This window comes from Botryllus schlosseri, chromosome 7 (assembly GCF_051294905.1).
Source record: "Botryllus schlosseri isolate E-star chromosome 7, Bs_hap1, whole genome shotgun sequence".
In the NCBI taxonomy this organism is placed as follows: Eukaryota; Metazoa; Chordata; class Ascidiacea; order Stolidobranchia; family Styelidae; genus Botryllus; species Botryllus schlosseri.
The window spans coordinates 11,700,383-11,772,471 of record NC_137242.1 but is presented as its reverse complement, the minus strand read 5'-3'; the positions used below and the strand labels follow the sequence as shown (position 1 = coordinate 11,772,471).

Sequence of the window (72,089 nt, the reverse complement as noted above, 5' to 3'; positions counted from 1 at the left end):
GCTAATCCAAAGACTCCTGACAAACTGAAGGAAGCGATGGCTGCTAAATTGCTGAAAATGCCAATCCCTGAAAAATTTCGCAGAGGTATGCCTCTCAGTCTGATCTCTGACTCTGTCTCTGAGCCAATGAGTATGGTCGATTTGATTAAGCCAGAATCGTGGTTTCTATTTGATGCTATACATGTGGAACATGATTGGTTGAGTCTTCCAGTTTCGGAATGGCATACTGATCCGGATTTCGTGACTGCTCAAGAATTTGTGAATACTGTTGAAGTAGTTAATGATGCAGCAGAGCGTATGGTAAAATTGAATACCGAAAATGCTGCGTTCATAACGGATGACAAAAAACAGCGAGCGAGCCTCCTACAAGCTGTGGAAGATCACCGGAACAGATATGCAGATTTCTCGAAATCAACCATTTCATCCACCTGATTTATGTAATATTTTGCCAAGTTGATCTCTTTCTCATTGCCCTATTTTTTCGTTTCCTGTGATGTTTATTATGTGGCTGTGAGTGGATGTTACATTTACAGTTGTATTCTTGCACATGGGGATCCAGGAAATTGATGAACAGTGCCGGGTAGGTTTAAGGGGTGTAGGATATGTGATCCAACAAAATGACTATCAGTTTTAGGTAGTTTTGAGCAGTTCTAAGGCAGTGTGGGACATGGAAATGATATCCTGAACTAGGAATGCCTTATATAGTGGGGTTTTGTAGCACTCCAAACCGCAACAGCTGCATAAATCCATGTTATATGTCACTTTAGCTAGGCTAGGTAAAATCGTGACACTCAGATTTTAGGGGAATCCCCTATTTTCAGCTGCTATTCTTCCAGCTCAATGTGCACACCGATGCAGGGGGCGAGTTACAAAAAAAAAGTAGCCAGAATATGTTTTTAAGGTATAAGGCATGGGAATCGGACTGAAAACCTGGACTTTTTGAAAGTCGGTCAATTCTGAACAACCCTAACCTATATGCATTGTTGGGATGACTCGAGTCAGACTCGAGTCACCTTTTTCGTATGACTTGACTTGACTCGAGTCACTTTGCTAAAATGACTTGACTTGACTTGACTCGGCGTATCAGAAATGCGGATTGACTCGTGACTCGGAGCAAAATTCACGAGTCAATTTCAAGTCATCAAACAATCGATGTCGATAAAATCAATTTATTTTGCATATGGTCGGATTGTTCGCAAAATGCTGGTGTTACCCGTGAAAACGACCAATCATTCAATGATCGTGCGTTTTACTGAACCTCCATTGTTCTCTCACAAATAAATTGACCACAAATGAAGTGATTGAAGCATACAGCTTATACGCTGTCGTAAACTAGTATAGTAAAGTAATGTATATTTTTGTTCTCTGTGTTCTTATAGGCCTACCTTAAACAAACCTCTTGTTTTAGTGAAATTGAATTCGAAAATAGTTTATATAGTCCTCAACCATTGGCGCAGGCTCACATGGATCTAGCATTGCATCTTATTAATTCGTTTCTCTAGTCTCTATCTTGGCTGGTAACTAAACTGAGGCGATGTAATTACTTGCGTAGTTTAGCATATCTATATATATGTGATCGATACAGCGCCTTCTTACTTGTATATTTAACTCTCTATTCGTTCATCGGTTCAGAAGCAATGACCACGCAATCTGTATTTCAGACATCTAGCAAAATGCAATGACGTAAGCATGCCTCATACTTCGAAAAGACAACTTGACTTGAATTTTGACTTGACTCGACTTGACTCGAGTCACCCCCAAAAATCGATTGACTTGACTTGAATCGAGTCAAAATCTGCAATGACTAGAAATGACTCGTGACTCGAAGGTAGTGACGTGATCCCAACACTGCCACTGCACATGCAGTGTATTTCGTTCCTGATGTTGCGTGATTGCGGGTCAAGCTAATTTCATTTCATTGGGTTATTTCATTGCTGCATAAGTTGCTGTGGATTTTAGCAGTATAAACTCTCATTCATGCGGTGATCATGGGCTCCACCAGGGATGTGCGGAATCACCATGTTGGAATGGTCAGCAGTGACCGAGTTTACCGTATATTTATCATTCTCATATCCTTCGTAACACCAGTATGTTTTGTGTTTATCACAAAATGATCAGTGATTGTACCTCTCAAACTGCCGCCATACTTAGAATCATCATTGTATTGATATTCCATAACCTCGCGTTCTGCATATGCTATGTCTACATACCTTGAACCTCACGCGGTACAGATATCTAGTAAATTTACCAAGTTAAGATCAATATGCAGCCCGCGCTCATTGTACAATTGGTTTGCGATTGTTTGCCGGATCTATTATTTTATTACTATTTTATTCATTTGCTTACGGTCGTTTGTAAACGGTAAACCCTAACCTCGCATCGCTGTTTCGTCGCTACTCAATGTTCACCACACTGGTGTCAACGGATGGGGCTAGCATTCAGCAAGTTCAGCTAGAGGTATTGTACACTACTTCGGTATCACGAAGGATTTCATTACTTGAAATATATATACGGTTTCCTACACGTCACTTGATCGTTACACAGATTATTCTGCCGATACGGCCATATCCTACTCTGAAGCTAGCCTCATAATTAATGCAAGAATTGTAATCTAAACTGCTACAATCGACAGGTAGTTAGGCTGCAATGAAATGAGCTGGTGCCTGTGTACAGTGTACACTAGACGAATTTTGCACCTTGATTTCAATGTTACATTCAGCTGTGCGCTTGTACAACACCACGGACTTTGTGTATTTTCCCGACGAGAGCGTCGACCACTTGAAGCACATAATCTAACACGGAAGAGTTCGGAAGAGAACTATGCAATGATCACAGACGCAGCAGAGAGAAGTTTGCTAACCGAAGTGCAGCGAATATATTATTATTAATTATTTTTATTATTGTTGGTAAAATTACCCTCCACGTCTATAACTTGGCTCTACTGGTATGTCGCCGGTAAGCAAAATAAGACTAATCAATATTAGTATTAAATAAATATGTGTCACCATAGCATGACAAACCTCGCATTCGAAATGACTGCAATACCGTTTCTTTGTGATAGAGCAAGGAATCAAATATGTTTGCGTCAACCCAAACTTACTTTGAACCCCAAAATACAAAAAATCAATGTCGCAGACCCCATAACTCGCTAGTGTTGGGATTAATCGAGCGCTAGGAAAGATTCTGGCAGCGTGTGTTTACTATCAAATTTACAGAGTGAAACGATTGAATTATCACCTAAAACTACCCAAGTGTCTTTCGGCCACGGTGCCAGCGGAACCACTTCTCTCTGCGCATGGTACTACATCAGGTCGACTATATTTCACGAGTCCCAAACGAACTGATAAGCACTTTATTTCATTCTCGCCGATCAAAGAGTTTCTAACCTTGCTCCTAATATCATCCAAAGGTGTTTAGTACGCAAGAGCTGTACTCGTTACCGTATCTTATGCACGCATTAAGATTGGACTGACTTTCTGTCTGCATTACCACTGGGACATTTGACGAGAATTGTCAAATGCTATCTATGCGTAAATAACATCGCCATACAGCGTCTTAACCGAGCATGTACGCCTAGAAGTAAATTTACGCCTTCGTGTCTTGATTGCAAAAAGCCGAATGTTGTTTGCTTAAGGTTATGTTCGTGATCCATCAAGCGCACATCATACCGGAGGTACCTTGTAAATGTTTTCATAATTCTACATGAAATCATCTGATAACGATTAGGTCCTACAACATCCAGACGTTTTTCCTCGACACATGATTGCCAACATTTTTCTAGTATACTTGTCCAACACGAAGTGAACTCGTATGGCGGCCTACGGCGAAAACATCGACTCGCGCCGCGATTAAACTATCGGATACGCCATCACGTAAACTCGTAAAGTAAGCTCCCATACTACAGAGAAACCAAGAATGTAAAATATGATATGGTAGGGCTGACCAACAGTAATCGGTCGGAAATCGACTTTCAATTTCGACACGTCGTGCGACCGACTATTGTTCGATGCTTGGCCAAAATTGGTATTCTGACGCGATTTCGCGTCGCTGAGCAGGGTAGCCTACTCTTATGAGCATCATGATAGTTGAAAAGGCTGGTCATCTGTATCTCACCTACAAGATAATTTACAATTTCAGTGGTAATGGTATTTCATCGTTTTTACGCCGTGTCAAAAAGATGACAGAAAAGGCAGAAACATAATGTAAGCTCTGGCAGCAGTAAAGCGAAATAGAAATGAGTCTGATATGACAATAACAATCATCTTCGTCTAATATATAAGTTGTTGCCATGGAAGTATATATATAATGGGGACGTACTATTGTTCCCGAAAGTATTTGTAAATGGCCGGTATAAGCGGTATATCCACGGCGCGACAATTTCATGCATTGGATTAAGTAATGATGAACAGGGTTGGAATATCGATTCGCACGAAGACTTCGGCCACATCGAGTCCAGTTGCAGATATTTATTCCCTTAACATAAATCTCCAATAATCGCTCTTAACGTAACGACCGTGCCGTTAAACTCATCTGATTTCACGACTAAAGCGTCCATTTGAATGGACGTATATTTTCAATTCCAGAAATTGTATAGAATTTAGATTCAAATCTAGATTTCGAATCAATCTTGAACGGAACAGAAATATATTCTACGACAACGTCCAGAGTTTCCACTCATGGAGTCAAATCACCCAGCTCAGTAACGGATTGATATATCGACGCCTAAGAAATCGCTGCGACACCTGAAGTGATCTACTACAGAAAGGACGACGTTTTGGTCGAGTTGGTCACCTCAGTGATATTGATTAGTGCAGTGGTTTTCAACCTGGGGGAACGGTAACTGCGGGGGGGGGGGATTTACCTCCAATTCACGCATGTTTCTCTATATATAGACCCACTTTCATATTTTTTAAATTCTCTCATCAACAGTCATAACCTTCCATGCCATCAAACAATCTCTCGGGGTTGCGGTTGGATTTTGTGATGTGACGATAAGGAAGAGGGGGGGGGCAGCGAAATTTTTCACTACCATAAAGGGAGCGTGTCTAACAAAAGGTTGAGGACCACTGGATTAATGGCATACTCGAAACCGCCCAGAAACAGAATGCATTCGTACGATAGATATGTACGCACAGACACATGCGCTGCATATAGCCAAGTAACAGTAAGTTATCGACAAGCCACGAGTTCGACTAGCAATCAGTGAAATCGTTCGATATATAGGTCGAAACAAATTTTCACACTCATGTTCTGCAGCGTATTATGAACATATTTTAACCTTCCCATGGAACAACTAGGGAGGTGTCTTCAGGATCAATTATTTTTCTATGTTTGAACTACCCACACCGGATCTGTCTATCACACAATACACCACGCGATTTCATTTTCATCTTATCCAACTCCTAGATGACGCGTTTGATAATATGTTGTAATTGCGCGAGCCAGGAAACACTGTCTTAAATAATTCAACATCAAACCGCCTCGTTCAAATTCAATTTTCAAGGATCGATAAATCGCCTCATAGCCACCAATGAAATTATGGCTCATGGAAACATCTCCTAGTGGCTTCTGAGAGAATAGTATTTTCAAGTCTCCTCGCCACCTATATGGGACAATATTCCATGTATGTATATGCAACTTGCGACATGATCGCTTTATATTAGTGCCTATTGCTGCAAAACCTTTTTTCCGGGGCGGTTCTAATTTGACGATTACATCGAATCACCAGTACCCGATACCGACTACACACGTGGCTATACAAACTGTCGTCCATACAAACTGTTGTCCAAACGAACTTGCCAATATGGGCCAAACTAAACTATCCAATAGAGCTGTGCAAAATCGAGTACCTGAATAATTCGATTCTGAATCATGTACTATGTCAAAGTTCAAATATGTATCTTTTATGCCACCACCTTTTACACCTGTTATCCGTCCCATTAGAGATACTTTTGTATTTTTGGGCCATACCGATTTCATTGCACTTATTCACAATGGTGTGGGATTATCATGACTTCGGAAATGTGTTATTTCCAATAACGTTCTTAGCTTTGTACTATATGTCTCTTATGCTGCGACACGGTCAATCAAGGTTTCAAGACTTCCCCAATGGAAAATAGTATCAAAACTATAATTCTTGTTAGTAAATTAAATTTTGGTACTCGAAAAAATCGTATTTTAACACTCGACTCGGATTATTAAAATTAATACTCGATTCAGATTCGAGTACTCGAATCATTGTGACCAGCCCTACTATCAATATGAATATGACAATGCTGTCCCAGCGTATGGACCATTGTCCATGTTCTGCCTGTTATCGCACCAGAATAGAAAACGCTCATTGTTTTATCTTCACCTCAAGTCAGCCATGCCAATCACTGCAACCTTAAATTAATACGTATTCTCAAACACTAGTCTTTATATTGTTACTCGTACTCTTATTATCGCATTCCGCTTTTCTCCTTTAACTGACTTCACTGCGCTGCACGTAAAATATATCAAGTCGGTAGCGCTATCTCAGTCGCCAGTGACTTTTCACAGTGCGACGACAATTCCTATTACCAACTCCCTAATTGTACACCATCGTTAAGCAGCGATAATTACATACGGCTAGCGACGCGCCGCAGCGTAATGACAACCTTCAAACCAAACGGTCTATATACAATTTATATCCAAGTGTAAAAACCTCTGCCGACACCTGAGAACCACGATGATCTGTTACTTCATTGACATCTGCTTTATACCCTAGCGCACGGATAGCAACGCAGATTAAGTAGAAATATTGATTTTCCATAGCGAAATATACAGACCGACAGTCAAAGTCGCCGGTGCAGTACCACTCAACCTAAACCACCGATGATCCTTACGAATTAGAAACCAGTTGCTTCTACGATATCCACTGTCTGATCCATAATCCGCATCGTATGAGGAAGCAGCGTACGATTAATGTTGCTACGGAGCCTGATACGGTGTGTGTTCTGTGTGTGCTCTGATTGTCGAAGAAACGAATGCTACAATTGCGATTGAACTGATGACGTGAGACTCGTGGCGGGAGTTTTAGCAGAAGCAAGAGCGTATAGGTGCGTTTAGAAGGAGGCATATTATATTATCACTCACAGCGTATTGACATTGTCCATTTGAAGAGTAGCACTAGACACGTTATCTGTTATTGGCTCCTATGCATCTTTAACGGACTGTAAGCTATGGAGAGCGTCGCTCTTCATACGGCGTCTTTTCATAAAAACCCAGAGGATCAATCTCAATCATCGTCAGATTATATTTTCATCCAAAAATACACACACAATGTACAGTGCGATGTAATGAACAGATAGGAGGATGTCGAACGACCAGCAGTTACCGTCTCTTAAACCGTCGTCCACCTCGACCTAGTGCCCGATGCCACTGTTCATTTTCGATGTTGATCTCGATTGCGCGGCTCTTTCTTGCTCTGGAAAAGCGACGCGGGGGAAGAGGATCCCAGAATAACTTACGACGCGGAATCGAACCCGAGCCGCCCGGGTAGCAGCTAGCAGGCGCTTATCGTCACCACTACGCGGGCGGAAAGAAGGAAGATAATGCCAAGAGTGAGGAATCGTCAAAAGAAGGACAACTGACACTTCAATATGTAACAGACGGAAGGCATGCCACATTAATACTAGTTTATAATCAGGACGAGATGGATGTTAGATTTATATAGACCGTAGTTGTATTTTTAAACATCTTCCTATCCGATCATTACCACGTAGTGTGTCTTGTGTGCGCACTGTACATTGTGTTCCTTTCAAGCGGATGAATATAGTACACCCTCTGATTAAGATTATTAATTATTAATATGTATTATGACGATTCCACCATTTGCGAGTAGTCATATTCTTACCATTATGTAGCACAAAAATTTACCTTGAGTTAGAACTGTTATTTCTGATTTATTATGGCCTAAAATCCCTGAATCAATAAAAAATACCATTCAAAAGGTTCAAACAACTTTGTTTCTGGCTTTGTGAAATTAGTATTTTCAATAATTAATAAAATCATGTCATAGGAATAGGACGTTATCTGTCTACAGCCAGGGCTTAGGAGCAATGGTACATTTGCAACTGCTCCAGCTCCGGAGCTCTCTATTTTAGCTCCGGCTCCAGCGCAGGAGCTCATTGATACAACTTTTCTGGCTCCAGCTCCGGCTCCGAAAACCATCGAATGGTTCAGTCAGTAGTCCGTAACAACAGTTGCAGCCGTCGCATGGAACCGTCGTTTTGTCTGTTGATGCGAAGTCCTGTGACGTGATAATTATACTCCGAGTCGTCGGCCCATGAAACGCAATTTACTCCATACCATCGCTGTGTACACTGGACAACAGGGGCAGGCAAACTACGGTCGTATATTTTTATTTCATTACTGGTGCGATAGCCCGACCTCAAGGCCCACGCATTTTAAAAGGTTTCACTTGCTGAACATTACAGAAAGTCAAAATGGGAATGACTTCCGGATCACGAGTCTAAAGTTACATCAGCCACTCCAGCAAGTTTATTACTTTTAGTGCTGTTCTTGGAAAAACCGATTCGCGTGTGTGATAGGTAGATTCGTTCTCTGTATGTGCAGCAGAAGTATTTATATTTATAAAATCTATATATAGCATACTTGAAGCTAATGTGGTTACGACGCTGTCAGCATGGTGTGTCCTGGAGTAGAATCATAAGTAGAATCAGCAAATATATAAACAGATCACTGCTCACAGATTCAAATCGCCACCCCGTTATAAGAATCAAGACAACTGACTTTCATTCTTAGTTATAAAAATTGGTTATATTGAGGTTGGCCAGCAGCTTATGAAATCTCGCCAATGTTTCTGACGCTTGTACCATATCCTCAAATTAATGGTTTTTTGAATGAATATATATAATTTACACATCCTCACTATATAATCAAATACCAACATTGCGTTTTGGTATAATCCCAAGTTTATATAGTGCGGTAGGCGAATGGATTTAGATGTTGAATGCTCCGTCCACGAGTAATTTCCTTTACAAACTGGTCACTGATGAGGATGATCCACTTACATATTTCTTCGGTCACTATATGACAATTACAATAATTCAGTTCAATCACAATTACAATTACTCAATGAAAAAAATATCAAATTACAATTACAATTACAATACTGTTAAACATGTAATTAATTACAATTACAATCACTGTTAAAGATGTAATTGATGCGGTAGAGAGGTGTTCTTTGACAACAGTAGCGACGTAATTAGCTACAATCTCAAGCTATTCATGTTTCATTCATGATACCTAGCATACCCCTTTCTTGAAAAAAAACTCGAACGTATTCGAACTATCCCTAATCATGAGTACTGAAAACTACAAACACAGAAAAATGTTTCAAGCGACTGTTAACAACCAAACGTTTGAGCGACTAACAGCGAATAGGCTGCAGGACAGTCAATGAAATGTAATCAAACGATTAGGCTATACTCAGAGCTGAGTGAGGATAATGAAATGTAATTGGTAAGGTGTCAGCGATAAGGATGATACCGATAAGGTGTGTAAAATTATAATATATCCAAAAGGAAAGAACCTCCTGATAACTACGAATTACAACATGTTGATTCGCATTTACATTTTCACTTGCTCGGAAACTGTTAGATTGCATTGATGAACAATAGGGTCCGAAAATTTCTGGCCCAAGTAAATTTGGCCAAGATTGGAAGTAAGATTGGGATAACATCAGGGTTGTAACCAAGTCACAAGTCAATCTCATTTTTATATTTTTGACTCGAGTCAAGTCGAGTCATTTTCAATTCACCACCGAGTCAAGTCCGAGTCCAAGTCAGCGAGCAGAGGGTCGAGTCCGAATCATTGTATTATGACCCGAGTCCAAGTCATTGTGTTGACTGCTCAGTTTCCAGTTGAAGTCTTGTTACACCCACTTTTTATAACTCTACTTGGTGATATCGAATGGTTCGCATTGATAGTATAATAATTTTGCTCACTATTAGCCATTTCTGTCCGCATTTTCAAGTACCCGTACCAATAGACGAAATCCCAATAGTGTTATTACTTTACTATTCTTTGAAATTACAATGAAATGTCGGTCTTGGCTGTCTGAGTCTCGAGTCATATGAATTGGTTCGAGTCATGCGTAATGACTCGATTCCAAGTCGAGTCAATACACAAATTGACTCGAGTCGGGTCATTTCCGTATTTTGATAAAATGACTCGAGTCAAGTTGAGTCATCAGAAAATCGGGACTCGAGACAGTCTCGAGTCGAGCCATGACTCGAGTCATCCCAACCCTGGATAACATCTCTACGAATGCGTGATCAAGTTTGATGAAGCCTTGGTTGGAAACTTGAATTTCTTTTTGCAATTGTTGCAGCAAGCCTCGGCTTCAGCACAGGTTTCATAAGAGTTTATTTGCTGTTCATCCATTTTGGAAATATTAAGATTTAGTTTAGCCCACAGTTTCTCTAACTTTTTTGGACACGCCCCCCTTTATGACAGTGGAATATTTCGTGCCCCCTCTTGCCATCATATCACACAATGAAACCAGAACGTTAGCAATCCTTACAGATAGTTTGATGGTACGGAAGGTTATGACTGTTGATGAGAGAATTCTCCAATATGAAATTCGGACTATATACACAGAGCAATAACTATGAAATGGAGGTGGATCGCGCCAAGCGCGATAAAAATTTCAGTTTACCGGGGCTTCGCGCCCCCTTCATATGCTTTCACGCCACCCAAGGGGGGCAAGTCCCCCAGTTTGAGAACCACTGGTTTAGCCTATATTGTAAGTCACGAAGTTTTGTGTTTCTACTGAAGTATGGGAAACAAATCAGCATGGCTGAATTATCTAGTTTTAACGCGGTACACATAGAACACAGATGTAAATAGGCTAATTAGTACAGGTGGCGACTGTGTACTAAGGCCTTAAGGCCTTGCGGCCCCTCGTCGTCATCCTTGTCCGTACCGGATTTTCACTGGTGTGACGAATAAATGATTGATTATTTTATGTTGTGATTGTCAGGTTTCCATAACAATGTAATTGAAATTGTAATTGAATATATTTTTTATCAAATTACAATTAGGTTTAAAATTACACAAAAAATAAATGCTTCAATTACAATTACATTAAAAAATGTAATTATTCACATTCAGCCCAATTACAAATTACAATTGATCCAACTCTGGCGTGGAAGCATCTGTAAGGAGGCGCGAAGCTGCAGTAAACTGAAAAATGTTTTGCGCTCAGCGAGAGTAGTCTCCTGCTCATTGCTCTGTCTATTGTCCACATTTCATATTTGATAATACTCTCGTCTACAGCTATAACCTTCAATGCCATCAAGCTATCCGTTGGGATTTCTAGCAATCTGATTTCTCTCATGGACATTTTGTGATATCATGATGAAGGTGGGGGAGGGGGGTGGTGGTGGTGAAATATTTCACTATCATAAGGGGGTGGGGCGTGTCTAATAACGTTTAAGCACCACTGCTATATGATGAAATAACAATATTGCCTTTTGGCTAATAATCTCAATTTAACAAAGGGCGGCCCGTGAATTGATTTAGATTTTTAATGATGCCCGCGAGCCGAAAGTTTGCCCGCCTCTGCTGTACAGCATTAAAACACCGATGCGATGTTTCAATACCCGCTCTGCACTCGTTAATATCAAGCCATAGAGTTGAAAGCGGAACTGCAGCGAGAGCAATATGAGCGCATGTCGGACCTTATCAGTGTAAATTCTCTTTCTACCCAATATCCAATGGTTTGAAATTCGGCATTAGAGCGCTCGTTACCAGTCCGTCCAGCGTCGATCGAGTTTTCTGGAATATAAAAGTTTCCCCGTCACAAGAATTAGCGCCACCGCGAATCTGCTGTTGCATCAAAATGTGACAACTTAATTCAGCGCCGTGCACTGTACAATGCAACGTGTCAGTAACGTATTAAACTGAATGCTCACAAGTGACATTTCGCGACAATTCATTACGAGTGTATCAAGCAGATAAGAATGAGTTCCCAAAACTGATGATTACAAACTGGAAATCGCGCACCGAATCACTTATATCCAATACCAGCAACACCAAGGGGTTCGGGCATCGCATTGCCTAGCTCAGTAGTTCTCAACCTTTTTGACCTCGCGGCACCCTTTGAAAATGAAAAATAGTTCGTGGCACACTTGCACAGGGGTTCTCAACATATTTTGGCTTACGGCACCTGATAACTCTGACGAAGTACTTCTACTTTCTTGGATCACTCAAGTAGGTTTTGCTCGAGTTCGAAGAAGAGATTACAGTATCTTCTATATATCGACGGACATATGTCAAAAATACGTCTACGAATGGTATCATTTGACACCGGAATCATTTTCAATTCTTCCCCATCTTTGGTCCAAAAGATTATTTTAAAATTCTAGTGCAAGTAGAAGAATAACTTTCTCCGCTTCCGTGTGAGGATTTGAATTCTTAGCTATTACCTCTCTGCACCCACATAAGTATAGCCTGCTGCGATATCGTTGAAATCTGGTCTGCGCTTACATACCATATTTCATAAGATTTGTTTGAAAATAAAATCTGCCCACTACCGCATTATATTGTCGATGTAATTAACAATCGCATCGAACAGGTCAAGCGCGATCGCCACAAATGAATACGGATGCTTACACGCATTTCCACGCAGATCGTATAGCACGCGTGACGATAGTAATATACCTCAATAGTTCTACTGGCAGGGGCAGCCACCCGCAGTCCAATTCCAACAAATCGGGATAATAACCGTAGCGGCGGGAAATTTGATAACTAATGTTATTAGATCAACTTTACGTCTCAATTCTCAAATTCGTCCCCGGTAACATAACGTCGCGCTCCGAGCCTATATTTTAACGGTAGTGCTAGTGCCTACCTATAAGCTGCCAAACAATCGCAATGTGGATGTCCATTGTTTGTAATTCAAATTTGTAAACGTGAACATCACTTCGCTGGTGATTGGGAAGACGATGAGGATTTGAAAACGGTATTGTCATACAGGCGCCGCCTTGTCTGCTCTTCTCTTCGTTCAATCAACGCAAAATGTGCAGGCTATATGTCGGGTAAAGCGAATTCGCGGGGGATATTGATTGCAGACATGACAACAATTTTGATTTGTGAAATGTACAGAACTAACTTCACATCGAGTCCGTTTTTGATTATTGATCGTATGCTATGGACTAGAATTATTTAGCGCATAATTTCAAAAATTTCGAATAAATCTCTCGCGGCACACTTGCGAGACGGTAATGGCACGCTAGTGTGCCGCGGCACACCGGTCGAGAACCACTGGCCTAGCTTATTGCATCGCTACAATTGTATGCGGACTATGATGGCGTTAGAGGCTGCTTTAATGCATTTCCCTATTTACGTTCGCAAATGTTTACTGGAGTAAACGATAATGTACTGGAATGAACTTCAATTCGTAGGCATACACTGTCCATGTCCATTGTCTAATTTCGGGATATCACGAAACTATCACGAAAATACGTGCATTTGCTCGTCTAATTCAGAGAGTCGGTGTTTCTCGGTGTGCGGCGTGCGGGCCTCCAAGTCGATATGTGCACTGTGCAGTAAGGTCATGTTTTTATTCTCTGGCGTCGTATACATATATTCGCCTGATTACTAATTAGTTAAATTGCGCACTTAGCAATGCTCAGCTCACATAAGAATCAGTCCCGTTTTGTGAAATGCATAGACTGATCACTATTTTTCTAACCGCACTATTTGCCATCGGTGTTGTGTTGATGACGGAACTGCAGGTATGACGTAATTACGGAGTAAGCGAAACATTTCTAAACTAACTTGGTTTGGCGCCTATGTATGAACAATGAACATTGAACACTGTCAATGAACATGGATAGTTAGAAAAGTAGGTGCCAACGACGAGGCAACAATTCTTAATTTTGTGAGCCGTAAAATTATATGAATTCAGCCAATAGTAGTATAGCATAGCATTTATGAAATACATCGGAGCCGGAACTACTAATTTTGTAACAACCAGCTCCAGCTCTGGTTCCACTTGAATTGTATGTAGAGCTACGACTCCCGCTCCGCTGCAAATGCACGGCTCCGGGGCTCCGGCTTCTTGCTCCGGATCCGGCTCAGAAGCCCTGTCTAGTGTCTATAGCAGTGTATCTATGTACTATAGACTGCTCAGTGCTCATGCTCAATGCTAGCCTTAATGAATATTTTGTATGATTTAAATCTGACTGATATAGTTTATACATTTATATTACCCGTCAACAATTGGCGCAGGCATAAATGTATCGTGTGGATATGTAGGCGTATTATGTATTGTACCATATCAATTTGTTTGAACTTTATGAGGTTTTATACTCTGTAATCTGTTTGGCTGACAGTTACCGATGTAGTTTAGTAGTTATTAGTATATGTGTAGAACTAGTATATATGTAGAACTATATGTTAACTCGACATTCGTTACTCGATTAAGAATTAATAGCTGCTCAATCTGTTTTCCAACGATCTTGCAAATGCAATGACTTGAATTATGTCTTGTATTTCCAGAATTCGACGTGGCTTTGTAAGAATTGACTGGTGACTTCACTCGTCTTGACTTACTCCTAAAATCAAGTGGACTGACTTGACTCGAGTCGCCTTCAAAGATCGAATGACTTGACTTGACTCGAGTCAAATTGTGCAATAACTCGACATGACTTGTTGTTTTTCGAAGGCAATGACTTGATCCCAACACTGGTTTCTTGAAGATAGATGTATGAAATTTATTGGTATCATGCTTTTTGACCAAAACTGCCAAGAATGACGATAAGTTACATTTAGTTATTTTTCGAATGTGAATCGCAGGGCAGGGTGAAGCGAGTTTAAACGAACGAGGAAGTAATCACATTGCTACTCATTCTTGAATATGACAGAATTATCATCTACATATATTGGCGATACAACAATGACCTGGCAAACTCACGCTGGGTGAGAAGCTCGTCCACATAATATCCCACGGAATGTTAGCCAAATAGGTCATGGAGGAGAGCACAATACAATGGCGTCGATTTGCCGATACACGACAATGTTAAAGCTGAACTCAGCAGAACATAGTGCCACCTGTGAAAGCTCAACGAAATTGTTTCACAGGAATGATGGTGTTGGTAGCTTACCCCCGTAAAGCGCGTTGGTACAAATATAAATAGTCTCTTGCAGTGGAGCGTTCGTAAAGAGACTATAGAGATATCAAATGAGGTCAGGAACAGATTTGAATTCGACAAATCCAGGTATCGTTCTGCACTAGCAAAAGTGAACGAATCACGAACACAATCCGTGTCGTACAATTCACGAGCATCGAGCATGTTCCAAGATGTCAACAAGTCATTTTTCCACCTGATGTTGGGAAGACCCAATCATGGAAAGTATAGACCTCCCCGTGACGTTGTTTTTTTTGGCAGTCTTGGTCTTTGCGATCTCGTGGGACTGATGCAGTAGTCTACCTCCGCCGTCAAAACATCGTTTTCTTCGGCATTAGCTAGCTGCGTAGCAATCATTTTTCAACTTCGACTGAAAGTTACTATAATATAAATGAGAACCATTCGATATCACCAAACAGAGGTATAAAAAGTGGTTTAACAAGGCTTTAGCTGTAAACTGAGCAGTCAACACAATTACTTGGACTAGGACTCGAGTCATGATACCATGACCCGGACTCGTCACTCTGCTGGCTGACTTGGACTCGGACTTGACTCGGTGGTGAATTGAGAATGACTCGACTAGACTCGAGTCCAAACCATAAAAGTGAGATTGACTTGTGACTCAGAGCCTTGTTATTTGGTTACAGCCCTGTAATCGTGTTGTTTATGTCTTTCCCATGCACTTTAACGGACTTGTTTCACGGAATGCGAAATGTGTCAAATGTTTTCTTTATCTTGTAAATCCCCGTTTTGTCCAATGGGAACCTCTCAGATGCCAATTACTTTTCATGAAGTGTCGACAGTTCCCCGAGGTCGATTTCCTAACAACGTTAAACATATTGCTCAGATACCGGTTTTACTGATCACATGGTGTGCTGTCAATTTCTCAAGAGTCAAAGGGCTTAATGCGTCATCGATCTGTAGCAATGAATACCAATGGACTTACGACGTGTGACAGTACGATGAAACCAATTGAGGGACACAGATGAAATTCACGTGTACAGATCAAACGCTGCTCTCATAATGATACCAATAAAAGATTGAATAGTGCGTTATCAGTGTGGTAACGATGCTGATCCCGCTATATCACATCGCCACCTGTTACTGAACCAATATCGTAGTAGGCGGTAGTGTTATGTGTTTCGTTACGTAACTGAAGCACTGTATAAATGATTCTAGGATAATAAAGCCGCGGGGCACCAAGTAGACGGCTTTTTCTCTCTCTCGAGTAGTTCCTTATGTGCGCCTCACAGTATACCAGTAGTTCTGTTTGCTGCCGAATTAACATTGATTTTGCGTCATTGAAGGAATGGCGGTAATAGCTGCGACAGGGTAGATAGCGTGTAGCAGGGTGACTTGAGGTGTTGCTTTGCGTATATGATCGCGGCGTATTTACACTATGCCTGTAGTCTGTCTTGGATGTCTGATATATGCGGGGCTGGTCATTCAATCCTTGATATAATTGATATGACGATTCCAGTATTGTATCCTTCATAAGCTGATCCACCGGTTGACGGTTATAACTTTAACGAACGTTAATTTGCCATTCGTTAGCAATCGAAGAAGTAGTATCGAATCACTGCGCTTTGAGATTTATTTATTCCATAAACACCGCGCTATTGGGATAAGATAGGAATGGTTGGAAACGACGATGTGACGAATATTAAATGCAAAAGGTGAGAAAAACATGCTGAATAAGTGCAATGGCATTCTATGGCGATTGACGAATATAGAAATAGTTACGTGAAATGAGTGATCAATTGAGTGGAAATGATACAGACACCAGCTATACACGCAAAATCGATAGATCATAGACGAGACAAGAGTGCTCGTGTTCAATACGCTTTCGTAATTGGCGAGGTTTCTCGTTTTGTGCTTTCCTGTCTCGAACCAACTTTTCAATCATTAAAGTGACGCCACAAATATCCATTACGACGTAGCGAAAAGGAAGTTTATCACAATGCACAAATCGAAACTTTCGAGGCAGCATGGGTGCATCCGTCAGTCCGTCCGTCCGTTCCTCCCTCCCTCCCTCCCTCCCTCCGCGCTGTGGGCGGCAAGGGCTAGAGTTTCGGATGGGGCCTGGAAAAGTACTGTTCTGGTCTTGTATATAATTGTATGAACGGCACGGTCATCCCGCTCATGGAGTTGCATTATGGTTATATATTGCCAGTAAATATTTTCTGAATAAAATTTGTTCCTGAGTAACTAATTTTTGCGATTCAACTGGATAATTGATGGTGACATGGCAATAATAGTGCCATACAATGAATACCGGCTAGAGCGAGATTCATTAGGTAGGCTAATTTCTGCGGACTAACAACACATCGTGATCACGACTTTGTCGTGGTAGAAGCGAACTGTGGGCTATTTTCAATTTATTGGATCAATTCCGACATAAATATTCAATTGAATAGTATATTCATATTGAAATGAACTCGCATATTTTCGGCTGACACTCGTCAGGGGTAAGCCGAAATATTCGGGTTTATTTCAATATGAATATACTATTCTATTGTATATTGAAGTTCTGTACCCCCAATAAGCTCTTCACATAAATATTCATGTACCAACGCAGTACAAGCCTATTTAGTGTTGTTTTTGCACCGGCAAACGAAAGTGGATGTACATAATGTAGAAGCTGTATGCAAAAATCCATATCTTGTGAACGAAAGTCGTATTGCTAGGGGTCGATTTAACGTATTGTGGATGCAGATGGGTACAGTCGGAAGCTATCCGAGGCTTCCCTTCGGGTAGGCTCATAGTTAGGGAATGTTCATGTTCAATTCCTGGAGAGTGGAGAATGATGTCACGGTACACTGAGTACAGACATTTAAAAATTCATAAACTTTCGTAATGTAGCTTGCCACAACCCTAAATGCATTGAAGAAGCTCAAAGTACCGTACTAAACAAGACTCGAAACTCATTTCATGAGATGCACACCATTTGGAATTGGCATTTCCAACGCGGTCGCTGTCAATAGTCTAGTGCTAGTCACCAGTCCCGTTCAACATAATTTGAAAAATACTAAATGTCTTGAAACACTAAATACGCTCTGCATGAATTGTTTTATGTAGTAGCTATAATTACTCTCGGCGAATCTAATCATATTTTGGAACGTAGTACTGCACTATCACGACGACGCATGGGTGTTTGGAAAAGTGAAGTATAATGTTTGCAAGAAATGGGTAACTGGTAACAGGAAAACACTTGGGAGAATGTGGAATTGTGGATCCAGATGCCGGTCGTGTGGCGAGATAACGCAGTGGTATAATCCGCCGCTGCAACATCAATGAGTGCTGGTTCAGTGCTGGTCAGCGGTGTCTTACAAAAGCCTAGGGCTGGGCCGTGCTATAAGTCGGCAGTTACGGAAAATAAGAAGAGTATCGGCCTGGTGTAAATGACCGTAGTAGTCGAAAAACACCATGAATATCCAAGACAAACGGATCCAGATGCCGCAGCTTGTGTCAGTCAATCAGTCAGTCAGTCGGTCATTTATTGATTATTCATTATTTTGTATTGATTGAAGTCCTACAGACAGGATATTACTATATGCATGCATGCATAACTCTAACTATCATGGCGTCTTTACGTAATCAAGTTCAAGTCCGCAGCTCAGATACGCCGCTTGTTACGTAGCGCGCGGTCGGCAATCCAGAACCACAGCTTTATATCAAGTCTCACGCACTCTACAGTTGTACCTTCCTTCACCTTCACGTGCACTACAGGAAACTGTAGCGCGCGCTTTACAAAGGAATTGCTTTCAACAGGCTGGTTATTGGGTAGACTTCAGATATGAGGAGATTTCTATTGACGATGGCTGTTTTCATGCTGCTTGTTACCACGATTGGATACATTAGATTGGCGAATAATGAGCGTAGTCGGATTAGGTCTTCCCGCGCCAATGTAAGTCATTGTTATTAAGCTGCCTTTGATGTCAAATCACTTTCCTAAGGGCCGCTAATATTTAGTTGATAATAGCTGAATAGATTGTACCATAGGAAGAAGTAACCAATGAGACACCTTGCTCTTTGGAGAGATGATAGTGCCGAGTATTTGCGACAAACTTTATGAACTTTACTACTGTTTAAACGAGCCATAACAAGTCTGCTAAGATATTGCGTGCGTGGAGGCCTTGCACAATGCATACAACATGGTATTCGTCTGATAAATGATGCTAGCGAAAAGTGATTGCCGTTGATGATAAAGGAAACGCGTTCATGTACAATACATCTGTTTGATCTAATATCAAATGTAGTACATGCATTTTGCCACAAAAATATTTCCGAGATGAAAAATACCACTTTATAATGCAACAAATATTGAGTATAGAACAAAGCCGGAATCAGGCGTGGCCGACTGCCAAAAGTTTACTTCAAGGGTAACAGCTATTCCGTTCCAATAGCAACAATTATCACGAAGTTCGCCTTTATTAATCAATCTTCCCAATCCAGTGGTTCCAAAAAATTTGCGGTTCGTCTCACACTTGAAGAATTATAAAATGCTGACAGCACAAATCATTTTCACGCGTTAATGCGATTGTGCAATGTTCAATATGTTCAGTTCATGTGCTCGTTCACACGAACATATGTGACTGAAACGAGGCTTCATTGTTGACAAAGATACCCGCGTTTCGTCGTCAATTCCAAGCGTTCTTTATTGTTTACAGCTCTAAATTTTAGTCAAAACTGAAAAGCCAAGCGCACATAGCCACGAATATGCATATAAATATGTAATTTGATTGCTTCGTACCGATCCAGGAATAATATTATATGATTTGGAATCAGATAGCCGATACTCATCCAATTTCTGTAAGCTGTAGTTAGAAAAACGGGTCGCTCTTATTCTACAGAAAGATTCATTGTTTGATTACAATGACATAATTGGTTTCATCGTCACACGTGCTTGTTTATCAGGTGTTGCAGCAGTTAGGTTAGAGTGCTTTTAATTCGCATATACTTGTCTATATGCCATATTTTAAATATTTATATAGTAGCCGGTCTGCTATTAATTCTTTCGTCCAATTTTGGATGTACCCCCTCCTTAGCAGCAACAATAACGATCGCAGAAAGGTCTATGCCAATGGATTATAACATGTGCATAAGTTTTTGTAATGAATACAACGACAGTTTCCGAATATTCTATTTCACTAAAGCAACCAGCATGAATTCCATTCAGATATCGCCATCTGCGGAAGACATCAACGTTGTCAAAAAACAATATACGAAGGAACTGAAACAGAAGGGAAGCGCGGAAGGCACGTTCCATTCCAAACGGGAAAAGTACCCCTTCACGATGAAAGCTCCGGAGCGATTAGAAACCATAGATATTTTGGGTCACAAAAGCTCACTGTCTGAAGCAGATCCAGCGAAAGCAATGGATGACCAGAAACATTCTCCACCAGGAACAGTCCCATTGAGAGAAGTAGTACGGTTGGATCAGAAAACCCCTCCGTATGAACGGATGCTATCGAAAACCGATGATAGTTATCTTCCAATTGATAAACAATCGGTGACATCAATAGAAGACGCTGATCACGGGAAAGCACTAGCCGACATGGGACAGTTAGAAGCGTCAAATATGGCGCTAAAGGATAAAATAAGACGCTACTGCAAACAATTCCGAAAGACGTACACCAAAGCCAGTGTGTTGCAGCGTTGGGCGTATCGCTCAGACGCAAAGAAACCTCGCTTGTTTTTCTCGGATTCCGCGAAGGTTGGTAATTGGTAGTGTTGGTACTAGTGAATCCGCTTGGTATATTAGTATTAGATAACCATATCAAAGCACGACTATAGAAATAGGGACCGTGGTGGCACACTCCGTTTGCATGATGTGAATAATTTGAGTTTAACGGTTTTCGCAAAGACATAATGTTGTAGGTTTCTGAATGACGGGGATGGTCGGTATAGGTGGGTATACGATATTATGCCATTTATGATTCGTGTGTTGGTAAATGCATGACAAGCCACAACAGAGATGGCGATACTGGGAGTATCGGTCATGCGCCAGTGCTCTACTTCCGTTTTACTTTCCATATCCACCCTCCACAACCGTCGACATTATATAGGAGTCGTCATTTTTTCCATTGTTTGACCTTTTGTCATTTAAGAGAATCTAAATTAACTAACTAACTTACAAACGACATAATAGCATGGGAGACTTGAGCATGTTGGTTGAATTTAGGGTTGCATTTATGGTTAGGATAGGTTTTGGGCAGTGTTGGGATGACTCGAGTCATGACTTGACTCGAGTCAGACTCGAGTCACCTTTTTCGTATGACTTGACTTGACTCGAGTCACTTTGCAAAAATGACTTGACTTGACTTGAGTCGACGCCTCAGAAATGCGGATTGACTCGTGACTCGGAGCAAAATTCACGAGTCAATTTCAAGTCATTAAGTAAACGGTGTCGATTAAATCACCCTATATTATGCATGTTTTGGTTGGCAGCGATACGCCGGGTTCACTTGCGAGAGCAACCAGTCTTCAATCATTATGTTTCACTGATCATCCATTGTTACATCACAAATAAATTGACCGCTTACGAAACCATCACACCTACATTGTCGTAGTAGCAGTAGATTTATCTAATCGCATCGTATCTCTGTTTCTTAGGCAGCTTAGTGCTTACATTGCGCAGTGCTCACCTTTACCAACACTCTTGTATGATTTAAATCGAACGAATATAGTTTATGCCTTTATATTCTCACAGAGGTGTAGGTCGGTAATGCCTATTGTACCATACCAATTTCTTCAACTTCTCGAGGCTTCGTATTCGATCCTTTATATTGGCTGATAAAATCAGACTGTAGCATGTAGCTCACGTTCCTCACGTATTTTATTATCAGATCTACGTGTGCGTGAGCGATAAAACACCTTTTTGAATGAATATTTAACTTTATAATCGTCATTTGATTCAAGATAAATGGCCAATTAATCTATCCTTCACACAGTTAGCACACAGTCACACAGTTGGGTCATCACATATACTTCGAAAATTCAATTTGACTCGAATCGTGACTTGACTCGTGACTTGACTTGACTTGACTCGACTTGACTCGAGTCACCTCCATAAAACGAGTGACTTGACTTGACTCGAGTCACCTTTGAAAATCGATTGACTTGACTTGACTCGAGTCAAAATGTGCAATGACTCGAGATGACTCGTGACTCGAAGGTAGTGACTTGATCCCAACACTGGTTTTGGGTCAGAGTAAGGGTTCATTTCGGGGTTAGCGATAATCTTAGTGTTATAAAGTCAAATGCTAAAGTGTCGAATGCCCAAGTGTCGTTTTTCAATGCGTCACTGTGTCGCATTCTCAAAAGTCTTGGAATCATCATATTATTGTTATGCTTTGTACACCAAAATATTCTTTCAACGCTGGATGGTAATTTGAAGAGTTTGGTTACGCTCATAGAAGATATCTTGCAGAACTGCGAACACTTTCACTAATAGTCTTCCATCGCCCGATAGACGTGTTAAAACAAATGCGAATTCGCAGCCTATATGAGGACGCGAAATTGGCGACGGCAGTCTGGTTACCGTCAAAGTACGGCCGACATCGAGATTAAACTGAACGCAGAGGTTCCAATTCCCGTCGAGTAATGCAGGAACATTAGTAGTGATGAATATTGCGGGCGTAACCTGTACCGGAAAAATATCTGTCAAATTGACGCATGCATACCAGCTTGTGAGATGTTACAGAATCCCAAATTCGCAATGCTTCACATTCAACAGTTACTGTTCTGTGACACGCCGAAATGCGGGACTACCCAGTGGAGGAATTTAATGCTAATCCTCGAAGGACATATCGCAGGCTACGAGGCAACGACTGTGGATAACTTCCTGCTTTCTCACAAGTACAAGTAAGAACCGGAAGTTAATGTTCAATGAAAGAATGCTACGTATTTTCGCGCAATGTATGTAGCCTACGTTCCACGTAATGGAAGTGTACCGGAGGCAACGCAAGCACTTCACTGCCACAAGCACAGATCCAAACGGATAATCAGCAATCGAGAATTTATGCGTTTGGATCTGGGTCGGAGCAGCGCCGTAAATATGAAGCGGTTTCAAATTTAACGTTTGAAGAGCATTTCGACAGCAGCCATTATCCTAAAAAAGCCACCGTATTCGAACAGCAGCAAACGTATTTCCACAAAACGTACCATTTCACTGTATCTTTCTCAGTGCTATCGATGGCACGCTCCATCGATTCTTAACCTTGTATCTTACTTCTGCCAAGCATTACTTCACAGTTACACGTTCTCGAGACACAGCTCCTTCATAATATCGTCCGACAACCAATGTTCCCTCTAATATTTCACGATTCTGCGCAAATACACCAACTCACTGCGCAGTCCCTTAGACAATATTGCGACACTATAGAAAATAACATAATGAGTGAAGGAGGGAACCTGCGCTCTAAACATGATGTGGTGGTCTCAACTTGAAGTTAAGTCATTGGAGCCATTTTCTTCATAAAGCCACCGTATTCGAACTGCGGCTAAAATCATTTCAAAATATGCACCATTACACACGTGCGACTCTGTAGTGTCGCAAAGGGTCAAGAAGCAATGACGCGAGATGATGATAAACCGCGACATCACGGATATTGCACGTTTGCTGTGGTACATATTTTGAAAACCCTGTCAGGTGCAGGTCGAATACAGTGGAATTCTGAAGAAAATGACTGTTGACAAAAATGTGTCATTTTGTTGCATACTGATATTTCTTGACCTCCGCTCAGGATTGCTGGTATTGTGGAAAGATATTGGAATCGACCAAACGTACCACAAAAAAATTCTTTCGTGAGAAGCACACGATTACAAGTTTGTATTTCTATATAGGGTGCATCATTTTCTTCTTCTGTTCGCACCCGACTTGTAGCACGGCCTACTTATAGACTTTTTAAGACGCCGCTTACACGGATCACATGGCGAGGAGGAGCCTAGAATAGATAGACCTCCAACAATTTTGTCTCGGCGGCCGAATAAATTTTCTTCCACGGCCACAGGTTGATCCCCTGTAGTGTAGGCCTACTGCGTTAAAACACTGATGTGACGTCCTAATACTTGCAATGCACTCATTACTATCAAGACATACAGTTCGATTTGAGATATGACTATTCAAGTGTGACTGAAGCAAGAACTATATGAGCGTATGACTTTATCAATTGAAATCCGATTTCGGTCAAGTGCGAAATTAGATGAATTTGATAGTGGTGCATATTAGGGTTAGTTCGGATATCAATAATTTTCACTATCCGGATAACGGATATATCCGGATATTTTGGAATTTATCTAACCGGTTAACCGGATAATAACTGCTAAGTGAGACAATCGATTTCATTAGGTCTGCATGTAAAACGGATCGCAAAATCATTACACAGTGTTATTGTAGAGTACCTACCTACGCGCGCAGTATGAGCGAATACGAGAAAAACCACGCAAATTTAATGTTCACTGCTTCTGCAATGCCCTCTTTATAAAGCACAGATGCATCAATTGTGGGATCCTGTAGCCGGGACCGGAATTTTGTAACAAAGATTCCACGTTCATTGAATGCTTTTTCAGCTTCCACAGAAGTGGGCTGAATAGAAAGCAGCGCTTCGTAGAGAGTCAAAAGGTTGGCAGGTCGTACGCCGGAAACTTCAACGGCTTTACATCCTTTTGACCATCCTTATGTTTAGGTTTGGAGTACTAGAAGGACGACTAGCTGATACTGGAATTGATGCCGACATGATACCTCGCTCTAATTCACGTGATCAGGCACGCAGCCAGCCGAAAATGTAGGGGTATTGAAATAAAATCAGGGGGTTTCGATTTTTTTTCGAATTAATCATCAGCGGAAATCAATTACGCTTGCACGCACGCACATTTTTGCGAACATTTGATGTCATTCAGTTTCGCGGTGTCACTCTCAGAATCACTATTTAGAATACACTCAACGGCATATCGTCAACAAGCCATCGAGAGATAGGAGCCAATGCATGCTGGGTCCGAGATGGTTAGGCCAGCGAATATATCGTTCGTAGGCCTATTGCAGATGCGATTGTGTAGGTCAACGATAATATCGTGAGCACCAAGCCAATGAAGATGCGATTGTGCAGGCCAGCGATGGAATAGTGTGTACACTGCACAGTGCACATGGCCTATTGCAGATGCGATTCTTCAATCCAGTGGAACTATCGGCTTGTTGAAGACGCGATAAATCAGGCCAGCGCGCCGAGCGCACGGCAATCGATGACCTAATTTAACGATCTTCTCAGCAGGAGATCGCGTCACATTACATTGTGCAATATGTACAGACGCATCTCGCTAATTGGCAACACGCTTCTCGTTAATCGGCCGCGCCAACACTGAATACGACTTATTGAAGCTTACTAAAACGTGTAAAATGCATTAGCAACGATTCTTTTTTATCCGGTTAACCGGCAAAAAAATATCCGGATATCAGATAGTGAAAATACCTGCGGTTAACCGTTATCCGGATAATCCAACCCTAGACTGCATATTAGTGCGGAGCGGATCGACAAATTCTCTGACCCGGCTACGATCCGGTTGTTCAATTCTCCGGTCCGGCTCCGGCCGTATCAGGAAAAAGTACTGATCCGGCTCCGATCCAGCTCCGGCCGAAAATGAAAAAGTCCGGCCAAAAATTCGGCCCAACGCAGTACGGTGGTTCCGTGAATTTATAAATATGGCTCGTTTGTTTTCGCATTGGCTTGGCGGTTACTTGCGTGTGGTTGGTTGGTTGGTAGTTATTTAGTTAAAAACGTCATGCTTATCCATGAAGATTATGGCCTTATGAAAAAAGTACTGATCCGGTTCCGATCCGGTCAGGCCAAAATTGAAAAAAATCCAGCCGGATATCCAATCCGGCTCCGGTTCATGCTCCGCACTAGTGCATATTAGGGATGGTGTGAACGTGCGGTTCACGTTCGCGTTCGGTGTGTCAACCTCGGACATATTCACGTTCACAAACGAACCGTCTGTACTGTGAACCTTTTTCATATGTTACAATTTCCACTACATTTTAACATCTTTGGTTGAAAGTTTTTGCATTTCAACTGCGGGCCAAATTAATTGGAATATACAAGCTTCCCGAATCGAATAAAATCAGAAGTTTGCTGCTGAGAAGCTGATGCAAGTCAACGCCAAACACTGTACAGTGTACAGTTGCAGCATTTCACGATCAGCGTTTTCAAAGCCCTGCGTTGTAACTATTATGCACATTGCACAGCAATGAATTGCCATTAGCAGGCAAACACAATAACACACTGTCCAATTTTGAAATCCAAATAAAAATACTAAATCGACGTTTCTACCGAGATGGCGTCGCTTCGTTTGATTACGAATTAATGATTACAAATTAGTGATGTACATTCGCACATCTAAAATGATCGTTAGTTGATCGGATCAGCATCAGTGCCCTCTGCGAGAGAAATATTTATAATTCTTCATCGAACCGTGGACTTTTTTGTGCTGTGCCGCGCAGACTGTTTCAGAGGTACGCGCGCGCAGATTTTAGAGCAGTGGTTCTCAACCTGGGGGGCGCGCCCCCCTTGGGGGGCGTGAAAGCATCTGAAGGGGGGCGCGAAGAAGCGGTCAACTGAAAAATGTTTTCGCGCTCTGCGCAATTTACCTCCAGTTCACGAGTGTTTCTCTATATAGAGACCGAATTTCACATTTTTGAATTCTCTCATCAACAGTCATAACCTTCCATGCCATCAAACAGTCTGTTGGGATTGCTAGCATCCCGGTTGAATTTTGTGATATGACGATAAGGGGGGCGCGAAAGTTTTAAATATCATAAAGGGGGGCGTGTCTAAAAAAAGGTTGAGAACCACTGTTTTAGAGGGACAATTGCTGACAAATATTAAATACCTTCGCTGCATAACTACTTGATCGCGTTGAGAACCTACCACAGTGGCGAAATGCGTATCAAAATTTCGCAAAGGGTTGAGAAACGATGGCGTATGAGACTTCGATATCGATACCAAAAAGATAGATAGATTTTAATGGTACATTTCGTAGAAAGCTTTTGGCTGCAGTTCTAATACGGTGGTTTTCTGAGGATGATGGCTGCTGCCAAATGCTTTTCCACACCGTCGACTTCCATTTCATACATCCCCATATTTAGCGCGCAGTGGCCATTATATGCCTCAGAACAGTTGCTGCAGAAGAGTCCCGTGAAATGATAAATACGTGTATAATGAATCCGTTGTCAGAATATCCGAGGCTAAATTTCTCTGACCCCAAACGACACCCCGTAAATCCGTTGTTTTACGGTGCTAGAAATTTGTTATGTAGGCAACCGAATTCTCGTATTACCATTCCTAGTCTTGGGCGACCGTCATTAGTCCTCGAGACTTCTTTTGATGTGAAGAGTTTACGATGTGATAGTGATAACTATTGATTGGGAATTATTCACTCTCACGTACACCACAGCGCTGATGGAATGGTCTTTCCGTTACTTAAATATACACTTTGTATTAAGTTTTTTATGGAACAAGTTCAATTTACGGCAAGCTCAAGACAGGGCTATTGTCAACGAAAAACTTGCGACATATTATAAGATAATGACGGTCAGAGAGCCTTTGGAAAGATTGGTATCAGCCTACAGAGATAAACTGGAACGGAACAGTTCGTACTACGGCAGAATATCGAACTATATACACAAGACCATGAGTAAGTACGCTTATGGCTTGTTTTGTTTGTGATGCTTTATTGTGCTTATTGCCACTGCGTGCCTGACATACAAGCGACAGTGGGTTGCCACGACAGTGTCCGACGAGAACCATCCTAAAATCGGGGCGGTTGATTACGGCAATCTGCCAGTCTCATCGATGGTGATTGGTCATTATTTTCCTGTTTTTCCTTGTGGCCATCGATTAATCGGTCTGCTGCTTCAATAGTTCTGCTACACCATAGTGTCCTATATGGTGTGGACACGAGCAAATCTCACGGCTCAGTGAAATTGGTCTACGTTACACTTTCCATTTGGCTAAAGGCAATTTGACGGTGATTTTTGACCGGCTTGCCGAGCATTAAATTTGATGAAATGTGTATCAATCGAAAGCTGCCGCTGTACTGATTGCGAAAATATAAATATTTTTCCGCTCAGGGCCCTGAGACTCCCATAATCTTCCTCAACTTTTTCATTGTCATGGAGATTGTCATTGTGACGCAGCAATGCTGTCTGGCTAAACTAGTGCGAGAGTATGCGACCAAACACCAAATCTACTTTTTTTAAAGTACTTGACTATTTTTATATCTTCATTTTCTAATTCTACTTGTAGCTTGCCACATATTTGAAATTGCACCTTCTACTTTCAATTGAGTAGAAATCTGCGGTGTTGCTTCTACTTCTGTTTGCGTGGCAACGCTGACTAATTTGACCACCGCTTCCTACGCGGCTAAATCGGGATACGAAGTCAAACCGTCTCTTCGCAGCAAGGACCAGTGGCCACTTTAGAAAACATTCAATTCAGCTGATATTAAACTGTCACCTATAACTGTATCCGCGCGATTTCAATAGCTGGGAGAATTAATGGTATGCGCCAGAACGACTAATTCCTTCACAATAGCTTGAAATTGGGGATCACATTAGTAGGCCGCATTATAGAAACGAGTCCCGGGAAATGTGATATTTGTATCTATTTTGTCGTTTGCTTACAACCACACGTCTTTCTCATCTGTACAGCACACACACCGCGTAAACACCGACAATCAACTTATTATAATTCAGCCATTGAAATTTACGTAGATCGCGGAGCGAAAGACGGCCTTGCGACATTTGAGGAATTTGTCGATTATATTTTGTCATCACACTATCCCGCCGGTTTGGACCCACACTGGCAGCCGTATTCGAAACTGTGCGATCCTTGCAATATCGATTACGATTACATTGCGAGGATGGAGACGGTGCGCGAGGATGCAGCCTTCATAACATATAAGATAGGCGTGAGCAGCGATAGGGTATTCAATCGTAAGTTTATTTTTTGAATATGATTGAATGCGCTATGCGTCGCACTCTGATACAGATGTCTGTACTGTACACTATACATAGTGGAAGAGAGAATTGTGGCCCGCACTCTTCTCACATGTGCTTATCAGCTTGCTTGTGTATCATGTTTCTGACACACGCAATACTGAATCTCACAGTACTTATTACGATCATCATCTCTATATAGAGGTCACGTGAGATGCAATCTCTCCGCTGTCGACAAAATATGCCGGGATATCACGGGGTTTAGAAGCATTACCTATTTATCTGCAATTGATATTTGCAATTATAAATCATGTGTTTGTGCCATCTGCTACTATACAGATGTATAAGTAATTAAAAATTTAATATTCCTGTAGGAGTGTAGGGGATCGTATATTTGATTCGCTGTGAAATCGATGTGTCGGTTTTGACAGGCATTGTAGGAGAAGATATTCAACGAAGAAGAAATACATTGTTTCGTCAATATTTCGAGTCGCTTTCGCCCGAAAAACGTATCGCAATATTCCGATATTACAAAGAGCAATATGACATGTTTGGATACGAATACCCGACGTTTATTGATACGGGTGACAGTTCGTAACATTTGAGGTTCGTCGAATCAGAATGCAGTCCGCACTGTGCAGGTGAATCAAAGTTAAAGGTGTCTTGCATTGTGAATCTTTATTGTATGAAACCAACCATTTGCGGAACAACTTGATTTTGGACGTTCCCAGTCCTTGGCTGTGTTTTCCATTATTCACTAAGTAAGGATATGATATGAGCTAGCCAATGTTTCGGGTATAGGCTACGCTTCGCTAGGCACAATGTACGTATCAGGTATACTGCGGAATATACGGTGGGCAATATTGTAATTTGGTATCTGCAAACTGTGATTTGTCATGACCAGGTTGCTGATTAATTAACTCTTCCATGGTTAACTTTCGTTACTGTTATTTTCCTTCATTATTTTCCTGCGGCAGTGGTTACCAAAATGTGATGCGCCTACCACTAGTGGCACGTGAGAGCTTGTCCGATACGTGTGGTACTTGGCATTGAATGAATTGCTGTTTTTTGCCAGTCTAAGGATTTTTTGCATAATTTCGTAGTTTCCTGTCCAAATCTCACGAGACGTATTGAAAAAAAACACTGTAAAAGTTGCGATATCGAAATTCACGTCCCCCGTTGCTAAGAATTTGAATGTGAATCTAATTCTCTATTTCAGATTGAGTGTGTGCACTGTGCAAGTGTGCAACCTGTCCAATGTCCATGCATATTTTAACACTTCCTTTTGTTTTGTTTACTATTTTGTGGCAATGTGTAAGCCGCGGGGGTAGTTTGATTCAGTTGACTCCACCAAGTAGATACGGCTCCTTCCTTTCTTTCTGTATCGCAATCCTGGGTTGTTTCTAGTCAATAAAAGAATAATATATCAATGGACGAGTTGGGTTTGTTTTTTGGCGTATTATAAGCCAGACCTATAACGACTGACCAGTGGTGGCTTTTGGGGTGGGCGAGGTGGGCGGTCGCCCGCCCCCCCTGGTCGAAGGGCCCCCCCTCTTTGGTTTATGAGATTTTTTCAAGGAATATAGCAAATAAACGGGGAAATCCGTGTACCAATCAAGAATATGATTCCGTACAGATGTGTCAATCATCATCAAAGCTCTGCATTTGTTAGAAATGTCCCATATCCCGATAATCATCACATCTCTGCATGCGTTATAATTACTTAGTTTTGATGTAGTCTATCTTTGCACACATGCAATAGATATGCAATAGATATGGCCGAATCCAGCACCCGGCTAAAACCCTTGACGTGGTGAAAGATTGATAATAATAATAATAGACGCAAAAAGGGGGGTCTGGGGGCGGAGCCCCCCAAGAAGTTACGATTACATACTTATAGGGCCCCCCGGTAAGTCTCGCCCAGGGCCCCCCATTCGTAGGGCCATCACTGCGACTGACACAGTTCGCCACCGCGCTCCCTGATTGCAGTGGCCGCCCTGTTAGCAAAACCCGATTCTGAAGAGGGTATGTTTACGGCACACAATTAGCATGAAAAGCAGGTAGAAGTAGAAGAGATCCTGCGCAGTAACGATAACCGTAAGTTAAAAGCGTGTTGGCGAAACTACAGCAGAAAGCCGAGGTGTTAAAACGCAAATAAATTACGAATGCGTTACTTAACCTGAAGTGTAGCGTGTCGGTTCCAATAAAATGATCCTCAATTCTCTGGGATGATCCTAACAGAAGATGAACGAAGTAGAACGGGCACATTCTAGTCTGTGACGCACCTGGCCTTACTGACGACGGGGAACATTCTAGTCTGTGACGCCACTCCCCTTTTCATCACTAATAATAATAATAATGCACCACTGGACTAAAATTATACTAGTGAATCACAGCATAATTTCTGTAATTTCGATTCTTCATTTTCAATCATCTCTACCTCTGCTCTGTAACCCTTACCAATTATTCATCCACTGCAATTCTGTAATCTGACTTCTCCATGTATTGCATAGGAATAAAAATTTGACTGCATTAATGAAATTAAAAAAATTTACTCCAATCTCGCCATTTTCTTTTGGGTGCAGGTTGCTCCCCGCATTATGTGTGTATTGACCAGTTTCTTACTGTCAATAAAGAATATAATAATATTCGGCACTGTGCATATTCTTCGGAAGGCCTTGAATGCACCACTGGACTAAAATTGCACTTGTGAATCACAGCATAATTTCTGTAATTTCTATTCTTCATTTTCAATCATCTCTACCTCTGCTCTGCAACCCTTTGCCAATTCTTCGTCTACCGCAATTCTGTAATCTGACCTCTTTATGTTTTGCATAGGAATAACAATTTGACTGTATTACTAAAATTTTAAAAATTTACTCCAATCTCGCCATATGCCTTTGGGGGCAGGTTGCTCCCCGGATTATGTGTGTACTACCAGTTTTACTGTGAATAAAAAAAATAATAATAGAACGGGGCAGGAGTAGTACTTGACGGGATATCCGCCGGGCGCTAGACTAGGCCGGATTCATATCTTTTGATACGGTCGGAGTGGTATAAGAGCCGAATTCCATTTTTTTTTAAGAATCACGATCGGACTCGGAATAGGGAATTTGTCGATTTGCCCCATGCCAGTGGGCTACATAGCTATAAAAATCAAACGAGTGTGATTAGATGACACTACACGATGAACAATCGCCTATACGCGTGGCAGGTGTATCATATGTAAGTTAAGGCGAAGTAGGAAAGTTTCATGTGAACAGAAGGGGACTCTTCAATTTCATTATTTCGGGAAATTTCTCAATCTGATTTAGCAATGCGATAATTCCACAAGTGTCGAAGATGCAGACGTAGGCCTACTCGGTAGCGCACAATTAGCAGTAGTGCACTTACATATGCAGGTACGATGATATGCGATTCACGTTCGGCGTAAGGAAATCAAGTCGGTCGGTATATCAAGAAGGTATAAATGTATGTATGAAACTGAAACATTACTACAGCATTGTTTCTCAGCCGGGGTGCCGTTTGGAATGCGGAAGGATGCCGCGAGGTATTGCCAGACTATGACCTATATTACTTAGTTTTAGCGTTGGAACCCCGGCAAATCCCGATCCCAATTCCAATCCTATTAAACTCCGGTGATTACTAGAAAGCATATGAAAAGGCGATATAGCGCGTTTTTGGTTGTGGTCGTCTCGAACCCTTCACATTTGTGTGATAATAATACAAACTATGGCACACCAATGTATTATAGTCAATCCTTCACTTGCGCGGATATCCGTAATACCACAGAACCCGCTGTGATTCGTATCGAAAAGCAATAGTTTGGTTGGAAGTCTTGAATATTATCATGGTCGGTAGTTTTCAACCAGTTCAAAACTGGTAGTCCCCAGCGAGAAAGCATCACTTCTCTCAAGGCAAAGGACAAACGAATATCCAATGATTCCAGTTTTGTAGAATTTGAGGCGAATCGGCCTGAATTTCGCAGTTGATGCGGTTTACTGGTGAGATGCCACTTCTATTTTATGAAATTAACAAGATCGGGACATAGTGTAACACATTGGGAACCCTCTCCCCACACGCAATTTATTGCCACAACATGCCAAGATTCCAACCCAGGTTTGTAATATTTCTTGCCTATAGCTCTTTGCAATGGAAAAGTGAAGGCTTAAAGGTAGCATGCTGCGGGCATGTTCTCCAATTATATCTTAATTGGCCAGAAGCATGTGCAATAGGCTACATGGAAACACTGTTATACACAACCAACAGTTATAAAATAACTTGTTATAATGTATTATGGCAGGGGTGGGCAAACTTTTGAGCTCGCGGGCCGCATTCAACATCTGAATCCGTTCGCGGGCCGCACTATATAAAATTGGGATTATAAACCAAAACGCAATATTGGTATTTGATTATATAGTGAGGAAATGGAGATAATATATAGCCTATGTATATTTTAAACAATCCAAACATTGCTTTGATGATATCGTACACGCGTCAGAAGCAGTGGCGATATTTCATAGGCTGGTCGATCTCAATAACCAATTTTTCAAAACTATAGAGATAAAAGTCGGTTGTCCCGATTCTTAGAACATCGATTGAAATTTGAATCTGTGAGCAGCGATCTGTTCATAGATTTACTAATTCAACTTTTGGTTCAGTTCCAGGACACACAATGCTGACAGCATCATAGCCATGTTAGCTTCAAACACGATTCTACTGTGTGTTGATAACAAACAAACACCCCAATTCTACGCATACAGACAACTAATCTACGTAAGACACTCGCTAATCGTTTTTTATAAGCACATCACTGAAATAACTAAGACTGGAGTGGCCAATCTGAAATCACACTCGTGATCCGAATTATGTCAATCTCGTTTAGGATTTCTGTGACGTTTGGCAGTTGAAACCGTTCAAACTGCGCGGGCCTTGAGATCTGGCTGTCGCGCCAGGAATTAAACATAAAGAATAATATAGGAAGTATTTACCTTAGAACAGTAGTTCTCGATATTTTTATGACACGCCTCTCCCTTATGATGGTAAAAGATTTCGCGCGCCCCTTATCGTGATGTCAGAAAACGCAACCAGGATGCTAGCACACCTAACGGATAGTTTGATGACATGGAAGGTTACGACTGTGGATGGGAGATTTTTGAATTATGAAATCCATACTGAATGCAGAGAAAAAAAGTCATGAAGGGCGGGGAAATCGCGCGGAGCGCGAATTTTTTTTCGGTTGAGCTCTGATTCGCACCCCGTTCAGATGCTTTGACGCCCCCAAGGGGGGTGCGCCCCTCTCAGTTTGGGAACCACTGCCTTCGAATTACCATGGTAAAATGTAATGAGAAAAAGTTTAATCAAGTCCCTGCATTAATTCGATTTTTAGTACGCATTTTATCAATATTTTTAATAAGTTTCTTTAGACTCTCGCGGGCCGCACAGAACGGCATGGAGGGCCGCATGCGGCCCGCGGGCCGTAGTTTGCCCACCCCTGTATTATGGACTTCTAAAGGCAACATTAAGAATGGTGCGTTTACATATCTGCAGCGCGCCCAACCAAACCAACACAATACAACGGAATACAACCAATGTTCCCTATAATTTGTGATGAGTCTGCGCGTACTCACCAACTCACTGCGCGGTCCCTTGGACAGCAGTGCGTACGACTAAAAAAAGGTCATCTCTTCGGATTTTCTGCGCGCAGAGACCGTGTCAGCACTGCGCAATGTCGCACGTGTGCAGCTTAGAGGGAATATTGAATACAATCGCTACCGGCAATGATCACAATATCACTATGTCATGCAATCAGGGGCATTATATTATAGGTCAGGATCAGGTTCGTGATTCCCCGTCCTCTCGCCGATGGCTAGGTGCTTTCGTATGCGTTGCTCGGTGTGTTAACGACTTTCTGCGAGCTTGTTGATCATAGATTATTTAATCAATAAAATATACACGGTAATCAGTCTTTACAACACAGCCTTTTGTTAACTCTTTTACAAGCCTATACTGAACGTGCATTTTCAGCTGTTGTATATTTTGGCAGCGAAATGAGAAACTTTCCTAGCGATAGTACTCTCGATGTTGTTGTGTTTTTGCGTCTGTAGGCTTACTACAATAATTAAACGTGACATGCGTTGCTTGAACGTGTATTTTCATAGTTTGCTAATCCCGTAAATTTGCAAGACGAGGAGCAGTAATCTTGGGAAAATGCTGATCCCGAGAATACATGTTTGATCCCGAAATCACTACCCTAGTGCCTTACGACGGCGCAACAGAAACTGGATACACTGTTATGATATAATCGACAGGGTATTGTCTCGCAGCTCTGTGATTTTGTGCCCCCATGACAACTTTCGGTACACATTGCAGTGAATTTAATGGATATTAGTGCCCGGTTCAGAACATTATTGAACGGTTTGAATATAGTTTTATTTCAGTTGCCAGTCGGTGTTTTAATTGGATCGCATGCTCATTGCTCAGCTCCGGCGTTACAACATCACATAACGAATTCGGTGGACTTGAAATGCGTGCTAACGCGGCGTCACGAATCTTCTATTGTGACGTAACAGTTGACTCACATTGTTGTATGGCCCCTCATTGCGAATTATAATTGAAAATATGAGGTCAACAGAGAGAGAGTAGAAGAAAGAGAAAATCTTTATTTCTCAACAGTGCAAATCAATAACATACATAACAAAATGAAACTCGGTGACATGTGATGAACTGACAAGAATGGTATGCATGGGAGGCTCGATATAGCATAGTGATCAAAGTCGAGCCCGCCAGGCCAGGAGCATATTGAAAAGAAGTCGCTACAAACAAAACTTTAGAATGACTAATTAAAAAATAAATATATGAAAAAGGACACAACATCGTGACGGCTCTTTTGGCGAAAAAGACTTCCATTCTACATTAATGCGATAGGAATTTCATGATATAGGAGAAATAAGTCAAGCCGACTATAAGCGGGTTGCATAGTGAAGGATTTATTCATTGCTATGAAAATTCGAGTCCGAGATAAAGTCAGGATAATCATAATCGAACATGTCATATTGATCCTTGTAGTATCTGAAAATGGCGTCTCGTTTGGCGATGGGCAACTTGAGAAAATACTCGTGAAAAAGTTCGTTTCTCCTTTCTTGCAATCCCTCGTGTCCGGTTGCTGTCAAGATGAACCAACAATGAACATTTGAATATCCTTATACATGTGAAGTCATGGATAATGAGGTAGAATTGTTCCTTCCTGCTAGCGATGGTGCGAACCCCCAAATTGATCGGGTTCGCGGAAACACAAACACGGGGGGCTGTGAAGTGTATCGTCATAATGAACTAGCGCGGGGTTATAATTAGTTAATCACCGGTGCATGGAAAGTCCGTTTAGCACTTCCGACAGAAGTTTGGTTAGTTAGTTAGTTCACTGCTGGGTCTCGACCAAACTAATTTATGGCGCTACTTTTTGTACCAAGCGCAAGAAGCAGCAAGCATTCCATTTTAGAGACCGCTAGCATCCCGAATCAATTCTAATCTTACCATTGTATATACGGTCCCTTGCAATAGCGATATTTCGCGTGATGACTTCCGCGTCATCGTACAAAGTTTCCATCCTAGCTATGTGATCATAGTCGATGTTGCACGGATCACACAATTCCGAATACGGTTTCCAGTGGGGATCCAGCCACCTACGATTTTCAGTGGATAGTATGTAATCAATGAATTCGTTAAATGATGCCAGTCCCGGGGGTGATTCAGGGTCTGCCAAGAAAAAAAAAAGAGTGACGGTGTGCAGTGCATGGACCACGGACACTCCGTTTCACTAGTATGCTTGGGCATCCATCAGCCTACGAACGGGTTATTGCCTGTGATATCCTAGGTTACATGATGAAATCTTCCAATGTGAAACTGGAACACCTTATTGCTATTTCAATCCCAGTGCATTCCTTAAATTATACAGCTGGATGTATTCGGTTAGGTATATCCAGGGATATATAGAACTCCGGGATGGCTGACTGCGTCAATTGCGTCATCGCGGTATTACCTAAGTGGGTCCAGAATCGTGCACTCAGCTTTGATGCACGTTCCGATCAGCCGCTTCATCTGTGTGTAATTTTATGTTTTTGAGAGCGGTAGAGGCATATAATATCCATGTTATGTTATTATATAAAGCTAGAGGTTAACTAGGTTATGAGATGTTCAGGTAGTTTGAAACTTTGCGGTATTAGCCCTATTCCTTCAGCAGCAATTTACCGGTATACCGGTACGGTCATTTACTCGCCTTCGGAATATCTCTGCTTCTGTAGTATCTTATGTAACATGTTTTGCTGCGCTGATAATCGTGAGAAGATAACAAAATGTAGAATAATTTCCAACGTTAACATTGATATCCGCAGTATGATTTTGATTACGCCTTGCGGTATGTTTTTCATTTACTGGCATGTTATGCGAATGTATGTCACCAACATCATACTGCACAAGTACAAGTGTACATTTACACTGTGCCGTGTCAACTATGAAGGCGACCGTTAGGAGGGACTTCGTCAGTTGAGATCTTATACTATAGATTAATATGTGAATATGCAGGTAGTGCCGGTATTGCAGGCTTACCGGTATTCCAGATCATTGCTGGATTATTCCTAGTAAGAATTGGAGCCACTGAGTACACCACCGGTGTGCAAGATTCAAGAGGCATTTCAATTAAGGATAACAAAACATTTGAATCTAATACAAACACAGCACAACACGTCAAGGTCGTTGCAGTTGTAAGTGTCCATAACAACTGTTGAATCCAATCTCTTGTTACAGATACTATTCATCAGTTACATGTCTGGTAAAACAAGGCAGGCATATGTTTGTTAATGAACGGCAACTCAATGCTACAGTACTGGAATTATACTTCAACAGAAGTGTACTGTTGTGAACTGCCAATGGCTGACTCCCAGTCTATGACCACAACATTTGTTGACCATTTGCTCTTACTGAAGCCATGAAGATGCCCACTCCCTTGAATGGATAAGCCAACACAATCGTCAGAACACGATACGACCCTGAGATACGGCCTGTCTTTACCATATAAACACTTATAGCCTATAGGCTATAGGCCTGTACGATGGAGGAAGAGAAAACTCTGAAGATTGCTTTCAATTTGCAAGGTTTAGTCAAATCGCCGCAATAACGCATGGACCTCTCCTCAGTCGGCCCAAGGTAAGTTTGGCTGATTCTAGTGATACGTTATTAAATGAGCGATTTACATTAATCCTGATGTGGTAAAGTAGTCTGCATTGCTACTCAAGTAACAGTCGTATTCCCGGGCGTAGTGGTATTTAAACTTCCTCAAATAGCTGTAGAAAGTGAAATGCATGCAAGGTACTTAAGTTTGGAGATGGCTGCTTCAAAATTACAAGATATATCTTCGAAAATAGGCAACACCTACTTGAGTACTGCAATGAAGTAGAAGTTCTTCACTACTGACCAACTCTGCATACATCTATATATATTCTTAAGGTTAATTTGTGTCTCTAAATACATCATTTGTTCATTTTTGTTGCAGATTCCGGAAGAACAAACGCGATGTTCCAGCATTTGCATCATGTCAACAGTGGATATCCTGATATATTATACTGGGCACATTCCATTGAAATCTTGGCAAAGATGGCCACGATCTGAATATTTGGATCTCATGCCTCCTCACCGAGATGATTTTTTGTCATGGAATCATCTATGGCTCTATCGGAAAATATGCAAGACAATGATACTGAATATTTCTTAACTGATAAATGGCATGAAATGCTTCAGGAGGCCCATTCGTGATGTACCGTTGAGCCATTGTGGTAATTTCTTCACTGCGGTCATGAAACTATTTCTCGGTGAACAAAATATCAGCTGAATTCAACAACTGGGTCTACCGAAGGCTTCTTAAATTTATAATGATATATACCGAACTTCTACCCCCCCCCCAATCGAGGCTACATTTGAACCTGAAGAGAAGTATAAATGGTGTGTTGATTTCTTGATCAACTTTCATTGAGTGACATAGAAGCTGACAATTCTGCTATCACAATTTCGAATCCTTACAGGCCGTGCTATCTTTTCGTTATTGGAAATGCTCCATGGTTGGGGTGCATTTAAAAGAAACGGTGTTTGAAACACTATGTTTAAAACATGCTTTAAACAGTGTTTTAAACAAAGGCCCTTTGAAAACAATTCTTTTTAAGTTGTAAAATTTTGTGTTGTATAAATACTTTCCAAAATACGTGTTGTATGAGCCTACGGACGATTACCACCCGATATAGCCGACTAATATCGATATGGGATGGCTGGAACCCTCAAAATAATCGGTTCAACAGCAATAGCACAGATATTTCGTCAAAGGAGCTATATTTACACTTTATTTTCAATTGTCAATGTCAATCCAATATGACGTCACTATTGAATATTCTTGACGTCATGGCTTGAAAAAAGTATTTTTTATACAAGGGCCTGGTTTTAAACATGTTTGTTTTGAATGCAACCCTATACTCCATGGTAATTGTCGATTAACGCGAATTGAAACGGTTGATTTAATCAATCCTATTAACCCCCCCCCACCCCACCCCTTCCCAGCTGTAAGGTTTCCGAGAATGGCTTGTAAATAGGTAGAAGACGCTGATATTATTCGTTATTCACTCTGTTATTTATGGCCTGATGCAGATTATATGATGTGTAGAAATTAAACACATTCATGATTTACTGAAATTCAGAGTTGTCATAGTTTACTTGGTTGGCTATACAGCAGTGTCATACTTCACTAGGTTGGCTATACAGCAGTAAGGTTGTGATAAGGGAAGAATGTCTAGCTTACTCAGTAACTATTCCGCAAAAGATTGAGGATCGTTATTCTAGAAACAGCTGTATCGCTAGCTTGCAGAAAAGTGGATATTTCGAGGCAGATTGCAGGTAACTTTCTGGACCTACTTAGGTAAAGGCCAAAATGAAGTCAGCCATCCCGGAGTTCTATATATCCCTGGGTATATCAATCAATCAATCAACCAATCAATCAACCAATCAATCAATCAATCAATCAATCAATCAATCAATCAATCAATCAATCAGGTTTATTAATATTTTCATCGTTTCAAAACATCACAAGACTGCGATACAATGAAAAGATAGGAAGGTGTCGAAACAACTTGGAGTAGCCTTTAAGATCAGACACCCACCTTAGCCTAGGCGAAGTAAAGAAGAGGCATGCACACTGAATGAAAAGTAATGCAGAGAATATAATACGCAAGCGACAAAATGAGGTGGCATGTGCCAGAGGGCGAGGTCGATGTTAGGTCGTGGTCCGGTAATCCTGAAGGCTGGCTAGTATTCATCTAGATTCTAGATGAAATTCCTTGTATTTCGACTTGTATATATCGCATTAGGGCAGTTGTTCTCAAACTGGGGGACATGAAAGCATCTGAAGTGGGCGCGAAGCTACGGTCAACTGAATTTTTTACGCGCTCGGCGCGATTTACCTCCAATTCATGGTTGTTGCTCTGTGTATAGTTCGAATGTCATATTTGAGAACTCTCTCATCAACAGCCATAACTTTCCATGCCATCAAACTATCCGTTGCGATTGCTAGCATTCTGGTTGCATTTTGTGATATATGACGATAAGCGGGGCGTGAAATTTTTCACTATCATAAGGGAGGGCGCGTCTAAAAAGTTTGGGAACCACTGTATTTGGGGTGATCTTTTCAAATAAAAGTACCAGACAGGTGGGCAGTTAACAATTATAACTATACCGTTAACAAAGGTCTTCACTGAACACTGTTGAGTAGCGAAATACTTTTACTTTTTTGGAGTACTTAAAGAGCTCTTGCTTACTTACGCCACAAGGAGTAATGTTTTTAGACTATTTTCTATTTTACAAGTGTACAGGCAAAACTGCGTGTTTTTTAGATTTTAAGAAGCTTGATTTTGTTAAGTAGAACGTACCAGCGAAATTGTCATACCAACTGTGCAAACTAGTCCCCGTACCCTTGCAACTGATTCATCTTTGAGAATTGCTCCCATCTGCACTTTTCTACCTATTATATTTTACGTTTGTTTCGGAGATGCACCTCGCCATTTCAAAAGTAGTCACTGTTACGCTCTATATGGCAGTGGCTCTTCCAACCTTTTAGACCGTGACCGAAATATGAGTATTATTAGCATCTCGCGATCCAAGCCTCACACATCGAAATGAATCCATTTTTATTGTTACTAGGCTACGTTTTACGGGTATATATGATATTGAGAAGGCGCAGATAACTAGTTAAACACAACGCAGCTTTATGGAACATGTGTGACGCACGTGATGTCAAATCGGGGTCAATTTTCCTCTGCGGGTCGCATGTGCACATTTGCACTCATATTTCGAGGACGGAACTATTTGCTGCCAGCCATTTCGACAACCCGACACATCAATTGACTTAGCGGTGGGTTGGCCAAAGGTACATGTCTGCAGGTGTCCCGGCGCGGAAAGTGTCGACCCCGAAATTCCAGAAACATCAATGTCAGAAAATCTACTGACATGAAATCAATTTGTATAATACAAAGGTCGGCACCTTTACATGATCAAGCCAGCTTTCTGCGTGTCTCTTTAATTGGTTATCAAAGCCAACACAGTGGCTTTGGATAACGTGCAAACTAACCGGAATCGTGCGAAGCGCGAACAAATTTTTAGTTTTTAAGAAATATAGCATATAATACAAACTTATTAAAAGATCAGTCGGATGCGGTCGAGATCCAAAATCATACCCTACGTGGCCCATACTTTAAGAACCCATGTTCTATGGGTTTGTAGAACAGTAAACATAAACATACACGAATAACTTCTTATACGAATCCAATGATATTTAGTCGTCAACAGCAGAGATCCCGAGAGCAGACAGACATGAGAGTCGTATATCACGGGACACACGGTATACAAATATCAAATTTAGGGAAACGAGGAAATAATGGTTCCCGCAAATCACATTATTAGTCCTATACAAATGTGAGGCAAAGGGCATCAACTATAGCAGTGGTCGAGAACCTATGGCTCGCGAGCCATATATGGCTCTTTTGGGTATAAGATATGGCTCTTTGCCAAATATTTATTTTTGTACTGAATTGATCAATATCGCAGCGACTTGTTGCTAAATTTTCATCACGGCCAAAATAACTATATTCTCGTGGCAGTATAAACATGTATTTGAGAGGTAAAGACAATGCCGTCTTCAGGTTTACGGGCTCGGACCCCTTCTCTTCAAAATCATCAAATATAAGTTACTGTCACGGCGGCGGCCAATATCACTCGCAAATTCCAGGCGCCGGTATTGTTTGTAATATACTGGAGCCGAATCTCGGCACTTGTTAATTGGCACGCTAATGATCAGTTCTCTGATTGCGCCATTTTATTTAGTTGCCTGACATAACGACTTCGTGCTATTAAGATGTCTCTTCCGTAATAAACGTTTATCGTGTGGCGACATCGTTTCGTGGTGCAACAGGGAGTACAGGCTCTGTATCCTGGCGTGGTGGCAGCGATGAGATTCGAACCCACCCCATCGAAATGACTACTGACTCAAACCTCCTGGCGATGTATCCGAATCGAAATCATGAATTGTGCGATACGTTGAGTCGAAGAGCACAGCAGATATGGCGCCGCCCATTTCAAAACGCAGTTTTCAAATACACGTAGTTTTCCTGATCTACGGCGCGAAATGAACTGCTGTGAATGTGACATTCACAATTACAAACTCGAATCACAAACAACGCCATAGCTATCCGCGTTCCGTTTTCTCCACGTTCTGTGTAGTATAAAATTTATGCGTGTAGCGCAACGTTATGTTACCGCCGAATACTTTGAGAATGGAGAAGTAGATAAGTATTTAGGGCGGAGATAATAAAGTTGGATTAGCAATAAAAGTCGATTATCGCTTTCGTCAGGATTTAGCAACCCAGGATTAAGGAAACCGGTTGATCGCAGCGCATAAAGTTAGTGTTAATCTCTTGATTTATCAAACCGGAACAAACTATAGATAACTTGATATCGATAAAAACTGCATACCATTCCTACGCACAAATATTTCCGATAATGACCGTGCCAATGGTCTCCTAGGTAATAGCTTCACTAATTATGTACCCGCCATTGCAGAGCGATACCAATATTCTATAATCCATTTCTTAGCTGTACCGAACGAATTGGACACGACCGTAATTTCGCGATGATGATAATTCGACATATTACAGTGGCAGTGTCGCTATCAGCAGGCTGCTGTTGTTGAAAATGATGATTTTCATGTTACATGAGACATATAGCTGTTTCATTCAACAAATTGACAGCTGATGGCCTTTAACGCGTTTTCGCATTATGATGTAACAGATAACGCCCCTTGATTGAAAACTCGGGACACCTCGACTAACCATCGGGCGTAACCTTTCCATATTGATGAGTCGTGATTAGCAGTATTCAATCACACGATTAGCAATATTCCGGATCAGCTAACTTTATTATCTCCGCCTGAGATGCGTCCCGATTAGCAGTTTTTAATTACATGATTAGCATTCTCCCGGATCAGCTGACTTTATTATCTACGCCCTTGGATTTTCGGAATCAGTGTGACAGTCACATCCGATTAATATCAGTTGTAATAAATTCTAAGCTACTTATGCATAGGCTTACCATACGTCCCGTTTTAGGCGGGACAGTCCCGCTTTTTAACGTCTTGTCCCGGCGTCCCGACTAGTCAGCCTAACGTCCCGCTTTTTAAGGCCGTAAGGGACTGCTGAACTAACAACATTTTCCAATTTTTTTTATTGCAGAATCCTAAAGTATGAAACTAGTTCTTTTCAAAAATGTATTGCTTTTGTCTGATTTCGAATTAGAAGTATGTTAAAATGCGATTTGAAATCAACCATTTTCGTAGAAATTCACACCCCATACAAGTTCATTTATTTAAACTCACTCAAAATTGTTATAATCCCTCTGCCGTAAGCATTACCGGTATTTGCTACAGAAAAGGAGAGGCTAATACGCCCTACCTATATCTTTACCATCCCTGACGACGTGAGATGCTGTGGTAGAGTTGCTTTGGACTGAGTCATATTTATGCTACTATATTATTACCCTTTGCTTATACTATAAATTATTTTGTTAATCTTATTTCCTTATTATGACTTTACCTTTATTTATACTTTATCTTCCCACAAGAACTCTTTATCCTATATACTCCCAGATTTTATGTTACATAATATCTACCCAAAACACCCATGCTTTGAATTCTTGTCGGTAGGGTCAAGTCCGCCTATGACAGATTACGGATGAAGATCCTTTGGCTAAAACACCAGAATGTCTTGTTCACTAAATTCCTACCAATATATATATCTTAAATGTATATATTATATCATGTCTTAAATCTGAACAAGAACTGTGGTGGATCCATTGCGGAAACTCTGTACTATACGCCCTTACGGGCGTAGCTATTAGTTTTTCTCGCTATGCTGCCTTCGGCAGCTTAATATTGAAAAATTCTGATCTGGGCCACGGAACATTTTCAAATTGGAGGCGCAGTCGCCCAGAAGTTGCATCGATTACCCCATAGTGTGGGCTCAAAATCATTGTTTATTTGGGCGGGAGGGGGCTAAAACATGTGCTTTCGGTCTCGGTTACACAACGCACAGCCACATAATCCTGAACCGGACCGTGACAACCTCGGGTCTATGAGCAAAGCGTTGCTAGTGTGACGTCATACTCCAATTTGAAATCCACTAGTGGGCGCTAAAGAGTGTTCCGAATTTGGGTTGCTGAAATATGGTAACCCTACTTATGCAAGGAATTGCGTTATCCTTGGTGGAGGCTTGGCCCGTCTGCCTCTTACCTCTCGTTTCGAGCTTTATTTTCGAACAATAAATATCAGTTTTTACAGAGAAAATGGGGCGCACACGAGGAATCCCATGCACTGAATTCGAATTAGTGCTACCATGACGTCACGAATTTCCAATTGTGACGTAACAGTTGATTGGCATGTATGGCTCTTTGAGAGTTGAGATGGAAAAAATAGGGCCAATATGGTTCTTCGGGCAAAAAAGGTTCCCGACCACTGAACTATAGGAATAGTGTGAACGTGAGGTTGACAGGCCAATTCAAAAGGTTTGTGCATTCAAATGTTATAATATACAGAGAAAATGTAGAGAGTCAAACGTTATCTTTGACATTCCTCGCATTCACTGCAGAAATTAATGAACCATAGTACCAACAATTGTACAGGATATTCGTTTCTGATATCACGAATGGCTGTACCAAAGTACAACCTGTAGACCAGTGATTCCCAACCGCGGCCCTGGGGGCCGCATGCGGCAACCAGCTAGCCTTTCTGCGGCCCCCACAAAAATATTGAGAAATCGATTTATGAAAAAAAATTATATTTATAAAATACTCTTGCTTGGCTTGGAGTCTGGAGTTTTCAATTAGGACTGCAGGAAAGTTGTGAGTAGACTGCTAAGATTACGTCACTGCTGTTTCAATGCAATGTGCCCTAACTTTCCAGTTGAACGAGCAGTGCCTATAGATATAGGTATAGATAGGACCATAACTGCCGCACCCCAAGTCCCACAATTGGGGGGAACGAGCGCGAAGGGGGCCCAAAATTATTTAGTGAATTAGCATGAATTATAGAGTATTTTATGCAAGATTTTCAAAATCTTTTCACGCTGCGCGCGATTTCAAGTTTCCAAGTACCTTCCACCAAGATAATATACGCAAGATAATATACGCAAGATTTATAGAAGTGGGCATATCGGCGTTGGCCATTACCGCGCCACGACGCACGAAGACAAATAAAGTTTTAGGCCATACAACATGCCACTCCAAGAAGTGTGCCAGAACGATTGACAGCGAGAAAACCTTGGCCGAAAAGGACTGCCCTTACGCTGACCGGAAACTTTGTTATGTATAGACAAAATACATATAGGTATAATTGACCATAGGCGCCTATATGACCGGCGCCGAATATTCCTGTCTTGGCAATCTGAACCTCACGAGACAAATAGGCTACCATCCCGCAGGGAAGAATTATATGCCAGTGAAGAACTACTAATGTGAAATCGTCAGAGGTGGTCAAAGTAGTCAAGAAAGCTACTCAAGTAGAAGTAGAAGTAGCGACGAAAAAAAATCTACTCAAGTACAAGTAGAAGTACTTCTTTCGTGAGCAACCTAAAACTACTTGAAGTAGAAGTAGAATTGACTGACTTTAAAAGTACTCAAGTAAGTAAGTAGTTGTGAAAACGATCCTGATTGGATGGATTATAAAAAGGTGCAAATTGAGCTATGTGATAGGTGACGAGCTTGATTCATAGTGATGCATACCAGCAGGTATCCAATTTTCGATAGCATAAACATTCGTCCACATCATGGGATGAAAATGATAGTATTGATGAGGAAACGCGATACTAATCCTCTGTTTTCTCGAACAACACGTTTTGGAAAATAGCATGGTATGGCGCACTCCCCCATAATATATGGCCCGTATAGTTTAGTCGAAGAGCAATATGGAGAAGTTGTATAGGATATGGTGTAAACCAGGGATCGCCAACTCAAAAAGGGTCGCGGGCCACTTTTCAAAATTTGTTGAGGCCGCGGGCCGCATGACTTTAATTATATCTCTACGCCAATACAACACTGTTCTCTCTACGATGGGCAAGGGACATGTTAGCTACGACAGCATTCCAGTGCATAGTCCCAACTGACTGACTTGGGGCCAGATACCCACATCAAACTGTCCAGTGTCCACTGTCCATGTCCATTGCCGGCGAACTCCAGACTAATCGATTTCCTCACATCGGCTTACTATGCGCACCGAAATGCTTTGAACAACCACAGGACTTCATATCCTAGTCGCGCCAAGCGCGGAAATTTTTTCATATTATTGAGTGAATTTCGTCATTAATATTAGTATAGTTTCAAATATTACTATCAAATATTTATCCTCTCTTAGCCCACGTAATCAAATTTACCGGAATAGTTAATGCAGGAAGTTTCTTAAGAAATTTAGGGAAGTTATTAATGTTGTACTGCATCTTTGGGTGGGCCCATTGTTATTAGTCCCCGTTGACTAGAACACGACTGCAAATTCATATTTCTTTCAGGGGCACGACATTTTCTTCTGCTGTTCGTATTTTCACTGTGGGGCTCAGATTACAAAGGACACTAATCTGTTAAAATCTATAATCAACTCGCATTGAACCGCGCGTAACAAGAATAATTTCAACCTCTTATTAATTAGGGAGTCTGCATTTCAAAATGCTTTAGTAATCGTACTTCCGAAATTTCAAAGCAGGTCGCGGGACGCATGCGGCCCGCGGGCCCCGTGTTGGTGACCCCTGGTGTAAATACTTTGCGCGATTAGTAAACGTTAATAAAAAATATGGTGGATCGTAAAAATGCCATATTGTGTAGCTTTATTTCCAGAAATTAAAGGCATTACTGCACTTGCTTTTATACTTCAACATGTATGTTATTTGGACAAAAGAACTGATATTAATTATAACTCAAAGTATATGATACTGGGAATTGAAAGTGAAATATAAATACTACTTCTAAAAGCAGAATATGTATTTAATGTTTTTAGTCCTGAGAGTTTCAAAGGTGGTATGCTAAAACAGCTCTAAAACTAAAAAAGAGTGTAAAAGTCCACTCTTCCAGATCAGGACACACCATGGACATATATGCTAGATTACGAGATGACAAGAAAATGCTAGATTGTGAAACATCAGTTTCAAACGTTATGATGAGCCATATATACTGTGATGAATTATTTCATATGGATGAAGGGCGACAATGTGTTATGAACGGAAACACGGCAACCCGCCACCTAAATTATATTCACCGATACTTTCGTTAAATCATACTGGTTACTCCGTATCCACTGCGCGGGAAGCGCGACGAAAATTCTGTGCTTTACTAAACTTTTATGAAAATTAAATGTTAATACTCCGTGAAAACAGTTCCGAAATTCCTCAGAATATCTTCCTGATTGGAAGATTGAACTACTTCTACTTGACAAACTGAAAATAGCGAAAAGTAAGTAAGTAGATCACAAAATATTAAGAAGTAGAAGTAGAAGTAGCGAAAATCAGATTTACTTCAGTAAGTACCAGAAGTAGAGGAAAACTACTTGAGTACTTCAAAAAAGTAGAAGTACTTCGTTACTGATCACCTCTGGAAATCGTGTGCATCTTTTAGTTTAGTACGTTTGGGCGATTCTATATTTTTTGATATAGCAGACTGGAGGTCACGAAATAACATTATGTAACGAAGTCGTATACCAACGGGTCCGCCCGTCCGAATATGTTTAATTATTATTTACGGGCCCTACAGTGTCCAAGACACCTCACTCAGCTCTACCGGTAAATCTAATTACGTGAGCAGAGAGGACAAGTAATTGATAGCAATATATATGCATTTCCCGATCTTATTGACCTATTTTATTTTGAATTATCGAAAATTTTCGCGCTAATCGCTGGCTCACTTCACGGTGATCCTGATTTCTTGGCAGAAGTGAACAACGGGGGGGGGGGGGGGGGATCGGTTTATCACCCTATGGGAGCTCAAGACCTAAGTGTTTTGAGGGGCCTGACGAAGTGCTGTTTCGTTCCTGCCAACGGATATACGCCCGAAGAGGTTTAATTATTATTGAGTGGTCCTACCTTTTGAAACACAACTCACTCGTCTCATCCGGTCAATCTGATTACGTGAGGAGAGAGAGGATAAAAATTGATACCAATATATTTTCAATTCCCGATTATATTGACCGATTCAATCATGAATCATCGAAATTTTTCGCGCTTCGCGCGATTAGTCGAGAGAAGCTGCCTAAAACGGACACCCGATTTAGATGCTAAATAGCGGTAAACAGCTATCTAGCCTGAGGGGCCAAGAGAAACGTTTTGGAGGGGGGCTGACGAAGTGCTGTTACGGCCCTGGGTATTTATAACTAATTAACGGATAGATGTGCAACAAGTGACTCACGATTGAATACGCCGAGATGCGTACTGCTTAGCCGGCAAAAACACCATATTTGGTAGTCCTATAGCTCGCGACCCAAGTGTCCGAATAATTTGATATGACGGTGTTTATCGAGAGGAGTCGCATTGATTCCAAAAATACGAATTGAAATCTCGCCAGGGCAATAAAACTCCGAAATAGCCAGCAAAGGTTGATTGTTCTGAACAACGGGAGCGCGGCCACATAATGGCCAATGGCGTCAAGCGAATGATCGGAACAATGCGAATTTTCATATTTTGGTGACTATTTCGGGTTCCTTTCATTGCCCCCTGGTGTTCGTGCGGCCACCACCGTACTCTGAAATTCTAAATTTGGCCCTGCCACCGAAAAAGGTTGGGAACCACTGCTGTAGACCTATACCACATTGCAACACACAATTCAAAAAGTATGGTACTCCCGGAGTTGTGCGATACACCCGGTTGAAAAAAACCTATGCACTTACTTGCGCTCTTGTGAATCCGTTTGGAGACATTGTAATAATAAGGATCCCTGTCAGTTTCGAGCTTATCACGGTATGCCGAAACCAATCTTTCTAAGGGGTCCCTCGTCGTCATTATCTTGAAATACTGGCGAAGCCTTTCGCTGATATTGTTTACATGCGTCTGATTTTCCAGATCGAATTTAGTCCACATGAAGCTGTACAGTGTATACATCGAAACGTGATTTACTGAGCGATCACTAATATAAGGATATTGTAACGGGGTGCTTTTGCTTGAGATGTACTTCACAGCAGTTTTTATAGTGACTGTGGCAATACATAGGCTACTTTGTGTTTGAAGGTTTATCTAGATCACAGATCAGTATAGTTCGTCTCCCGTGAGTGTTGGGAAGTCGCTACCTTCGTGTCGCAAGTCATATCTGTTACGCGTGTTATTGTATGTATATTAGGGCTCTTCAAAAATGACTTTTTGTCTCAAATCGTACTGGCTACTTGATAAAATTGTTAGGTTACCTAATTTAAGCCTACACACAGAATTTGGTTCAATTCCAGCCAGTAACCGCTTTGCTACAGGAGAAGAAAGTTTCTATTTATTATATCGAAATAAATAATAAAAAAATTGAAAATTTTTTGTTCATACCATGAAAGTGTTAGGCTGTCTAAAGAAACGATGCTCACCAAATTTGGTTCAATTCCAACCAGTGGAAGCGGAGTTATTGCCGTCGAAAAATTTGGATTTGAATAAAATAGTATTTACGGTGACCGATTCTTTGTTTCTTTATTATAGTTGTGCTCACCGTAAATACTATTTTATTCAAATCCAAATTTTTCGACGGCAATAACTCCGCTTCCACTGGTTGGGATTGAACCAAATTTGGTGAGCATCGTTTCTATAGACAGCCTAACACTTTCATGGGGTGAACAGAACATTTTCAAATTTTTTATTATTTATTGTTATATAATAAATAGAAACTTACTTTTCCTGTCGCAAAGCGGTTACTGGTTGGAATTGAACCAAATTTTGTGTGTAGGATTAAATTAGGTAACATAACAATTTTATCAAGTAGCCAGTACGATTTGAGAAAAAAAGTCATTTTTGAAGAGCCCTAATGTATATATTATGATGCTGTTTCCTTGTAATGTAGTGGTGCATGACGTCATGTCATGCCCAACTTAGCATAACGAGATCCCTCATACTTGAGCGCCTTATCCATGCTGTTCATCTTTCTGTTGCTTGCACATCGATGCAGTAATAAATGTGGACCAAGAAACAATATCAAGCCATTGCACGTTATGAATCGAATCAAGTCAAGTCACGAGTCAAGTTGAATTTCCGAGGTAGCCTACAATGTAGTTTTCGAAGTCATTGCGCTGCAGTGCCCTGCTCTCTCTCTCTCTCTCTCTCTCTCTCTCCTATCCGTTATGGAATATTACCATATCACGTGACTTCTATTCACCGTTGGTATAAAACCAAGTGCATATCGTATATTGGAGTCCTTGAGAATATGAGACACAAGTGTAATACAAAACCTACTGTTTGATTCATCCGTACAATATATATATATATAGAAAAGGCAAATGCATGGTCGTCTGTTGAACAGCTAGTCAAGAACTCATTCGTCAGGATGTTCGTACCAGATATACCGCCGCAGTTGAGTATATTTGTAAGTCGTTATCCGTAGACAACGGACTCGCTGTATACCCTCACAGGCTATTGGACACGACAAACGTTATATAGCGTTTTGCTACCCGTCTGAAATACAGATTGAGTCACCATTTTTTCTGAATCGAGGAACGAATAGACACTGTTAAATTAGGGTTACCATACGTCCTCTTTTAAGAGGATTTGTCCTCTTTTTTGACTTTTTTTGAAAGTGTCCTCAACCACCTACCAATGTGGAGAGGAAAACGGTATCTTGAGCTCTCAGCGGTAAGTTTTTTTTTAGTCAACCGATCACAAAGTGGGTAAAATTCACCGATTTTTGAGAATTCTCCTCAAATTCTGAAAAAGTGTCCTCTTTTTAGATTTCCAAAATATGGTAAGCCTAAGTTAAATATACATTCAAAAAGGCTTTGTATCGCTCACTACTAAACTACGGAGGCCCAGTCTATAATTGCTATCAGCCAAAATAAAGGACATAATAGGAAATCTCAGAAAGTTGAAACAAATTGATATGATGCAATAGGCCCGCTATTGACCTGCACTCCCATGATATACAATTTAAGTCTGCTCCAATTGCTGAAGAGTAATATACACGTATAAACTATATTCATTCCATTTAAATATACACGAGGGCTGGTTAAGGTGAACGCTAAGCACCGAAAATTCGCCTTGACTTGACTCGAATCACCTCCAAAAATCGAGTAACTTGACTTGATTCGAGTCACATATGCAATGCCTCGAGATGACTTCTGACTCGAAGCAGTGAGCTTTTCCAAACACTGATCAAGTCTCAGGAGTCGGAATCACTGAATTCACAGTCGTGGTATATGCACCATGATGCTTACTTATGCGATTTGGAGAGGACGATATTATCCTCTGGTCCTGCTTCATATCCCTCCAAATGTCCATCCATAATCAACATTAAATTTCTCCATTGAGTTGTTCCGCACTTGGGAGTTTCACATAATATGAACTGCAAATCAAATGTATTGTGTCGTCAAAATAGTCCTTTGCAAGTGTGCATGCAATGAATATTGGAGCATATTAGAAATTTCATAGGATATCGAAATAATATCATACGGAAGTCCAAATGAGTTAACGCTTGGTATTTAACATATATAATGCACGGTCTTGAGCAGGTATGGGCAAACTTTATAGCTCAAGGACTGCATTCAATAACCGAATCCATTTGCGTGCCGCACTACATTAAAATTTAGATTATAAACCAAAACCCAATATTTTTTAAAATTATATACACTGACCGATGACACGGAGATACTAGATAACCAACGTACATATAAAATAGGCTTAAATCAGATATTGATTTGATTATAACGTTAACACGTCAGAAACAATATTATTTTACAATCTGATCATCAACAATAACCAATTTGCTAAAATTAGTGATCAAAGACGGTTCATGGCGATTCTAAGAACAGGCTAGAAATTTGAATCTGTGGGCAGCGATCTGTTCATATAGATTTGTCGTAGGCTGCCGAGCCCCCTGGTCTACGGTTGGGACAAGATATCTACCGGAAAAAGCTAATTAACATATTGTCCATAAGGTTACAATATATACGTATGGTAACTCTATCCTGTGACGTAGCAGAAGGTGCCCAGATCTGTGCACTGTCTGCATATGTCTGTTTTCCAGATTTTGACAGCCCACGACGTCGTAATTATAGCTGATTTTCACAACTTCTTACTTACTTGAGTAATGTTTAACACAAGCAAATTCTACTTCTACTTCAAGTAGTTTAAGGATGCTTCTGGAATCATCGGTACTTCTAATCCTACTATTTGACTTTTTTGTCGCTAACTCTACTCTACTTGAGTAGCGTTCTCTAATACTTTGACCGGAGACGCCTATTTTTGCAAGTGACAGAAATCTTTAGTGACATAATAACGCCACTATAACGATTTTACAATTGGATAAAATAAATTGTGGGGTGGTTCATCGAGAGAAACGCGAAATAACAAAAGACGTGACAAATTCGCGGAGTTTTGAAAATACATCAGGTACCGATGTTGATGTTTTGGTATTCATGGTGTCACGACTACTGTGTACACCATAGGCCTGTATTCTTTATTATGATTTCTGGACTGCTGACGTAAAACCCGGCACCGACGGAGATGAGGATCCTAAATGAACCTTCAACACTTGGGTAGAAATTCTGAAGAACTGGAACTCGCAACCCATAGGGGAGATGTGGTACCGATGGATCACTGGGACCGAAAATACTTTAAAAATTCTCTATGTTAATTCCATGATTACACTCCGTGAACTTGTCTACAATTGCTTGCTGGCAAAATCTTTCCTCACATACAAAAAAATTCCACGTGCGCGAGCAATCGGGTCTCTCACAGATGTTTTTTGTTTTGGGGGGTGTAAAGTAAATTTATATCGACATATACATGTTTCTTTGTAACCTTCAACACGAACAAACCAGCAATCATTTTTATTGTGAAGTGCAGGTCTTGTATCAGGCTATATAATGGCACCTATTATTTTTTTCAGTACTTTCCTTGATTGGAATTTTTTTCGATTCATGTATAAAATGCGTGGGGTGGGGACTGATGATACAATAGCCAAATCAAGCAAAATAATCCAGCATACTAATCATAAAACAAATAAAACATGCCTACGTACCGAAAATCTTTATGTAATAATTGCATATGATGTTTTATCGCTATAACGAGGTGTTTGGTAGTCACACTGTCGATTTTCGGGCAATATGTATGTACCCTCAAATTTATAAGTCCGAGCCTAAATCGAAACGTGATTTTATGACAACATTTGAGTTAATATTTATTCTATTTCTTGACGGTTGCGATCAAACATTCTTCTTTGGCTTACTGTAGCTTGGATTATAATACTGAGCAAGAAAAGTTGTCACATCTGAGGTATTTAGGGTGTATGTGTCATAGGTCCCCGGGTCGTGTGCCATTGGGCCCACCGGGTGGGGGACGATGACACGTTTGAGCAACAAATTTTGAACGTCCATAAATATTTTTTGAAAAGACGGATATTCATGTATATGTGCGCGATAGGTAGAGCTTGTATCAAAGTGCTGAGCCAGCAAAAGACCTGCTGTTTTCGGCTGAACATTTTGGGGCCAGCGATCATTTTCCAATTTTTGATCCATCGGTACCACATCTCCCCTATGTATTGCAGCACATGCGGCGAGATAGCCTGTTGGTATGATCGACAGCTGCAAAACCAATGGCAGGAGTTTGTATGAAGCGACAAAACAGGTGTGTAAAGCAGAACTCCTGAATTATAGGGTCCGTGGATTCTTCGGGGGCTCGCAGATTTCTATCCAAGGGGTCCATGGAAGGTGAATAAAAAGGCCAAAAAGTAAAAAAGTGAATAAATCTGGATATACGACCAATCTGTGGATTGATCAATCCAGCGATTAGGAAATAGATGATATCCAGCGATTAGGAGAGATAGAGAGAGAGAGAGAGAGATGGTATTCTTTTTCGCCTGCACCATCGAGATGCTTTGACGACGGAGATGCGATACGGCCTTTATAGTAAGGTCATCTAGTCTGCACTCTGCACCCCCGTTTTCTTCCTCTTACATGCTATCCGTGATTGCTGAGCGCCTGGCAGGATAGCCGTGGATACCAGTTTTCGAGTCTTTGGTCTGACCCGGCCGGGGATCGAACCCACGACCTACCGATCGAGAAGCCGGACACACAACCGTTACACTATCTCGCTCGGTAAGGAAATAGATGATATTAAGCGATTAGGAAGTAGATGATCTCTGCCAAAGTAGTAATCAGCATTTTCCTGTTGTCAATGCTCATGCATTTTGTTACATCATGTATAGCCGCCACGAGCGACCCAGGGTGCATTTAGCTAAATGTGCATTATGCCAAATTCCATTCCCCTTTAACTTGCAATTGAAACCTATCTGCATGTTCATTGTTCAGTAATTCATAGATTGTGTCACGTTTTTCAATAGAGATATAGTTTCATCAATGAACAGACATGGTGCAAAAGGCATCCAGATCTATACGTATCATACACACATATGTACATTCAGTCCTTTAATTCCAGAGGTGGTCAAAGTAGTCAAGAAATCTACTCAAGTAGAAGTAGAGGTAGCGACGAAAAAATCTACTTAAGTACGAGTAGAAGTACTTCTTCCATAAGCAACCTAAAACAACTTGAAGTAGAAGTAGAATATACTGACTTTAAAAGTACTCAAGTAAGTAAGTAGTTATGAAAACGATCCTAATTCGTTCACATGGATTGTAAAAAGGTGCAAATTGAGCTATGCGATAGGTGACGAGCTTGATTCAGATTCATACCAGCAGGTATCCAATTTTCGCCCACATCATGGGATGAAAATGATAGTATTCATATGGAAATGCGATGCCAATCCTCTGTTTTCTCGAACAGCATGTTTTAGAAAATAGCATGGTGTGGCGCCATTCCCCATATTATAAGGCTCGTAGTTTAGTCGAAGAGAAATACGGAGAAGTTGTATAGGATACGGTGTAAACACTTTGCGCGATTAGTTAACGTTAATAAGAAATATGATGGACCGTGAAAATGCCATATTGCGTAGCTTTATTTCCAGAAATTAAAGGCATTACTTCACTTGCTTTTATACTTCAACATGTATGTTATCCACACGAAAGAACTGATAATAATTATAACTCAAAGTATATGATACTGGGAATTGAAAGTGAATTATAAATACACCTTCTAAAAGCAGAACATGTATTTCATGTTTTTAGTCCAGAAAATTGCAAAGGTGGTATGCTAAAACAGCTCTAAAACTAAAAAAAAGTCAGAGTCCACTTTTCCGGATTCGGACATTCCATGGTCATGCTAGATTACGATATGACAAGTGAATGCTAGATGGCGAATCATCAGTTTCAAACATTATATACTGTGATGAATTATTTGATATGGACGAAGGGCGACAATGTGGTGTGAACGGAACCACGCCAACCCTTTACCTAAATTATATTCACCGATACTTTCGTGAAATCATACTGGATACTCCGTATCCAGCACTGCGCGCGAAGCGCGACGAAAATTCTGGGCTTTACTCAACTTTTATGAAAATTAAATGTTGATACTCCGTGAAAACAGCCCCGAAATTCCTCAGGCTATCTTTCTGAATATAAGATTAAACTACTTCTACTTGACGAACTGAAAATAGCGAAAAGTAAGTAAGTAGATCACAAAATATTACGAAGTAGAAGTAGCGAAAATCAGATCTACTTGAGTAAGTACCAGAAGTAGAGGAAAACTACTTGAGTATTTCGAAAAAGTAGAAGTACTTCGTTACTGACCACCTCTGTTTAATTCCTAGTTTTTAATTACCAGGTGGATAATTTTCATATTATATATATTGATCATTAAAGTCACTCATTATTTCTAACAATTGGTTGGGAAGTGAAGTCTGGATCCAATGTTCCCTCTGATTTTTGACGAGTCTGCGCACACTCACCGACTTGCTGACAGACGCTCGGACAACAGTGCGTATCACTTCGGATTTTTTTGTGCGCAACTTAGATTTTCTTTGCGCAGAGACCGTATCAGCACTGCGCATTTGCGCATGTGCGCACCTTAGAGGGAACATTGCTGAGATCCGTGCCATAAACCCTTTTGGATTGGTATCATAAGTATTGTGACCTCTGTGAATGACGGTAATTTTGCACGCATAGTGAATATACTATTGAGGATATATAGTGTATGAACAGGGGTCTTCAACACGCGGCCCGCGAGGTCATATTTTGCGGCCCGCTACTTGATTTGAGATTTCGGAAGAAAGCTAAGAAAACCATTTTGAAATGCTACAGTTCCAACATGTTGTTGTTGTTTCAAGATAAGCTATTCTCATATGCCCAACATCGCTATTCGTCACTATAGCTTTGGCTTTAGCGATGGCAACAGCATTCGATCGAGGGAGAATAATCAGCTGATATGAATGTGCTGGGCATATTGCCTTGCGTGTAATTGCCCAAACACTGCCAAGACCGAGACGCTTAGAAAACGGCATAGGGTAGTGGTTCTCAAACTGGGGGCGCGGCCATCTTGTGGGGGCGTGAAAGCATCAGAAGGGGACGCGGAGCCGCGGTCAACTGGGAAAATATTTCGCATACGGCGCGATTTCCATCACCTTAAATATTTGTGAATTCTCCGTAATTCATATCATGGAATTCTCTCATCAACAGTCATAAACTTCCATGTCATCAAACTATCCGCTGGAATTGGTAACATTCTGGTTGCATTTCGTGCTATGACGATAAGGGGAAGCGAAATTTCCCAGTATCATGAAGGGGACGTGTCTAAAAAGGTTTAACAACCACTGGCTAAGGGCTTCATCCCCACAAGATCAAGCTTAACATGGAGATGGTCTTTCAGCTAGTAACGTATCTAGCTAGCCCCAACATCGATTCCTGAGTCGCTGAAAAGTGTTTCCTGGTATCGTGCACAGCTCAGAGTTCAAAATAAAATGAAATTGATGATAATGACTTTTGTAGTATTTGTATTCCTTTAACAAAAAACTACTTCTTTTGTGGTCACTAAGCCCATTGCCTGTTTTAGGTAGCACGGTGTTGTACTGACGTAGAGTTTTAAAATGTTGTTGCCTAGTTTATATCGATATTGAACTCATGCGGCCCCCGGGGTTACGAGATTTGAAAAGTGGCCCACGACTCGTTTTGAGTTGGCGACCCCTGGTGTAGAAGCACTCGGTTTTGTATCGGGTAAATTTGGTCTCCAACATTGTTTTCAATACGGATTTCAATCTTGCTGGTTGATGGCACAGTGTGGATATTGCATGTTTTGCGACTTCTGTTTCATAGGAAAGACCAAACTGAAGCATTTTACATGGTTAATTCGAGTCTGTAGTTATGAATTCATGGCGATGCCACAACTGTCAAAAATAAAATCTGAAAAATGCCAAAAATTAGCTAGTTTTGGCATATGCCAAAATTAATGCGGCTTGCCTATTAGACTTTTGAGTAGCCGTGGAAGTATAGTCTCAAACATAGCCACACGAGTACGTACTGCAAATGGGAAAAACCGACTTGAGTAATCCGAGTACTTCGATCATTACTGACCACCTCTGGTAATAAAAATAAACATAGACATGATATAAAGTTAGGTACTGCAAAGTTGACACAATATCAGGAATTGAAGAAGAAAGAAACAACCGTCTTGCTGCAAACCTTCATAGCGTCCGAAAAATACAGCCGGGGCCGTACGATGGCGTATCTCCTCGACCAGCTGGCGATGGTCACGTTTATAGGGGGGAACTTATTGAGTTTGCAAAATTTCTGAATACTACTTTTCCGTTTTTCATTGACTTCTTCTGCCATTTGAATACTGGATTTTTCAAAGCCACGATGAGTTATTTCCTGTTACAAAAATGCAATAGGTGTATTTGTGATGTTGCAAATTGAACTGATTATCGTGTAAGACAGTAACGGGAAGTTTTTCAAGTGTATTTCTAGTCAGTTCGGAAATGATATTTGATTCTTGTAAGATGAAGGCACAATATACTGGCTTAGATTATTTAAATTTACCTAATGCATGCATGTTATGAAATAACGATATATTTTCATTTATGTCTCATATCCTATAATATTATCTGCTAATCTATTTCGTGGCGTACATTATTCCTATAATAACCGTCGGATATTGAGTGAGACTCGAGTCAATTTTGTCGTATGAATAGACTTGACTAGAGTCACTATGTAAAGATGAGTTAATTCGGCGCCTCAAAAACGGGATTTAGTTGTGAAACCAAGCAAAATTTTAATGAGCGATACAATGCCCTTTGACATATTCATTTCACTTTATATTCGTTCATCGATCAGAACAAATGGCGATCCAAACAGCTTCAAACAGCTAACAAAATGCATTAACTTTGAATCAAGTTTGTGAATTGACTCTTGATTTAACTTTACTCGAGTCAACTTCAAAATTCGAGTGACTTGATTTGACTCGAGTCAACATATGCAATGACTTGTGACTCGAAGGTATATAGTGACTTGTTTCCAACACTGATTTTACATTATTCGAAGACCGATGGTAAATTGCTGATAAACTGTATTATTTTTCAATAATTTGACTACTAACACTATCAATTGTGTTACTGTAAACAATTGCTATTTCATTTGTTTTTTAGAGATATTTCAGAGTATGGGCTTCATTATAATTACTACTATTATTATGGTACAGAAACAGTGGCGTTTATCGTCTTGGCAGGCCCTGGACACCACGACTGTAAGTTTTGCAATGTCCATTCTTGAACTCTGAGTTATATAATGTTGTTGGAGGTTTCCAACGTTTCTGATATGCAGAACAGGGTTCGAATCTAGTTGCGATGTGTCGTGGCGGTGATGTTTTTTCTTGATTTGACCATTGCTCACGACAACTCGATTTTACTATCTATAATAATAGTATAAATAATAATCCACTGTACCACTTGCTTGCTAGGCGACTTGAAAATAAATTGATTTGAGTCGTGGTCATTTACATTTAAATAAACTTCTACCGGACTACAGCCAGCTATCATTATTAAATTCTTTATACGCAAGTCACTTCGCCAAAATGACTTGACTTGACTTGACTCGCCGCTTCAGAAATGCGGATTGACTCGTGAGTCGTGATCCGGAGCAATATTTACGAGCCAATTTCAAGTCATCAAGTAAACAGTGTCGATTAAATAAGTGTATCTTATGTACAGTGGTGGCTTTTGGGGTGGGCGAGGTGGGCGGTCGCCCATGGCCCCCTGGTCGAACGGCCCCCCTCTTTGGTGTGAGCGCTTTTTTTTAAGGATTATAGCGAATAAACGTGGAAATCCGTGTAGCAATCAAGAAGATGATTCCGTATATATGTGTCAATCATCAAATCTCTGCATTTGTTAGAAAAGTCCCATGTATCCTGATAATCATCAAGTCTCTGCATGCGACAGAAGTAGCCTAATTAGTTTTAATGAAGTCTATCCTTGCAACCACGCAATAATAGATATGGTCTAATCCAGAGCCTGTCTCAAACCTTAATGTGGCGCTGTCATATTACTAAGGTCAGCCAAGCCGATAGCTTTCCGTAATGGCGTGCTCTATTTAGCCTGCAGCAGTATAATATCGCTAATCTATTATTCCACGCTACATGCCATACATCTTCCACATGAAGACATGAGTTATAGTTAACGGGGTCACTTCTTTTATAATTTGACAATGTATGATAAAAGAAGATTCAGGAGATAGAGCAATTTAACATTTAGGCCTGCTTCAACGCCGTGTTCAAAGCCATATACACATCACACAATTCCGTTCCATATTGCGCACTAATATTAAGGTTGAAAACAATAGATGCAAAAGGGGGGTAGGGAGGGGGCGGACCCCCCAGAAGCTACGAATACATATTTATAAGGCCCCCTGCAAGTCTCGACCAGGACCCCCCCCAATTGTAGGGACACCACGGTTTTAGTATGATCGGATTGTCTGCGATACGCCGGTGTCACTTTTGAGAATAACCAGTTATTCACTGATTGTACGTTTAGCAACGGATCTCTGTTTCTTGAGCGACTCAGTGCATGCTTACATTGCGCAGTGCTCCCATTTACCAATCCTCTCGTATAATTTAAATCGAACGAATTCAGCTCATGTGTACTATTTCTCATGGATGTGTACCATATAAACTTGTGTCAACTTCCCGAGGCTTCGTGTTCGATCCAGTATTTTGCCGATAATAACAGACTCTATAGCAGGGGGGGGGGCAACCTTTTTGCCGTTCACGGCCGCATTTCGACTACTCATGTTGCCTAGGGTTACCATACTTCCTCTTTTAGGAGGATTTGTCCTCCTTTTTCGGATTTTTGAAAATGTCCTCCGAGGACGACTAAGTGTCTTCCTTTTTGAGATTTTGCCCTCTTTTTGAGGAATTTTTGTCAAATTCATAGCAAAATTCGACTGAGATTCCGCAAATCAGCACCGAAGTGACGCTCCGACGGGTATACCGGGAGCGGAGTGAAAAGCACCTGATAAAGTGAAGAAGAAAACAATGTTTTGGTCGGCGCGCGAGAAATATGATCTTTTTTTTAGTCAACCGACTGCGAAGTGAGAAAAATTGACCAACTTATCAGGATTTTCCACCGGTATTCTAAGTTTGATAATTTTGACAAAGTGTCCTTCTTTCCCGATTCCAAAATATTGTAACCCTAATGTTGCCTACGGCCGCATTCCAGGACAAGGTTGTAATGAACTAACTGGACGCCCAACAGCCATGTCCATTTATATGTCCACTTCCGGTGAATTCAAGACTAGTCTATTTAATCATATATAGGCATGTTATACGCACCGAAATCACGAGTGATCACTAATCAGTGGTCACGTTATGGAATTTGCTCACAGTCGCGAACATTTTTTCAGATTCACATATGAATTTCGTCATTATTATTGGTAGTTTTACATAGCCGATGTCATCAGATTCATCGGTAGAGTTGACGCAAGGAGTGTTTTCGAAGATTTAGGGTTATAAAGAAATCGGTAGTCAATTCGTAAATTCAAATTGCATGTTGACGGCATGGTGACGGCCGCCAACACACACTTATTGGATTACGAGTCTACGGCCGCACAAATTCCCTTCTACGGCCGCAGGTTGGCCACCCCTGCTCTATAGCATGTAGCTATACACTGTATATAGTATAGTATACAGTTACTCTTGTATTTTATTAGCAGTTCAAGGTGTACGTGAGCGATGCAACGCATTTTCGCACTATATTTAACTTTATATTCATTATTTGATTCCGGATGAAGGGTGAATTAATCCGCCTTTCAGCCTCACACAGCTAGCAAAATGAAATGACTTTGAATCATCATTTATACTTCGAAAATTCATTTTGACTTGACTCGAGTCACCTCTAAAATACGAGTGACTTGACTTATCATCATTGGTTTTATTAGCAATTTTATCAGATCAATACACCACAAAAATGCGATACAATGAGAAGATAGGAAGGTGTCGAAGCGACTTGGAGTAGTCTATTGAATTAGACACCCACCTTAGCCAGGCGATGTAAAGAGGAGGGATGCACACTAGGGCTCTTCCAAAATGATTTTTTTTCCGAAATCGTACTGGCTACTTGATAAAATTGTTAGGTTACCTAATTTAAGCCTACAAACAAAATTTGCTTCGATTCCAACCAGTAGCCGCATTGCTACAGGAGAAGGAAGTTTCTATTTATTATATAAAAATATTTGAAGAGCTTCTTGGAGGTACAGAACTTCAATATACAATTAAATAGTATATTCATATTGAAATGAACCCGAATATTTTCGGCTGACACTCGTCAGGGGTAATCGTCAGCAACTAGTAGAGAATTGGAAAGAACATTGTATATCAACAATCGTATCACAAAATATGACGTCACCAGCATGAAATTTCGAATGAGAGAGCGTTCAATGTACTATTTTTAGGTGATACACGAACTCCTTTTGTTGACAGAGTTTTGGTTGGTGTATTTTGATAAAAGTTGATTCCAAGGCACACAAATGGAATTGCAATTGTCACAATTCCATTTGTGTGCCTTGGAATCAACTTTTATCAAAATACACCAACCAAAACTCTGTCAACAGAAGGAGTTCGTGTATCACCTAAAAATAGTACATTGAACGCTCTCTCATTCGAAATTTCATGCTGGTGACGTCATATTTTGTGATACGATTGTTGATATACAATGTTCTTTCCAATTCTCTACTAGTTGCTGACGATTACCCCTGACGAGTGTCAGCCGAAAATATTCGGGTTCATTTCAATATGAATATACTATTTAATTATATAAAAATAAATAGCAAAATATTTGAAAATTTTCTGCTCCCCCACTGAAAGTGTTAGGTTGTGTATAGAAACGATGCTCACAAAATTTGGTTCAATTCCAACCAGTGGAAGCGGAGTTATTGCTCACCATAAATACTATTTTATTCAAATCCAAATTTTTCGACGGCAATAACTCCGCTTCCAGTGGTTGGAATTGAACCAAATTTTGTGAGCATCGTTTCTATACACAACCTAACACTTTCATTGGGTGAGCAGAAAATTTTCAAATTTTTTATTATTTATTTTTATAAGATAAATAGAAACTTACTTCTCCTGTAGCAAAGCGGTTAAGGGCTGGAATTGAACCAAATTTCGTGTGTAGGCTTAAATTAGGTAACCTAACAATTTTATCAAGTAGCCAGTACGATTTGAGAAAAAAAAAGTCATTTTTGAAGAGCCCTAATGCACACTCGTGACTCGAAGGTAGTGACACGATCCCAACACTGGTAAATACACACATAATGCGGGAGCAACCTCCCCCTTACGGCAAATGGCGATGCATTTTTTACAGAGATGAGCGGATTTGAAATTTCTATGTCCTAATCCAATCCAAATCCGAACCTTCAAATCCAAATCCAAATCCTAATCCATACCTTTTTCATATTCAAGTCCATGTCCAATCCTAATCCAATTCCAACTGGAAATTCAGAAAAAATACCAATTTATGCAGTGGAGGGATTCGAAAATTTTCTTTCACAACCAACGATTCACTTGATTCAAGATAACTTAGTAACCATAGTTACATTAATAACTGATCTGAATAAAGTTTGTCGCCATTCGCCACACGACATTTCAATCTCCCAGAAAATAATTAAATCCAATCCAAATCCTAATCCGTTCTGAAAAAAATATCTAATCCAAATCCAATCCAAATCCGACAAAATTTCAAAAATCCTGTTTTTTCAAAACCTAATCCTAATCCATGCTCATCTCTGATACTTTAGCAGTTTGAACACTAATATTACGGACACGTCCGAAAAATCCGGACTTATGGCCACCCTGCGATTACCCCGCCGCAGGTCAGCCAGCTATGTCTCAACGACTCATACGTCATACATCAATAATGCGTCTTCGACTCCACAGTACTGGTTTGAAACCCACATTCACGTCAGCGTTAATGGGACATCATATCGCCGTAATGATGAATGGCGATGCCATATATTCCTCGGTGGCTTCACGACCGAAATTTGATAACAGAAATCAGATAACATGATACCTGTATGTTGACGTACCCCTCCATGTACACCATGGCTCCAATAAGTGTTATGGTCCCAAAAAGAAACAGGATATATCTTTGTCTCATCATAGCTTATTGATATGAGGTTTACATACTAGATTTATAGTTCAAACAAAGTGACACTGTGAAAGAATACCGTATCTATTTAGCGTATGAAAATTCATTTGGGTAGTTTCTGGCCCGTAGGAGTCCGACATTAGCACCCAGTATTGTTGGATCCCTGACATATACCTAGGAGTACAGTAACCCTTTGCACCACTTGACCCATACATCAGGCGTATCTGCAACCCTGCAAAAGATGGGAAATGTAGCCTCATACACATCTCCGTCTAGCCACCCGTTCATGGGCCAGGCTCTCATCGATCTCCATTTCACCATTCATCTAAATTTGCGACTCTGAAAGCTCGCTCCAGTAAACCTTATCAACGTCAAAAACCCGTGGCATGTTCTTCGTCGTTGATTCGATTAATATGCGTTGATACGGTATGAGGCACTAGAAACGGAATGAAAACTCCAACGTTTTGGATATTGAATAACTCAGCTAAGGTAGGTTTACCATATTTTAGAAATCTGAAAAGAGGACACCTTTTCAGAATTTTCAGAATTGCAAAAACGGAGGAGAATTCTCAAAAAACGGTAAATTTTTCCCACTTTGCGGTCGGTTGACTAAAAATAGGCCAACTTCTCGCCCAGTTCCCGAAATACCCGCCGGAGCGTCACTCCGGTGCTGATTTACGGCATATCAGTCCAATTTTGCAGTAAATATGACCTAAATTCTCAAAAAAGAGGACAAAATCTCAAAAAAGAGGGCAAAAGGGCGTCCTCCGAGGACACTTTCTAAAAAAGTAAAAAAGAGGACAAATCCTCTTAAAAGAGGACGTATGGTAACCCTACGCTAAGGTGCATGATAGTTGACTACCACGCTATTTTTGACACTTATCTTGCTATTCTTTGTATCACAATTTTCGGGCACTTGGAATCTATAAATAAACTGAACTTTCGTGCTCACTAAATAACGGTCATCCGACCAACTTATATACCAATTGCTCGATATCAAAGTAATGGAGCACCGCTGTTCGGAGATACGACGCTATAACCACCAATGTGCCTACACGGCGGATTGTTATTACTATATTGTACAGTGCGTTTATTGACATTGGTGTTCGTTCAAACATCCCGATATCTCGTCATTTCCTGACGGTCGTGCGAGGCACGTCAACAATTTAATTTCGAGAGGCCGCAATATGACTACCGTGAAATCACCCAGCTTGGGTATGAGATGGAAAAAAACAATATTTACCGCATCTCGTTGGAGCAAAGTATACCCCACCAAACTTGAATGGCTCGACTCGGTAATTGGCCGTAACGAAAACCAAACTAACGATTGTTATCAACTCCTAGAGATTTAATATAACATATCTATCCCGCGCTTTAAGATCGTGCCCACGTGTCAGCACGACTGTAACGTGTTCACCAAAAATACCTAATTAGCGCATGAATATATATTAGAATAGAAAAATAATGAAATCCCAGATCTAGAAAGTAAGCTAACCGAAAGACCATAAATTACAAATTCAAGAGCGTGTCTCGAGTCTCGAGACTCGTCACCACGGGAAAAGTGCTTGTATCATCTACATACGTTTGTATTTAACTATATAGGGCCTACTCACATCTCTGAAATGAGTGGGTACGGGTTTACATTACTTACTGAATGATGTGAGGAAAAGTCATATTGATTGGTATTTAATAAAGTGGACTGCTCTCCAACAACCTATGGTATGGCGTGCATGTGAAATCAGAACCTCAGAATTCAGAAATGCCGTTCTCGGTGTATCGATGGAATATTTCACAGAGCTTGTTAGCGACTGAACAGCATTTCCTTATTTGTGTGTTGCTATTCAATTATTGCACGGTTGCAGCGAGTCATCATAATGCATCGGCTTTTTCTTTCACTGTATACACTCAATCGGTATCTTATTTCCTCGAAGTACCTTGTCAAAGAGATGGTTCTGATAGATTCATGGTGTAAGTAAAGCATTATTGTTATAAATCCTGCGGGCCTAAGTGCATACCTTCCTACGAACCTGCGTTTCGTCGCAATCCAGTTATACTTATGCTAATTTGTGAAGTATCATTTGGATTAAAATGTGTGTTTGATCCACATACCGCACTCTTAGCGAAAAGGGTTTGTTATCACACCCAAAGGGCCGAAGAGGTAGTACACGAAACACATCCTAACCCAGAATTATAACGTGGTCATATATCCCACGCGCTTACCTGCATATCTTCTTACATTCTCACGTGCTTGCATAATTTGAATTAAAATGATGTAGGCCTAATCGATATAGGCCGTTCTGGTTTCCTGTAGTGTGAATACACTAGGGATGGTGTGAACGTGTGTGGACTTGCACCTCAGAAATTTATAGATCAGCGTTCACAAACGAACGTTGGTAGGTTCTGCACTGTGAACCCTTTTATGAATTACAATTGTAACGTCATTATAACATCTTTGGTTGAAATTACTTTCATTGAAGGGGACTGGCAAGTCAAAAAAATTGAAAATCCCATTTTTTTCTGGTTGGAAATATTAACAATGTATCTCTTGTCAATTCCAGCCAGTAACAGCTTTGCTACAGGAGAAGAAAGTTTCTATTTATTATATAAAAATAAATAATAAAAAAATTGAATATTTTCTGTTCACCCCATGAAAGTGTTAGGCTGTCTATAGCAACGATCCTCACCAAATTTGGTTCAATTCCAACCAGTGGAAGCGGAGTTATTGCCGTCGAAAAATTTTGATTCGAATAAAATAGTATTTACGGTGAGCACAACTATGATAAATAACGGCGGCAATAACTCCGCTTCCAGCGGTTGGAATTGAACCAAATCTGGTGAGCATCGTTTCTATAGAAAGCCTAACACTTTCATGGGGTGAGCAGAAAATTTTCAAATTTTTTATTATTCATTTTTATATAATAAATAGAGACTTTCTTCTCCTGTAGCAAAGCGGTTGTTGGCTGGAATTGAACCAAATTTTGTGTGTAGGCTTAAATTAGGTAACCTAACAATTTTATCAAGTAGCCAGTACGATTTGAGAAAAAAAGTCATTTTTGAAGAGCCTTAGTAAACAATCTAGCAGGCGTACTGGATTTGTGGGTTAATCTTTATTTCATATGTTTATTGTAGTATAAAAACCATATCCGTGCGATTGGGGTGCTGGCTACTGCTGTATAACTTGTTAATGCGGTAATATCGGTAGCAAGTATAGAAACCCGTTTACATTCAGCTCAATATCAACATAGCAATACTCAGACCCCGAATGCATTTTCGGGTCTGTCCAAGACCGCTAAGGCGTAAGCTTATATTCCCTCGCAAGCCCTCGTAGAAATTGTTGGCAAAGCGACGGGTCTATTGATTTTATGGAATTATAATATCATTTGATTTCCCTAGTTGATACATTTGGGGACTTTTAAAACGGCAATATGTACTTCAGCATTGTGGCAATATGTTGCACGAGTCGTCGCTATAGATATCGTGTACACTGTACATTAGTATAGGCAGTCACTTCACTGAAATGTAGGGTTGCAATTAGCAATATGACGTCACTTGACGTCATGAGGTTCACGTTTGAACTCACACAGAATCTTTCAAAAATCTTCGCGTTCAGTCGAGAGAAAAAGGCAACAGTGCACTCAAGTTTGAAGTTTGCGTGCACGTGCTCTGTAAAAAAATATTTCAAATTATTTAGAAGATCTTTCTATAACGATACCGTGCAAGAAGAGAAATACAACTATAACATTTAAAAAGTGGTAATATATTTCATGTATTTTGTTCAGATCGTTTCCACGGTGGTAGACGGTCAACGGTCTACCGCCGCTTAAAAGTCAAAGCACCACTTTTTCCATATTTGAACACACCCCATGCTGCTAGAATGCTAGATTACGATAGGATAGTTCCAAACATTTTTTCTGAGCCATATTACCTGTTACGAAACATGCCACATGGGCGGCAATGCGGTATGAAGGTATGAAAGTTTTTTTTGAACAACCCTATTGCCCATACCCCAGAAAGCTGAACAACAAAAGAGAAAACTGAAATTGAAAAGCAATATTGCTTATTTGTGCACATTCATTGAAATTTGGGATAATCCAAAAAGCAAAACATGATATAGAATTGCAGGTCAGTCCAGTAGTGGTATATTGCAATGCAGGAGTCATAGTTTCTCTGCATGCTTACCCGGTTAAACTTGTTCTGCAAGGGTAAATCTGTCACGTATCGCTCTTTGCATCGTCGATTTCTTGAGATTTATGAACGTGAACCTATGAATTTACTCACAAAACGCGAACGTGAACCTCACGTTCACATCATCCCTACTATCCATTATATACAATGATTCATTATTTCTGATACTCAAACGCTGAAAGCGAAACCACGGCCATGTTATTTTCGCTGATTGTCTTTAGGTATTGATGACGATATCGAGACCCCTAAACCGACTATCAAACAATAGCATTGTGTCAGTATGTGACAGGGTTGTAACCAAGTCACAAGTCAATCACACTTTTATGGTTTTGACTCGAGTCAAGTCGAGTCATTTTCAATTCACCACCGAGTCAAGTCCGAGTCCAAGTCATCGAGCAGTAGTTCGAGTCCGAGTCATGGTATTATGACTCGAGTCCGAGTCTTAGTCATTGTGTTGACTGCTCAGTTTCCAGTTAAAGTCCTGTTAAACCCACTTTTATAACTCTGTTTGGTGATATCGAAGGTTTGCATTGATAATATACTAAGTTTGCTTAATTTTAACAGTTTTTGGTCGTATTTTCAAGTACCAGTACCAATATACGAAATCTCAATATGCTAGTTACTTTACTCTTCTTCGAAATGACAATGAAATGCTGGTCTTGGCCGTCTGAATCTCGAGTCATATGACTTGGTTCGAGTCATGCGCAATGACTCGAGTCCAAGTCGAGTCAACACACAGATTGACTCGAGTCGATTCGAGTCATTTCCGTATTTTGAGAAAATGACTCGAGTCAAGTCGAGTCATCAGAAAATCGTGAGTCGAGAAATGAATTTGAATTCTCCGTAAATTGATTACACTGATCAAGAAAATGAATTAGAAAATTGGAAGAACTTTTATAAGTGTCTTCAGGGTATTTTAAGGTTTTAAGGTTTTAAGGTTTTAAGGTTGCATCGAGCAAGACTCTACGTACATACGTTTACACGCACCATTCTCATGCATTCCCCGTCCACGAAATTTGTCGCGAAGGGAATCGTCCATTTTATTGCGACTACAAACTGGACACTGTAAATTGAACTATCACCTCCATCGCATGAGTTGTCATGACAGTGGTCTCTGCGAAACGTGCAGCGTACCAGAAACTGTCGAACATTTCCTACTGACGTGTCCTCGATACTATCACCAGAGACAATATCTAAAAAATGTAGCTGCACGTAGCAGTGTGAACTTTAATTTGGACTGTCTGTTGACTGATCCGCGTATGGTTAATCCTATCATAGAATTTGTTGTATTGTGTAGACGTATATGATTTAATTACTAGCTCCCCCGGCCTGGTGCACAAGACCCCAGTAGTCGAGCACCATACAACCCCTTATACATACATACAAGGTTGCTGATTATGAATATGACATTAGTTTGGCCAGATTGACTCTATAGTTTGAATGACACGTATACTATTACTATTATTATTGGTAACCCTCTATGGGGCCCTGCACTGCTGTAGTCTCAAATTAAAGTTGAAATCATGGACAGTTTTTTGGCCGTAGCTATTTTCTTCAGAAAGTCACTGTAATGGAACTGCTGCTTAACAGTAATTGTAATTGTAATGTAATTGAAACATGCAAGGGAGTAATTTTAATTGTACTTGTAATTGAACTGAATTAATGTAATTGATCCAACTCGGGTTCCCAGTCGGTGCGGAATTGCTCACTACAGAAGAATTTCACGACTTCAGAATGTGAATTACAAAAAAATCTTTCATAACTTTCACATTGAAATTGTTACCGGACTAAATATATTCTTCAGATCGGTGCAAAATATATAGCAAACACAAGCAACCACGTTGCACATGCATCGAATGCGTCTTCCAATTGTTCGATGCTATTACGCAATAGCCCGATTTTCGTTGAGATGGTGCAATAAACACTCTCGAATCGCAAATAAAAGGACTCTACATGACAAATTTTTCTCCGTCTAACGATGGATCATCGCTCTATCAAATATGCCGGACCTGATATGTGGAACAGTATCTCGCCGGCCCTCCGTCAGTCAACGAGCATGTCCACTGTCCACATTCAAGTCGAAATACAAGCAATTACTACTAGATAAATACAGTCCATCATAAGATTACCGGACCACGACTGACTGACTGACTGACCTATCGATCTCGCTTCCCATGACATGCCGCCCTATTTCTTGTCGCCTTCTTTTTCCATACTATCTTCTTTACTTTTATTCAGTGTGCATGCCTCCTCTTTACATAGCCTAGGCCAAGGTGGGTGTCTGATTCCATAGACTACTCCAAGTCGCTTCGAAATCTTCCTGTCTTTTCATTGTGTCGCATTTTTGTGGTGTATTGAACTGATAAAAATTGCTAATAAACCAATGATGATGATGATGGAGAAACCTGTGTTTTAGGATCGAGCTACTTTTGTTATGAAAATGCTGCAAAATATGGATTGGCGCCCCGCGTCTATCAAGGCTATACCTCGACTTCTTATTTGGCTGCGTCTTTGATACCGCTACTTGAAATTTCTCCAACATATGGTACTATTGTTCATAATTTTACTTATGTGCTCTCTATATCATTGTACTGTGATAATTTCAAATGTGGGTCAATGTTTAGTCAACTAACAGTACTTTACAGACATTAGTATAGCAAAACACGAAAGTACGACGAGAGATATATGAAAGTTTGGGTTTACATAATACTCACTGAAAATAGCAGATGTAATGATGAGTAAAGATGCAGAAATTTGCCAGCTGCAATTTCTCTGTCCAATAACACAATTACAAAAGAAAATTCAAATATATATTTATTGACACGAAAATCTAAGTAGTAAAGCAAATCAAAAGTGCTCTGTTCGGTCTTTGTGGATGAATCAACATACACCTGCACAAGTGTACAGTTGTTAGCAACATGTTTACATGCAATGATACATTTGTACTTTGGCTGGACATGTGCAATCTTAAACACTGAAACTGCAGCAATTTCCGTCACAATTTCACTATATTTCCATTGCTCTGCGTTTATAAATAATAAGAGTCGGGCTTATGAGTAGTGTAGTTGGAATCGTTTGTTGCCGGCCAATCAGAGAGCGCCACGTCATCCTAATTGCCACGCCCATTTTCATGCCATAAGGGTACATTCATCTGCTACGTCATCTGTGCCACATCATCAAGCGTCACGCCTATAGTGCCACATCATCCATCCATTGCTATATCATCGCTGCATTGATTGCCGCATCTTGATACTTTTCTCAGATATTGTATTATGTGTATTTAGGACTAATATCATCCGTCCATATTTTTTAAACTTGATTTTATGTGTACAAGTTACGGTTTCTGCAGTTTCCACATTTTACGACTTATGATTGCTGCGTCAAAACTTACCTTGGCTAGAATCGACAGATTTTCTATTATGTGT

General features: G+C 40.6%; 2 protein-coding genes and 1 long non-coding RNA gene across 5 annotated transcripts; 2 read left to right on the top strand and 1 right to left on the bottom strand.

Annotated features, from left to right (window-relative positions):
- The first annotated feature begins 16,458 nt into the window (after positions 1 to 16,458).
- Positions 16,459 to 30,605, top strand: LOC145442206 (carbohydrate sulfotransferase 8-like). 2 transcript variants are annotated; one of them, XM_080320106.1, is made up of 6 exons: positions 16,459 to 16,858; positions 20,362 to 20,898; positions 22,921 to 23,048; positions 27,682 to 27,872; positions 28,951 to 29,172; positions 29,607 to 30,605. In XM_080320106.1, exons 1-6 carry the CDS (start codon positions 16,850 to 16,852, stop codon positions 29,771 to 29,773), a joined length of 1,254 nt encoding a protein of 417 aa, XP_080176232.1. In that variant the 5' UTR covers positions 16,459 to 16,849; the 3' UTR covers positions 29,774 to 30,605. The 2 variants fall into 2 exon arrangements, with proteins under 2 accessions (XP_080176232.1, XP_080176231.1); XM_080320105.1 differs by lacking the exon at positions 16,459 to 16,858 and adding an exon at positions 17,402 to 19,089.
- Positions 30,606 to 35,817: 5,212 nt separating this feature from the next.
- Positions 35,818 to 65,321, bottom strand: LOC145442217 (carbohydrate sulfotransferase 10-like). Of its 2 annotated transcripts, XM_080320124.1 has the most exons (6): positions 64,402 to 65,321; positions 58,529 to 58,717; positions 52,175 to 52,302; positions 49,670 to 49,863; positions 36,709 to 36,930; positions 35,818 to 36,340 (listed from the first exon to the last, which is right to left on the bottom strand). In XM_080320124.1, exons 1-6 carry the CDS (start codon positions 64,489 to 64,491, stop codon positions 36,165 to 36,167), a joined length of 999 nt encoding a protein of 332 aa, XP_080176250.1. In that variant the 5' UTR covers positions 64,492 to 65,321; the 3' UTR covers positions 35,818 to 36,164. The 2 variants fall into 2 exon arrangements, with proteins under 2 accessions (XP_080176250.1, XP_080176251.1); XM_080320125.1 differs by lacking the exon at positions 58,529 to 58,717.
- On the top strand, positions 37,164 to 39,906 carry LOC145442235 (uncharacterized). Its single transcript, XR_013915988.1, has 2 exons — positions 37,164 to 38,376; positions 38,723 to 39,906. It is a non-coding gene; the product is annotated as an uncharacterized LOC145442235 (long non-coding RNA).
- Positions 65,322 to 72,089: the final 6,768 nt, after the last annotated feature.

Bases quoted from the DNA above. Each gene is read 5' to 3' on its own strand.
- LOC145442217 (XM_080320124.1), bottom strand. From the start codon at position 64,491: ATGATGAGACAAAGATATATCCTGTTTCTTTTTGGGACCATAACACTT. The intron at 36,931-49,669 runs GTAAGTGCATAG...TTTTCTTGGCAG, and splicing joins ACGGATTCACAAGAGCGCAA to ACCCTGAATCACCCCCGGGA. The intron at 36,341-36,708 runs GTAAGATTAGAA...TCATCTTGACAG, and splicing joins AAGGGACCGTATATACAATG to CAACCGGACACGAGGGATTG.
- LOC145442206 (XM_080320105.1), top strand. From the start codon at position 18,979: ATGAGGAGATTTCTATTGACGATGGCTGTTTTCATGCTGCTTGTTACC. The intron at 23,049-27,681 runs GTAAGAACCGGA...CTTTGTATTAAG, and splicing joins CTGCTTTCTCACAAGTACAA to TTTTTTATGGAACAAGTTCA. The intron at 29,173-29,606 runs GTAAGTTTATTT...CGGTTTTGACAG, and splicing joins CAGCGATAGGGTATTCAATC to GCATTGTAGGAGAAGATATT.